The sequence below is a fragment of the Nicotiana sylvestris genome, chromosome 11, assembly GCF_000393655.2.
Source record: "Nicotiana sylvestris chromosome 11, ASM39365v2, whole genome shotgun sequence".
In the NCBI taxonomy this organism is placed as follows: Eukaryota; Viridiplantae; Streptophyta; class Magnoliopsida; order Solanales; family Solanaceae; genus Nicotiana; species Nicotiana sylvestris.
The window spans coordinates 22779798-22851886 of NC_091067.1; positions in this window are offsets into that span (position 1 = coordinate 22779798).

A 72089-nucleotide genomic window follows, 5' to 3' on the forward strand; every position below is an offset into this window, starting at 1 on the left:
AGGTGCATGTATGGCCAAATCATAGAATCTGGCGGCATACTCTAATACTGACATATTGCCCTAGCGTAGCTGCTCAAACTTCGCGCGCCATGCATCTCGAAGGGACTAAGGTAAAAACTCTCTCCAAAACATCTCCGAAAACTGAACCCATGTAAGTGAAGTTGCATCAACCGGGCTACCCAACTCATATGCCCGTCACCACTGATAAGCCGCCCCCTCAAGCTGGAACGTAGTAAAAGCACCCTACTCGTCTCAACAATACCCATAGTGCAGAGAATGCGATGGCACTCCTCTATAAAACCTCGTGCGCTCTCTGAAGCTAAACCACTTAATGTAGGAGGGTCACATTTTCTTGAACCTTGCGAATCTAAGTTGCCCTTCCTCTAATGCTTCTACCCTAACCATGGGCTGAACTGGAGCCACAAGCTGTGTCGCCATGACACCTGGAACCTAACAAATATGAACTCGCTGCTCTAGTTGCGGCACGTACTCCTCATCGGCCTCTACTTCTGCCTCAGGCGACAACTACTCTGGGAGAAGCATTATCGATAACCACAGCTCGTGTCCTCACCATTGGTGAGAGAATGGAACGATAAAAGTTCAAACTCCAAGATCAATAAGATCGCACGATAGGAATGAAAAAAGTGAGATTGTCCTAATAGTTCTGTAGCCTCTCGAGGATAAGTACAAAAGTCTTCGTACCGATCCGCAAGACTCTACTAAACTCGTTTATGACTCGTAGCACCTATGAACCTAGAACTTTGATACCAACTTGTCACGACCCAATTTCGCCTTCGTTGGGTATCGTGATATCACCTAGGCTTAGGGACTAGGTAAGCCTAACATTTACTGAATATCAACAATAATAAAGAAGGTCTAACAGTCTCGATATAGAAATATTTACAAAATTTACAATTTCCCAAAACCGGTAGTACAAGTCATAAGCTCTACAGAGTTTACTACATCTTCTAATTACAACTATTTGGAAATAAGTAAAACAATGTGAATACAAAAATAGGAAGGTGACTCTGAAACCTGTGAACGCTGCAACAGGTTTACCTTGAGTCTCCACAGTAATGAACTGCACAACTACTAACGATCTAATATCTGGATCTGTACAAAAATTGAACAGAAGTAAAGTATAAGAACATCACGGCGGTGCCTAGTAAGTATCAAGACTAACCTCAGTGGAGTAGTGACGAGGAATAGTCAAGACATATACTGGTCTAATAAACTGAACAAGTATGAGTATATGAACAACAGTATATGAATTCTACATAAAGACTATGCAATATAACTAACGGTACAGAAATTTGCAATAAGAAGGAAAAAACAAGTAATAGTGCAAGACCATAATAATAACATAGAAGGGTGAACGAAAACACAACCTATATCCGAACACACAGATACAACAAGGACAAGTAATAACTCAGCAACTATGGCAGTTCTCACATCAGGTCTTAGCCAACAAACTCCAATCAATTAGTCAAATTCTTCAAGTATAAATCTTTCACCCATAAGTTTTCAAATAGAATTCTTTAGAATATAATCCTTCCCAATAAAGATATTTCGAGATATACTTCCTTCAAATAAATATCTTTCAAAATAAATACATTTCGAATATAATCTTTTCGAATAAATATCCTTCGAATATAAGTCACCCTGTGACACCTCATATGATAATCATACAATACGGGTCTCAATACTTGAACCCTAATACTTGGCATCATGTACCCTCATCATACCTCATAAGCGCACTGACGACTCACGTGCCCAATAGAGTCATTCTCGCATGGAAGGCAAGTAAACAAGGGTGTGCGTCTATACTCAACAATATCAAGAAAACCTCTTATCCGATAAGGGTGATTAGTTACGTGTATGCCTCTGCAAGTGTCCTAATATAATTCATACCAACTAGTAAGTATAAGAAAAAGAACGGACAGCACGTAGAATGTTTAAAAGAATGTAAGCATCGAAGATCAACAGTTCAGAACACAGATATAACAACAGGGGATCTCCCAGGATACCGTCCCGTAGTCCCAAACTTAAATGTGCAGTGCAGGGGTATCTCCCGGAATACCATTCCGTAGTTCCAAAGTAAATATGCAGAACAGGGGGATCTCCCGGAATACCGTTCCTTAATCCTAAAGTAAATATGCAGAACTGGGGGATCTCCCGGAATACTGTTCCGTAGTCCCAAAGTAAATATGCAGCACAACCAGTAGAGATACCAGTTACAGCATGGTCAAAACCTCGTGCATCACCACAACAAGTACAACAACAAATGGCAATAATACAAAGTACGACAAGTAAATCAACTTAAGAATTTTAAATCACAAAGAAATGATAGAACTCATTCACAAGATATAACCACAGTAAAGAATGCTAGGCGTAAAGAGAATAGCTCAACAAGGAAGGAACTAATATGCCATAACGATTCCACAATATACAATTCGGCAACAAAGAAAACTAACACGAGTCAAATAGTTCCAAATAAGGGCAAGTCCGCTAAAACATGGATATATAGACTTCTTTTAAGGTTGAGCAATTAAGATGAATATTAAACAATTCAATTAAAGATAGACAGCGGAAAGATAATCATAACCTCAATTAAGACTAAATAGTTATAGGATGAGACAATAATAATTTCAAATAAAGATAGGCAGTTATGCAAAGATAGCATGTCAAGAGGAGAGGTACAAATTTTCAGTTAAGTCAAATAAGAGTCAAATAGGCAATAAGAGTGAATCATAAAGAAATTAATTCCAATTAAGCATGTGAAGGTGAAACTAGCAAATAGGAAACTCAATCATATCAAGAACAACTTCCTACTTAGTGAATGTAAGGTCCTAAGAATCCTAAAAGGCCAATTTTCCAGAAATAATTCCGAGCACATACTCGTCACCTCGCGTACTCGAACTACAATGACCATAAAAGACTCAAATCCTAAGGGAAAATCCCCCCCACAAGGTTAGGCAAGATACTTACCTCAAAGAATACAAATCGATACTCTAAAATGAACTTCTCGGGTGAAAAGACCTCAAGACGGCTCAAATCTAACCAAAATAACTTCAAAGCACAAATAAAACACATAAGAAACTATTCCGGATCATAAAGTCTCAATCTTTAACAAAATCCAAAAATCGCTTCAAAAGTCGACCCCCTGGCCCGCACCTCTTAACCCGATAAATTTCACAAAATTCGAACACCCATTTCAATATGAATTCGACCATACAAAAATTATCAAATTTCGATATCATTTGGCCTTTCAAATCATCATTTTTAATTTTTAAAATTTTCTTCAAAAACCTCCATTTTCCTCAACTCAAAACTCAAATCAAATGATAAAAACAAAGATACAAACATGGAATATAATAGATTCTAGGTGAAGAACACTTACCCAATCTATTTTCTTGAAAAACCCACAAAGAGTCGCTCAAAACCGAGCTCCGCAAGTCAAAATATGATAAAAATGGTCTAACCCTCGATTTGAAAAACTTATATTATGCCCAGATGTTAAAGCATCGCGAACGCAGAGGAAGGATCGCGTTCGCGAAGAAGAAAAATGAAGGTTGCCCAGGCTGTGCTTTGCGAACGCGAAGACACGCTCGTCAACGTGGAGAAGAAAAGACCAAAGCCTACGCGAACGCGTAGGGAAACATACGAACGCGTAAAGTAACAAGTACCAGTGCTCAAGGCCAAGTTTCTACTATGCGAACGCGGAATAGATGACGCGAACGTGAAGAGGGAAATGTGCAGAGCTACGTGATCGCGAGGGATATTATGCGAACGCAAAGAAGGAAATTGAGGCGATCAGCAGAGACGCTTCGCGAACGCGAAAGTAGCTCGCGATCGCGAAGAAGGACATCAGACACCAGAACCAGCAGTTCAAAGGTAAAGGGAAAATAACCCGTAGCCCACCCGAAACACACCTGAGGCTCTCGGGACCTCGTCTAAACACACAAACAAGTTCTATAACCTCACACAGACTTGCTCGAGGTCTCAAATCACATCAAACAATGCCGAAAATGCAAACTGCGCCATGAATGGAACTATGAACTTTCAAATCTTCCAACTTCGAAAACTCGTGCCGAAACCAATCAAACCAACCCGGAATGACGTCAAATTTTGCAGTCAACTCCTAAATGATAGGACGGAGCAGTTCCAACTCTCGGAATCTCATTCCGACTCCGATATCATAAAAGTGAACTATGGGTCAAACTTCTCCATTTTCCAAAGTTCAACTTTTCCAACTTTTGCCGAAATGCCTTAAATTACCTTACAAACCTCCAAATTCGATTCCAAACGCACGCCGAAGTCCAAAATCACCATATGAAGCTGTTGGCATCATCCAAAACTCATTCCGTAGCCGTTTACACAAAAGTCAAATTCTGGTCAAATTCTCACCGCTTAAGCTTCCAAAACTAGATTCCTTCTTCCAATTCGACTCTGAATCATTCGGTAACTGAATTCAACCATGCACGCCGCTGAACGGAACTTAAATTCTCAAAATGACTGGCCGGGTCATTACAATGAGATTATTTTTTCTTCTAATTTTGATTATAGATATATATTAGGAAGAAACTACTATCCATTCAATTTGAACTTTTAGTTTTTTTGTTTTTTCTTATTTTTTTAATTTTAAAATAATTTTAAAGCATCAACTTGAAAGTACTCCATAATTTGAATGAAATTTCTTTTTTATATTTTCGTTTTTTGTTATAGATAATTATAAGATATTTATATTTATTAATTCAAATAGAGTAACCTATCAATTCAAAATTTAAAATTCAAAATATTTCTAGTTAGAAAGGTAATTTTGTATTAACAATGCTACTCGGCTTTTTGTAGTTATATCATTTGGCTTAATGAGATTGTTTTTTCTTCTACTTTTAATTATACATATATTATTTTTCATTAAATGGATATAATAAAACTACCATTATGTGAACGCATGAATAGGAAAATAAAATTGATCATTTAATTGAGATCCTACTAAATGACATAATAGACCTACTCCAACTCCCGGAACCAAAATCCGAGTCCGATAACCAGAAAGTCAACTCTCGGACAAACTTCTCAATTTCCAAAACTTCAAATTTTTCAAGTTTTGACATTTCAAGCCTAAATCAACTACAGACCTCCAAATTACTATCCGGATACATTCCTAAGTCTATAATCACCCAACTGAGTTATTGGAACCATCAAAACTTCAATCCGGAGCCATTGACACATAAGTCAACATCCGGTCAACCCTTTTAAACTTAAGCTTCCAACCTTGAGACTAAGTGTGTCAATTCACTCCGAAACGTCTTCGGAATCGAATCAACTACCCCCGCAAGTCGCATAATGACAATTGGGCATAAAATGAATAGTAAATTGGGTGGGGGAATGGGGCTACAACACTCAAAACGACCGGCCAGATCATTACATTTTTACTTACCGTACGCACGAAACTAGGTAAAGAACCAAAGTCTTAGATAATTCTGAAAAACTGTCTCGACCCAAAATCCCTCCAAAGGAGTCATGATAGCACCTAGTCTCAACTAGTTAAGCCTAATATTAGCAGAAATAACGATAATATTTACTAACTTCGAACAATTTTGAAATAGAAATCTCTGTACAATTTACAAACCCAAAACCGATAGTACAAGTCATAAGCCTTTCTAAGAGTAGTTATACCTAATGAATACATCACTGTTCTAGAACACAAGAAAACAATGGAAATAAATACAATAGAAGGTGACTCCGAGGGTTGCGAACGTAGCAACAGGTTTACCTTGAGTCTCCACAGCAACGATCTGCACAACCACTAACGATCGAATACCTGGATTTGTACAAAAATGTATAGAAGTGTAGAATGAGCACACCACAGTGGTGTCCAGTAAGTATCAAGACTAACCTCGATGGAGTAGTAACGAGGAACAATCAAGGCACCTACTGGTCTAACAATCTGAATAAGAAACGACATAGGATAACAAAATAGGGATATCAAAGTAATGTTAATAGTAGGAAGAATTCAAATTACAAAATAGTAGTGACGATAAAGGAGAAAACATGAATAGCAACGAGAAATAACCAACTAATTAAATGACAGCATAATTGGGATAGAGATAAGTGTAAATGTGCTTAAGTAGGGAAAACGACGTCAACTCAACCAAACAATTTGTTTCTAATACACGATTCTAATAATTCCATTTCTCGTAATCTCACACCATAAACCATAACTTCCAACCCTTTAACACACACGACACCTTATGCCCACATCCTTCCATCTCACTTTATACGGCGCAATCCACGTGCTACTCAGTGCATAATATCCGTGTCAATTACTAATTAAGATGTTCAAGAGATTCCATTTATAAATTATAAATAAATTTACAGTTTCTAGACCAAATAGGAAATCAGCGAGAAAGAAGAGTTTTGTTTTAGAAATCATTGAGTGAAGAAAATAACATTTTCAAGTAAAATTTAACATCGAATAGCTATTGCATTCAACATAAGATTTATTAAGTTAAAATATAATAACAATTCCTTTTTGAGTAGAATAACAACCTCAAATAGGTTAAGGAGATTAAGTTGAGAAGTCATTTGAAATAAAGTATAAAAACTATTAGAAATAGTAAATACCAAAATATACAGCAAGTTCTAACTTATAAGTCACACAAGGTTGCATGATATCAATTCTTTTATTTTAAATCACTATGATACTAACAACTCAGCAGGGCAGGAGGTAATGACTCAACGTAGTAAGATCACTTTGAAAATCAATTCACCAGAATAATAGTATAAGGAAAAAAGCTCAGAAAATGACGGCGAGGCAATAAATCAATGACAATAACTCGATCCTCAAAACTCAATGAAAATCAGTAATACAGATTATCAAGGTCTCGCATGAAGGAACTAAAGTCAATACAGTATAACAGGGGATACCAAAATACAAGATATGTTGCGGCACATAACCCAATCCTACCATATAATATCAATATCATGAGTCACCCTTATTCCACCATATCAATTCACTCTTATTTCACATGTTGTGGCGTGTAACCCGATCCTGCCATACAATATTAGTATCACAACAATAAACATAATATGTTATGGCGTGCAACCCGATCCCTCCATACAATATCAATATCATAACAATAAACATAAAATGTTGTGGCGTGCAACCCGGTCCCACCATATAATATCAATATCATAACAATACATATAATATGTTACGTCGTGCAACCCGATCTGTAACGACCCGACCAGTCGTTTCATGAGTTGTAGCCCCATTTCTCCCATTTTTGCTTCTTTTTATGCTGTTCAGCTGCATTTCATCGTATCATGTTGGATGGTTCGGGTTCGGAGTAGTCTTGGAGTGGAATGAGACACTTAGTCTCTAATTTAGGAGCTTAAGTAAAAAGTCAACCGGATGTTGACTTATGTGTAGAAGATATCGGATGTGAATTATGATTGTTCGGATAGCTCCGTTAGGTGATTTAGGAATTAGGACTGTATCGAAATGTATTTTAGAGGTCTGTGGTAGAATTAGGCTTGAATTGGCGAAATTAAAAATTTGTCGTTTCCGGTCGGCAGTGGAAATCTTGATATCGGGGTCGGAATAGAATTTTAGAAATTGGAGTAGGTCTGTACTATCATTTGTGACATGTGTGCAAAAGTACAGGTCATTCGGAGCTTCATTTGTGACGTAGAGTAAACGGTCAATTTGGAGCTTCAGGCAAATTAGCCTACGCGTTCGCGAGGAGTCTTTGTTGATACCCATTTTTCCCTGTATATTTCTATATGCAAAATACTTTCAAAATAGCATATGTATGCATATATAAGTGTTTACAAATATTTTTATTTTTTTCCTTAATTTTGAAGGCTTTTAAAATCAATTTTATTGCCTTATTTTAACAAGAAAAATCCAATAAGTGTCCAAAATTATCATTTTTGGTATTTACTTGTTGAATTCTCATATTTATGCTAAACTACAGCACAGATAATTTTTGCATGTTTTTACAAATTTATTTAGCATATTTTTAAAGCTCAACTACATGTAATTGCAATATTAGCCTCATTTGCGATTTGATTGTATTTATATTTATTAAAGTTAAGTCCAATATTTTAAAATTGATAATTATATGTCATAAATCATTTTAGTACTTGAAATTTATTTTCAGATTTTTATTTGCTATATTTATAAAATAAATGGGGAAAGTGGCTATTTAAAATCTAGCCAGATTTCGTTTCAATTTCATCCTAATTTGCACCCCTAATCCAACCCAATTTCAATTTCAAATCATCCAGCCCAATTTCTAAAATTACCCGACCCACATCCCGTTTAAATGACCCGCCCGACCCCCCTTTTAATCCAGGCCGTTGATCGAAATGATCAACGGCCACATTTCTTCCTTACCATTTTAATTACCCAACCCCCGTAAACCTAAATCATTTTCCACCTACCAAGCCGCCTCTGAACCCTCCCCATTCTCTCAAACCCTCTCGAAACTTCTCGAACCCTAGCCACCTCCCACCACTTCCACCCTGAAAACCACTGGAATCCATGGCTTCCAGGGCTATGTAAACCCTACACCAGCCTCCTACGGCTCCTATGCGCCTGATTTCTGAAGATTCAAGGCCTGATCATGAAGGGTCATATCCATACCTCTGTCGATTCAATGTTTCATGGTCATCTCCGGCTTTGCTCCGGCGTACCATGATTATTTGAGCCTGATTCTGACCCTTCCGACTCAGATCGGTAACTTTTTAAAGCCTTTCTCATTTCTAGGGTTCCTCTGAAACCCTAACCTTTCAAGGTTTTCTCCAATTCCTTTAGATTTGTTGTGTATCCATGCTTTCACTGAGTTTTCAAATGATTTTTCTGGCTTTTCTTTCAAAAATTACTTTCAAAACCATTTCTTCTCCGATCTAGGGCTTTCTGAAAATATTTAAATGTTTCTCTGACTTTCTTTCTTTTTCCTTTGTGTGTATTTGCCTCTACTGTGATCTTGTATTTTTCTTTTACCATGTTCTTGTATGCTTCTCCTACTGTGTTTTCCTATGTTATGTTCTCGCATGCTTTTCTATTGTATTTCTTTTCTCCCATGTTCTTGTGTTTCTTCTACTGTATTTTTTTAGTTCTTAAGTCTCCTTGTTAAGTTCTTTCTACTGAGCTCTGTTTAAGTTTCTTCTAAAAGATCTTCTTAAGCATGCTTCTTCTACTATTCTTATTAGTCTCTTCTCATCATGCTTCGAATTAGTTTCTTCACTTTGTTTGCCTTGAACCCTTCTACTATGTTTGCATGTTACTCAGGAGTTCTGTTGCTGAAAGAGGCATGTTGGAAGTTTCAGTTCTTTTCTGAAACCTCTAAACATGTTTCGATTCAATTGCTTGCCTTATCATCTCTGCTTTGTGGTTTGCTTATTTCAAAACCCCCTACTCTTTCAAACCAATTTCGAGTCTCTGAACTGAGTTTGGACATCTTTGTTTTCATACAATTCTGGCTTTTTACTAAACTCTTCTACACTGTATTTTCCTATTGATTTTGTAATGGCACAACGTCTTCTTTCAACTCAGCATGTTTGTATGCTCTTTACATGTGATGAACCTCCCTCTAAAGGGGTTTTCAAATTTATGATTAGTTCAGACTTCCTTTTGAATAGGACTAATTGATTTTCCTTCCTTGTTTGCTGATTTTCCTCATGACTCGACTTAATTTTAAAACCCTTCTCAGTTTTTATGACTTGGTTCATTCATGGATCAGTAATTACAAGATCCCTGACCATTTGATTTACTGGCTACTAATTGATTTTCTTACCTTATTTGTACAATCGTGTACTGCAAAACCCCGTCCTTAAAATAACCCTTTATGTATTTCCCCCTAATTGCATGTTGTGCACAAAGTGCTTACTCAATCTTTTTCCTTTAATGGTTTTTACCCGTTTGAATCTGAATCCCTTAATTAAGGGAAGTCTTGTGTAATTGATTCTTAATTTACAATCAGTTCCTCAACTATTTTCTTACCTTATTTCTGCCTAATTTTGCACTATAAAAGGCACGACCCTCTACACAAACAGGAGGACACTTTCAAAATCCTTCTGAACTCATACTCTCTCATAATAATATTCTCTTCTTGTCTGCACTGTGGCCTGTTTTACAAGACTTACTGCTTTTCTTTACTTGTTTCCATGAAAACTGGTATGTTCGGATTTAATTCTTAGCATCATCACAATGTGTTCATTTACAACTTTTATATCAATGTCTACTGTACGGTTTCTGTAAAGTTCAATATTTAAGTTAGTATGATCACATCTTTCTGCTTGTTTCTGCTGTGAATCCTTGCTCCATATCCCCATTACGCCTATGTGTTCGAGAGTTGTGACTTAAGGCATGGCAATGTGAGTTGTTGCCCATGAATTAAGTTTGAACCAATGGGGTCTTAACCTCTAAGTAAACAGGCTGGAGAATGTGCCAGCATCTCTCATTGTTGGGTGTGCCCATCAGCCTGCTTTTCTTTTGCCTCTTTCAACTTCCCCATTCCCTTATACCCTTATGTGTACTGATTTAAGCAGCTTCCCTTTTCCCTTCCCCTTTCAGAATCCTACTTCTGCACTTTCACTCTCTCTTAAATCCCTAGGTTCTGCCCCCCTCTGGTGAGCCTTGCCTTGGGATCTTGAGTTCCCTCTGAACTTGGACACCTGAGGGCTGGCCCTTCCACACTGCACTATGTCCTAATCTGGTAATACATTTGGGTGTAAGCACTGCCCGGAGTTCTTATGAAATTCTTAGGGAACTCTGACACATCCAAATGGGAGAAAGGCTTTGAAATATGATCTCTTGGAGTTGGGTTTACTTCATATTTCAGATAAGAAGTCTGAATCAGGCTCTCCTTGGTTGTACCTTTTAATTTCTGATATTTTATTTTTTCTGGGCTATAATAATTTTGTAATAAACTCTTGGGGATGGCTAGTGAAAGGGAGGGATAACTATGTGAAGGGTAGATATCCAGTCTATAGGTTATTTCTGAATTTCTGCACTCTCATATAGATATCCTGCCTATAGGTTATTTCTGAATTTTTACACTCTCATATAGATATCTTGCATATACGTTACTTCTTGAATTCTGCATTTCTCATATAGATACCATGTCTGTATTTACCTGGAAATCTGAATCCTGCATATGCATATAGAAGATATGCCTATAGGTCTTTCTGAATCTTGCATATACATTCTTCATTAGGCAATCATGTTTATAGGGTTTTCGGATTTTACCATGTCTGTTAAAAAGGATTTAAAATCAACAACACATAGAAAGCATGCCTATAGGAGCTATTAATCAAGTCTGAATCGCTTCACTCACTTATAAGTCTAAAACCAGTAACAGTGATGCATGCTCTTTTGCTAAAACTCGTCTTTCTTTAATAACAGACGATTTTTCTTAAATCAGTATGTATTCATGTTTACTTCATTGTTTCTGGAACCAGTAGATATCATGTCTATAGGTCTTCCTCCAGCACTTAGTCAAGCCATAGGGTGAAAGTTTATAATTGAATCAGATTTTATATGATACAACTAGCAGACAGGCTTGATTCGGGCTTCTTATCTGAACTATGTAATAAATCAGTCTGCCTCGACCCTTTAAGTTTTAATCAGACCTTAAATAGTACACGCAAGTCATGCTTTATTATGTGCTTTCTTTGGTTTAAAGGAGGTCTGTTTGAGCCCTTTTATTTGTTTATATGCTTCCCCAAACTTGTTATATGTGTTTTTTTTGTCGCCTTAGTATTTTACCTTTTGAAACCACAAATAAGCCCAATACCTCCTCCCTCTTAGATTAGTAGTCCCAAGTGCCTCCAGGGCTGATAAGATTGGGGTGGGTAATATCATACAATAATTAAACGAGACCATTCCGCATTTTAATACCTTAACGGGGTAGAAAGGATAGATATAGATATGATGACCACGCAATAACATCACGTGTAGCCCCTCACTGAGGAGTGATTACCGGATGTCGCGTGGGGTGATCCATATTATTAATAAACCTAGGACCCCCTCTTTCCTTTGTTTTCTTTGTTTCTTTTAAATCCTTTTAAACCATTTCTTTTAAGAAAATCAACTACTTTTAGTTCCTTTTTCTTACTTTTGTTATTTGTAACCATTACGTTGAAAACCCCCTCTTATTTGAAGCCTTTATTTGCCTATGTGTTATTTGCACTAAAGTCACAATAATTGCCTGGCTGGGAACCACACTAGTGGATCCTGAGGGGTGCCTAAAACCTTCCCATCGGGATAATTTCAAGCCCTTGCCCAATCTCTGGTTGTTCAAATCAAACCTTTCTTAGTATCCTAATGCACTTAAATCATTAAGTGGGGACTCTTCTATTCAAACCCGATTTCGCGAGAAAAAGGGGGCGCGACAATTTTCCACATTCGCATAGGGTCGAGCTGAGTGGTCTTCGCGTTCGCGAGTGGGTCCTCACGTTCGCGAAGAAGGGAATTTTGGTCTGAGGAAGCTTGGGAATTTTGGGTTTCATTGCGGACTAGAGTTTGGCTTGATTTGAGGTAAGTAACACTTCCAAACATTGTTTTGAGGGTTCGAAATCCCGAACTATATGTTCTATGATTAATATTAAGGTGACACAAATGCCAAGTGACGGGCGTTTGAGCGTGCACTGTGAGAATTACGGCCTGGGTCATTCCATGACCCCACTTAGTGACCCTTTCTTTTTGATATTTGTGTTGTGATTATGTGATTAAGTAAAAGAACTATAAATCATGCTAATTATCATGTTAGGGCTTTACGCCAATACTGTTGAGACCCGAGTGGTCGTTTCTTGTTGTCATCTCATTAGTTTCATTGATATTCTATACTCAATCTTGTTCATGCATATCATATTATGTCTCAGTCTCGGTTGTTATCATTTGGCACATCATATCATTGTATCGGGCTGGTATTATGGAATTTGTGAGCCCTTGTGTGTGAGACTAGAGACTGATGACTGAGTGAGGTCGAGAGCCTGATTATGAGTGACAGTATGGGACCGGGCTGCATGCCGCAGTAGAATATTGATTATTCCTTCGTTGGTTTGTTATAGCACTTGGGCTGAAAGGAGCCCCTCCAGAGTCGACACACCTCTAGTGAGCGCAGTTGATAATATTGAGGGATGGATCTTCCCTGGACATGGATCTTGTCCGAAGTACTTATACCTGGAGATGGATCTTCTCTATCGGGCTGGAATGGCCTTCCAGGGTACTGGGTGACTTTTGTCAGTAATGTTTATATGTTCGGGGACGGATCTTTCCTAGGCCGAATGGCCATATATTGTACCGAGTGGTTGAGCATTTGAGAGTGGAGGTACATGGTACATTTTCATGCTTTCTTTACATAAGTACATAGAGATTTGCTGAGCTTTATACTTCACATTGTTCAGATTTGTATTTACTTACTATTGAGCTGAATACTTGAACTGTAAACATGCCTACTTTACTGTACAGTTTAATTGTGTTACCTGTTGAGGTTTAGTTCGTCACTACCTGTTAGTCCATAGTTTGGACTTGTTACTTACTGAGTTGGTATACTCACGTTACCCTCCTGCACTTTGTGTGCAGATCCAGGTATCTCAAGGCACGGTAGCGGTTGTTGACTACTCAAGTCACGGGTTATCGCGGAGATAGCGGGGTAGCTACCTGGCGATCGCAGTTCTGCCTTTCTCCTTCTTTATCTTCCTTCTAGTGTACTTTGATTGTTTCTAGACTATTTGGTCTTGTTATGTTTCTGATTATTTGTAATATTGCTCATGACTTAGTGACACCCGAGGTCGGGCATTTTATTTTCCGCTTTTATTTTGGTTTTGACTTTACATCTTTTATAGAATTTCAGCTGAAAAGGTTGTTATTTAAGCTTTAAATGAAATGTTGAACTACTTTGGAAATGTGTCGGCTGACCTAGTTTCACGATAGTCATCATCACAACCGGGATGGTTTTGGGGTCGTGACACGATCCTACAATATAATATCAATATCATAATTCACCCTTATTTTTCCATAATAATCCACCCTTATTTCATATATTACAGCGTGAAACCAGATCCTACCGGACAATAACAATATAACAATATAAATATCCTCCCTTATTCCACCACATCCCTTATTTCACCTGTTGCGGCGTGCAATCCGATCCCTCATACAATAATTTAAATCAACAACAACAATCTAATAACTCAAATTACAAAAATTTCTACAACCAAGAGTATGAGTACACAGCAACAAGGGAACAACGTAAAATTTAAAGGAATATCAGAACCTTTACAAAAATAATAGGACATGTAAGGCACGTGATAACTATGCACGCAATCACAACAATTTGGACATGTAGCATATATGCACAATGTGATGACCCAAAAGGTCATCTTTTGTTTTAGAATCTCTTTCCATGTTCTAAGGCCTTGAAAACCTCCTTCTATCTCTCCTCGATTTGCGTGTGCAATCCGGATGCGATACCTGAAAGCTTTTATATGAAAATTTTGAGTAATAATGATTTTTGGCTTAAAAAAATAATTTTAGTTGACTTCAGTCAACATTTTGGATAAACGGACCCGGACCAGTGTTCTGACGGCCCCGAAGGGTCCGTAGTAAAATATGGGACTTGGGCATATTCCTAGAATCGAATTTTGAGGTCCCTAGCCCGATAAATGAATTTTTGAAGAAAATTATTTAACTGAAAATATAATGGTTTTTGAAAAATTAATAAGCTTTGATCTTGTTGGTATCGGGCCCGTATTTTGGTTCCGAAGAATGGTATAGGTCCATTATGATATTTAGATATTGTTTGTGAAATTTGGTGAAAACCGTAGGTGATTTGGTAAGTGATCCTAATCCACTTTTCCATCACATTTCATGAATTTCCAACCAAAAATCTAAGATTTCTATGGTAAAAATTGGGGATTTGGGTGGAATTAGGTATTTTTATAAATTGGGGGATTTAGACCTCAATTTAATGTCAGATTCCAAAACTAATTGTATATCCGGGCTCGGGAGTGAATGGGTAATCAGGTTTTGGTCCGAATTTCGAGTTTGGATCAAGCGAGCCCGGGGGTCACTTTTTTTACTTTTTGGGGATAATGTTAGAAAACCTATAACTATGCATTGGAGTTGAGTTATTTAGCATTTATTGATGTTATTAAGTTAATTATGTCTAGATACGAGTGAATTGGTGGTGGAATCGAGAGGTAAATTGGTGACTGAGTTTTGAAATACCCGTTGGTTTGATGTAAGTGTTTGGTCTAACCTTGATTTGAGGGATTAGGGATCCCCGACTTATTTGCTATGTGAAATTCCATGTGTATGATATATAGGTGTGGTGACGAGTACCTATGCGCCACCAAATTATCATTTTTTCTTGTTCCCTTTCGTGTTTCCCTATATATTGCTCTCTTGCCTTAATTTCTACTTGTTCATAAATGTTTCCATGTCTAATTACTTCATATTAACTGTTGTTCTCTTTATTGAAGTATTAATTGTTTCATGGTTTTGTTTTATTACCCTGTTGGCTTATATTGGTTCATTGGCGCCTTATGGCACACCTTGGTTGGCCTCGCTGAGTAGTTTACACTTGTGAAGTTTCATAATCGTAGTGATATTCTATAGTGTGGATTGAGGTATATGTGTTGTGGAGGATTTGAGTAAATTTGTGAAACACTTGTCTTTATTTTTGTAATTGGTGTTGATATATATATTGGGATCGGGTTTCACACCGCAACATGAGGAATAAGGGTGAATGTGATTGTCTGGTGGGATCAGGTTGCACGCCGCAAAAAGGAGCAATAAAGGTGGAAAGGTGGGATCCGGTTGCACGCCGCAATAGGAGGAATAAAGGTGATATATGATGAGGATTAATAAGGGTGGACTGGTGGGATCGAGTTGCACGCCGCAACAAGGAGTAATAACGGTGAATATTGATACTATTATTGTTTATATGGTGGGATCGGGATGCACACCGCATCAGTTATTGTTTTATCATTTATTTCTATTAAAGTTCATTACTGATTTGTTGAAACTCCCTAAAGATTGGTTATAGCTGAGTACTGGTAGAACGGCTAGTGTCCGTATTCATTTAATGCAAATTGTTGTTATATTTCATCCCGTAATTCCTTTCCGCTTTAGTATAAACTTTTGCAGGTTGTATATATTGTGATGCCCCGTCGTAACCTCATCACTACCTCATCAAGGTTGTGCAGATTTCGGAGCTAGTGGCTGATCGAGAGGTTGGTTGTTGTTGCTACATTCCGGAGACCCAAGGTAGTCCTGCAGGCGTCCGCAGGCCTTGACATCCCCTTCTATCCTACTTCATTTCTGTTTTAAATACTTTCGAGACAGATGTAAACTTTTTGTTCAGACCATTATTTGTAGTATTTGTAGACTGTTCGTGAGTTGTGACACCAGTTCTGGGTAGAATTTATTTTGGTTTTCGTTATTAGCATAAAGATAATCTTTTAAACTGTGTCCTTCCGCTTTTATTTCCATTGATTTACTTTTGTTAAGTTTTAATTATTAAAAGATAAAGGAAAAAGGTGAAATATTCTGTAATGTTGGCTTGCCTAGCGAGTACAATGTTAGGTGCCATCACGGTCCCGACGATGGGAAATTTGGGTAGTGACAAGTTGGTATCAGAGCTCTAGGTTGATTAAGTCTCACAATTCACGGACAAGCTTGGTAGAGTCTGAGGGATCAGTACAAAAATGTCTGTGCTTATTCCCAAAGGCTACAGAGTTAGGAACAGTTTCACTTCTATTCATCTCTGTCGTGCGATTTGATCTCTCAATGCTAATTGAACTCTCTACTCTGTTCTTTCGCAGATGGCGAGAACACGTACCGCTTCATCAGTTGATCAGCAGCTTGAGCCCCCGGTGGCACCTCCTACGAGGGGTAGAGTACAAGGCCGAGGCAGGGGCAGATCTTAGACCATAGCTCGAGTAGCAGCACCAGCAGCGAAGCCTTAGGTACAGTTTGATGAGGAGGTTCCAGCCCAGACCGTTCCAGTAGGGCCATCTCAGGTTCTAGAGGGGTTCATAGCTACCCCTGTACTTCAAATGCTTTGGTCCTTCTAGTGGGCCTTATGGAGAGTGTTACTTAGACAGGCATACTTCCTGTAGCACCAGCCATCTCTCAGGCTGGGAGAGGAGCACAGACTCCAGCTACTCACACTCCGGAGCAGATGGCTCCTCAGTTTCAGACTCCAGTAGCTCAGCTAGTTGGGGTAGTTCCACCGGGTGTTGTAGCACAGACCGGTGATAGATCATTTATGTCTTCGGAGGCTTTGTGGAGGTTGGACAGGTTCACCAAGCTTTTTACTACTAAATATGGCGGTATATCTTCAGAGGATCCCTAGAAATATTTGGACAGTTGCCATGAGGTTCTACGGAACATGTGGATAGTGGAGACCAATGGGGTCGACTTTACTGCTTTTCGCTTATCAGGTTCCGCCAAGAAATGCTGGAGATATTATTATTTGGACAGACCAGCTAGGTCACCATCTCTCACTTGGGACCAGTTCTCGCAGCTATTCTTGGAGAAGTATCTTCCTATCACTCAGAGGGAGGACTATCAGAGGTAGTTTGAGCGCCTACAACAGGGTTCTATGACCACCACTCAGTACGAGACCAGATTTGTTGCTTTGGCCCATCATGCTCTTCTTATACTTCCCACCAAGAGAGAGAGAGAGAGAGAGAGAAAGAGAGAGAGAGAGAGTGAGGAGGTTTATTGAGGGACTCGCTCAGCCTATCAGATTGCAGATGGCTAAGGAGACAAGGAGCGAGATTTCTTTCCAAGATGCGGCCAATATGGCCCAGCGAGTTAAGGCAGTTCTATCTCAGGTGAGTGGTCAGGGGTCTAACAAGAGGCCTCGTCATCCTGGTAGGTTCAGTGGTGCCTCATTTGGAGGCAGAGATTCTTTTGGTAGGGGCCATAATCCCAAGCCGCTGCACTCAGCACTTCAGGCATCTCATGGAGCTTTAGGGGGTCGTGGTCCTTATGTATCTCCTTTAGGGCAACTAGCTTATAGCGCACCGCCAGCTCCTATCAGAGCACCTCCTCTTCAGAGTTATTATCGTGGTTAGCCGGCCCGTCAGGGTTAGTCTCAGTTTCCTCAGCCATAGTATTCAGATGGTTGTTTTTGAGTATGGTGAGTATAGGCATATCTAGAGGGCTTGTCCGAGATTAGTGGGTGTTCAGACGCAGCAGCAAAGTTCTTGTGACATGATTCTGGCACCACCTGCCTAGCCAGCTAGAGGTAGGGGTCAGGGAGCCTAGGTAGGGGTCAGCCCACTAGAGGTGGAGGTTAGGCCGTTAGAGGTGGAGGCCAGGCCGCTAGAGGTGGAGGCCAGCTAGCAGGAGACCGTCCTAGAGATATAGTTCAGGGTGTTGGGGCCCAGCCCTGATGTCATGCTTTTCCAGCCAGGCCTAAGGCTGATTCCTCTGATGCTGTTATCACATGTACTATTTCGGTTTGTAGTAGAGATGCTTCAGTTCTGTTTGATCCAAGGTCTACATACTCCTATGTGTCTTCTTATTTTGCTTCATATTTGGTTGTGCCTCGTGATTCTTTGAGTTCTCCCGTATATGTGTCCACGCTAGTGGGTGATTCTATTGTAGTAGATCGTGTCTATAATTCATGTGTGGTTGTTATTGGCAGTTTTAAGACTAGTGTAGACTTCCTACTTCTTGATATGGTGCATTTCGATGTCATTTTGGGGATGGATTGGCGGTCACCTTATCATTCCATATTGGATTGTCATGTCAAGAATGTGACCTTAGCATTGTCGGGGTTGCCTCGATTGGAGTGGAGATGGAATCCTGGTCATTCTACCAGGAGGGTTAGCTCTTATATGAAGGCTCGGCATATGGTCAAGAAAGGGCGTTTGGCTTATTTGGCTTATGTTCGTGATTATAGTACTGAGGTTCCTTCTATGGATTATGTGCTAGTTGTTCGGGAGTTTCCAGAGGTATTTCTTACAGACCTACCAGGGATGCCACCCGATAGGGATATTGACTTTTGCATTGATTTGGCTTCGGGCACCCAGTCCATTTCTATTCTGTCGTACCGTATGGCCCGACCAGATTTAAAGTAATTGAAGGAGTAGTTGTAGGATTTGCTTGATAAGTGCTTTATTAGACCTAGTGTCTCGCCCTGGGGTGCACCAGTGTTGTTTGCTAAGAAGAAGGATGGATCGATGAGGATGTGTATAGATTAGCGGTAGTTGAACAAAGTCACCATCAAGAACAAGTATCCATTGCCGAGGATTGATGATTTATTTGATCAGCTTCAGGGTGCCAAAGTATTTTTAAAGATTGATTTGAGACCTGGCTACCATCAATTGAGTATTAGGGCATCCGATGTCCCTAAGACAGCTTTTCGGAGTCGATATGGGCATTATGAGTTCTTAGTGATGTCATTTGGGTTGACAAATGCCCCAACAACGTTTATGGATTTGATGAAACGGGTGTTCAAGCCCTATCTTGATCCCTTTTTAACTGTTTTCATTAATGATATCTTGATCTACTCCCGCAGCCGAGAGGAGCATGAGCAACATCTTTGAGTCATTCTCCAGACTCTGAGAGACAACAGTTGTATGCTAAGTTTTTGAAATGTGAGTTTTGGTTGAGTTCAGATGCATTCTTGGGTCACGTTGTATCAGCAGAGGATATTCAGGTGGATCTTAAGAAGATTAAGGCAGTCAAGGACTAGCCTAGACCCATATCAGCTACAGAGATCTGGAGTTTCTTGGGTTTGACGGGTTATTACCGTCAGTTTGTGGAGGGGTTTTCATCTATAGCAACCCTGATGACTAGGTTGACCTAGAAGGGTGCCCAGTTCAGGTGGTCGGACGAGTTTCAGGCGAGGTTATTGCATATGCTTTGCGGCAGTTGAAGATTCACGAAAAGAATTATCCAGTTCATGACTTGGAGCTAGCAGCCATTGTTCACGCGCTGAAGATTTGGAGGCATTATCTATATGGCATGTCGTGTGAGGTGTTCACAGATCACAAAAGTTTGCAGTACTTGTTCAAGAAGAAGGAGCTAAATTTGAGGCAGAGAAGGTGGTTGGAGCTATTGGAAGACTATGATATCACCATCTTGTATCATCCCAAGAAGTAAAATGTGGTGGCCGATGCTTTGAGTAGGAAGTCAGCTAGTATGGGCAGCCTTTGTGTATATTCTGGTCGGTGAGAGGCCACTTGCTTTGTATTTTTAGGCTCTGGCCAATCAATTTGTGAGGTTGGATGTTTTTGAGCCCAGTCATGTTTTAGCTTGCACAGTCGCTCGATCTTCATTATTTGAGCGTATCAAGGATCGACAGTATGATGACCCTCATTTGCTTGTCCTTAGGGACACAGTGCGGCACGGTGGTGCCAAGCAGGTTACAGTTGGAGATGATAGAGTTTTGAGGATGCAGGGTCGTGTTTGTGAGCCTAATATGGATGGACTTCGTGAGTTGATTTTGGAGGAGGCCCATAGTTTCCGGTATTCTATTCATCCAGGCGCCGCTAAGATGTATCATGATTTGTGGCAACATTATTGGTGGAGGAGGATGAAGAAGGATATTGTTGCATACGTAGCTTGGTGTTTGAATTGTCAGTAGTTAAAGTACAAGCATCAGAGACATGGTGGTTTGCTTCAGAAGATTGAGATTCCAGAGTGGAAGTGGGAGCGTATCACTATGGACTTCACTGTTGGGCTCCCACGGACTTAGAGGAAGTTTGACGCAGTATGGGTTATTGTGGATAGGCTGACTAAGTCAGCGCATTTCATTCCTGTGGCAGTTTCCTATTCTTTGGAGCGGTTGGTAGAGATCTACATCTGTGAGATCATTCATCTTCATGGTATGCCCGTGTCTATCATTTCTTACCGAGGTACGCATTTTACTTTGCATTTCTAAAGGGAAGTGTAGCGTGAGTTGGGTACACGGGCCGAGTTGGGCACAACATTTCATCCTCAGACGGATGGATAGTCTGAGCCTACTATTCAGATTTTGGAGGATATGCTCCGAGCATGTTTTATCGACTTTATAGGCTCTTGGGATCAGTTCTTTCCGTTAGCGGAGTTTGCCTACAACAACAGTTATCAGTCGAGCATCCAGATGGCTCTCTACGAGGCATTATACTGTAGACAGTGTCGATCGCCAGTTGGGTGGTTTGAGCCGGAAGAGGCTCAATTGTTGGGTACAGATTTAGTACAGGATGTCATGGATAAGGTTAAGGTCATTCAGGATAGGCTTCATACAGCTCAGTCCAGGCAAAAGCGTTATGCCGACTGTAAGGTTTGTGATATGGCATTCATGGTCGGATAGCGAATATTGTTTCGGGTGTCGCCCATGAAGGGCGTGATGAGATTTGTGAAGAAGGGAAAGCTAAGCCCTAGGTTCATAGGACCTTTTGCGATCCTTGATCGAGTGGGACAGGTGGCTTACAGACTTGCATTGCCGCGATTCATCCCACGTGTTAGACTTCGGCACTGTCCAGTTGGAGCAGGATTTGACCGACGAGGAGGAGCCGGTAGCTATTCTAAACCGGCAGGTTTGACAGTTGAGATTGAAGGTTTATCCGTCGGTTTGTGTGTAGTGGAGAGGTCAGCCTGTTGAGGCAGCTACTTGGAAGTCCAAGTCCGATATGCGGAGCCGATATCCCCACCTTTTCACCGACTCAGGTACTTTTCTATATCTGTTCGAGGACGAAGGGTTGTTTTAGAGGTGGAGAATGTGATGACCCAAAAGGTCATCTTTTGTTTAGAATCCGTTTCTGTGTTTTGAGGCCTTGAAAACCACCTTCTATCTCTCCTCGATTTGCATGCGCAGTCGGGGCGCGACACCGGAAAGCTTTTGTATGAAAAATTTGAGTAATAATTATTTTTGGCTTAAAAAGACAATTTTAGTTGACTTCGATCAACATTTTAGGTAAACGGACCCGGCCTCGTGTTCCGATGGTCCTGGAGGATCCGTAGTAAAATATGGGACTTAGGCATATGTCCGGAATCGAATTTTGAGGTCCCTAGTCCGATAAATGAATTTTTGAAGAAAATTGTTTAACGAAAAATATAAAGGTTTTTGGAAAATTAGTAAGGTTTGATCTTGTTGGTATCGAGCCCGTATTTTGGTTTCGAAGCCCGGTACAAGTCCGTTATGATATTTAGACATTGTCTGCGAAATTTGGTGAAAAACGGAGGTGATTTGATGTAATTCGGACCTTTGGTTGAAAAGTTAGAAATTTTGAACTATCTTGAAAACTTCATGAGTTTTGGTGTTGAATTCATAATTCTAGATGTTATTTTGGCGATTTGATCGCGTGAGCAAGTTCATATGATGATTTAAGACTTGTGTGCATGTTTGGTTTAAACCCCGAGAGTTCGGGTGAGTTTGGACTTAGAAAAAAATCTGATGTTGATCTAGTATTTGTTGCAGGCCTCTGATCTCGCAATTGCGAGATCAAGCTTCGCATTTGCTAGATTCACAGGCTTGGAAATTGCGAGGTTTTTATCGCAATTGCGAAGAAGCCCTGGGCCAGCATAGTTCGCATTTGCGAAGTCATCAGGGAGGTATAACCTTCGCAATTGCGACCAAAGGTTCGCAATTGCCGCAGTAGCAGGCATGCAGCAGGTTCGCATTTGTGATGCCTGTCTCGCATTTGCGAGCTTCGCAATTGTGACATCTGCAACTGTTCAAAATGAAACTTGGACGGGATTTTCACCCATTTTTCACATCTCTCAAATTCTAAAACCCTAGAGGCGATTCTCCTAAGACCAAATCTTCCCTAAACCTTTGGTAATTGATCCTAATCCACTTTCTTTCACTTTCCCATCACATTTCATGAATTTCCAACCAAAAATCTAAGATTTCTATGGTAAAAATTGGAAATTTGGGTAGAGTTAGGAATTTTTATAAATTGGGGAATTTAGACCTCAATTTGAGGTCGGATTCAAAAATCAATTGTATATCCGGGTTCTGAGGTGAATGGGTAATCAGGTTTTTGTATGAATCTTGAGTTTGGACCAAGCTGGCCCAGGTTCGGATTTTTGACTTTTTGGGGAAAATGTTAGAAAACCTATAATTATGCATTGGAGTTGAGTTATTTAGCACTTATTGATGTTATTAACTTAATTATGGCTAGATACGAGTGAATTGGTGGTGGAATCGAGAGGTAAAGCGGTGATTGAGCTTTGAAATACCCGTTGGTTTGAGGTAAGTATTTGGTCTAACCTTGACTTGAGGGATTAGGGATCCCCGATTTATTTGCTATGTGAAATTCCATGTGTATGGCGTATAGGTGTGGTGACGAGTTCCTATGCGCCACCAAATTATCATTTTTGCATGTTCCCTTCCCCGTTTCCCTATATACTGCTCTCTTGCCTTAATTGCTACTTGTTCATATATGTTTCTATGTCTAATTGCTTCATATTAACTATTGTTCTCTTTATTGATGTATTTAATTGTTTCATAGTTTCGTTTATTACCTTGTGGGCGTATATTGGTTCATTGGCGCCTTATGGTACACCTTGGTTGGTCTCGCTGAGTAGTTTACACTTGTGCAGTTTCATAATCATAGTGATATTCCATAGTGTGGATTGAGGTATATGTGTTGTGAAGGATATGAGTTAACTTGTGAAACACTTGTCTTTATTTTTGTGATTGGTGCTGATATATATATTAGGATCGGGTTGCACGCCGCAACAAGAGGAATAAGGGTGAATGTGATTGTTTGGTGGGATCGGGTTGCGTACCGCAACTGGAGGAATAAGAGTGATATGTGATGAGGAGTAATACGAGTGGACTGGTGGGATCCAGTTGCACGCCGCAACAAGGAGTAATAAGGGTGAATATTGATATTGTTATTGTTTATATGGTGAGATCGGGATGCACGCCACATCAGTTATTGTTTTATCATTTATTTCTGTTAAAGTTCATTACTGAGATGTTGAAACTCCCTAAGTATTGGTTATAGCTGAGTACTGGTAGAACGGCTGGTGTCCGTATTCATTTAATGCAAATTGTTGTTATATTTCATCCCGTAATTCCTTTCCGCTATGGTATAAACTGTTGCAGGTTGTATTTGTTGTGATGCCCCGCCGTAGCCTCGTCACTACCTCGTTGAGGCAAGGCTTGACACTTACCAGTACATGGGATCGATTGTACTAATACTGAACTCTGCATTTCTTTTGCAGATTTCGGAGCTAGTGGCTGATCGAGAGGTTGGTTGTTGTTGCTGCATTCCGTAAACCCAAGGTAGTCCTGCTCATTTTTGTTTTATCTACTTTCGAGACAGATGTAAACTTTTCGTTCAGACCATTATTTGTAGTATTCATAGACTGTTCATGAGTTGTGACACCAGTTCCGGGTAGAATTTATTTCGGTTTTCGTTATTAGCATAAAGATAATCTTTTAAACTGTGTTCTTCTGCTTTTATTTCCGCTGATTACTTTTGTTAAGTTTTAATTATTAAAAGATAAAGGAAAAAGGTGAAATATTCTGTAATGTTGGTTTGCCTAGCGAGTACAATGTTAGGCGTCATGACGGTCCCGACGATAAAAAATTCGGGTCGTGACACATAGTGTCATAGAGGAACACACAATTAAGAAATAATAAAACAATAAGGAAGTCAATAACTTCAACTAAGGAAATTAAGGGCCAAATAATGAGTAAGAGGTAAATGGGGGCTAACAACTTCATATAGAGCATGTAAGAGTAGCCTAACAACGAGATACCATATATTATGACAATTTAATCAAAGTCATCGAAAGGTACTAGACAATTTAAGCCGGTCAATACCACATATAGACCGTGTACCTACTCGTCACCTTACGTACACGGCTTCCACATAACAAGATAGCGCAATTGACTCAATTCCTAAGGGGTGGTCCCCCCCCCTCCCCCCACAAAGTTAGACAAGATACTTACCTTAATTTGACCAACTCAATACTCAATTTAGCTTTTCCTTTACCAATTCTCCATCGCTCGGCCCAATCTAGCCAAAGACGACTTAAATACATCAAATAATGCAAGAGAAAACAATTTCAATTAACAAAGATATGATTCTTATACAATTTGCAAAAATTCAACAAAAGTCAACTTCCTGGGCTCGCACCTCGGAACCCGATAAAATTTACAAAATCTGAACACTGATTCCGATACGAGTTCAACAATACCAAAATTATCAAGTTCTGATACCATTTGGTCCTTCAAATCATCATTTTACATTTTTGAAAGGTTTTACAAATTTTCATTTAGATTCTCATGAATTTGATGTTAAATCTAAGATAGAATCACAAAATATAGTTGGAAATTGATTAGAGACACTTATCCAACGATTTTTGGTATAAAAATCTTCTCTCAAAACGCCCACTCTTGGACCTAGGGTTCAAAATATGATAAAATGAAGCTAAAATTCGAAATGCCCATCTTTTAATAGGCTGTAGATGTCGCATTTGCGACACTGGGTTCGCAAATGCGAACTCACAAAAGCGAAGAATTCTACGCAAAAGTGAAACCTAAAGAATCCTGTCTCTATCGCATTTGTGGTGAAACAGTTCACAAATGCGAAGTAGGGCCTTCGCAAAAGCGGCCCAAATGTTCGCAAATGCGAACTTCCCCTTCCCCAGTTCATCATCGCACCAGCCAAATGCGATTCCAAGTTCGCAAAAGCGGTGGTCACCAATGCGACTCATAACTCGCAATTGCGAGATCAGATACCAGAAATTTTCTGACCTTATTCCAAACATTCCGAAATGCGTACGAAACTCATCCGAGCCCTCGAGGCTCCAAACCATATACCCACACAGGTCTGAAAACATAACACGAACGCGCTCGCGCGATCGAAAAACCAAAATAATCTCTAGAACCACGAATCGGATGCCAAAACGCATGAAAATCGCCATGAACTTCAAGAACTTCTAGAACTGCAACCAAGAGTCTGAACCATATCAAATCAACTCCAAACGACACCAAATTTTGCAGGCAAGTCCCAAATAACATAACCGAGCTATTTCAACTCCCGGAATTGCATTCCGAGCCCGATTATCTCCAAAGTGAACTCTCGGTCAAACCTCCCAATCTTCCAAAACTTCAACTTTCCAATTTTCGCCTCAATGCTTCAAATTAGCCCCACGAACCTCCAAATCCAATTCCTGGCGTATGTCTATGTCCAAAATCACCACCCGAGTCTATTGGAACCATCGAAACTCCAATCCGAGGTCAAATACTCAAAAGTCAAATTTTGATCAATTCTTTCAACTTCAAGCTTCTCATATGAAAGTCACTTCTAAAAATCCTTTTCCGAACTTCTCAAAAACCCGAACCGATGGTGTACGTAAGTCATAATACACTGTGTGCAACTACTCGTGACCTCAAACTGCTAAACCGGATGCAATTGCTCAAAACGACCAATCGAATCGTTACAGAAACGCTTAAACTAACAAAGTCAATCTAACAACGAATTAAACTAACAAGTAGACATAGATTAATCTCTGGCAGTGATGATATTAAAGGATATACTTTAATCGACGTGCGAGTTTTACAAGCATAGTCCATTTCAAGTCTAGATAACGGAGGAAGATTGTGATATATTAACCGTCAACACAAAATTAGTCAAATTATAACGAATCCTCTACATAGGGAACCAAAGAAACGAAATAATCACCAATTACTAAAGGTGGAGCAATAAGTGTGAGTCGAAATTTTACTCCCTCTTTTCTATCTTTTTTACTGTTTTTTATGGAACTAGTATTAGTGTACGCGTGTTGTGCGTATTTTTCGTCTCGTTGTATAATTGTTACAAGAAAGTTACATAAATAATATTTTAAAAATTTTATGTTCATTATAAAATAAAAGTATTAAGCTCTTGAAATTACTAAATTGTAGATCCTATATAGCTAACTCAATAAAGAAAAAAATATATTAAGATTCGTGTTTAAATGTTCGGCATTTGAATAATTTTACATGCTTGTGTACTTTCATTGGATGAACTTTTATGTCTCTCTTTAGTGCTGATCTCATGAAAACTATTGCTTATCACGATAAGCACCCTAAATGCTACGTATTTGAATTTATTTTCAATTGGTAAAATTTATATAAAGTAAAATATTAGTTGATTTTAAAGTCTTAAATATTAGGACTCCTACCTAGTTTAATAAAATTTAATGAGTAAAATTTTAGTTGATTCTAAAGTTCTAAATATTATAAAAGTAACTTAATAACTTGTCCAATATGACAACTATTTTTTATAGGATAAAAAAAAGTAAAAGCAATAAATTAATAGAAGATAATCTAAAAAAAATAGAAAAGAACGGAGATTTATAGATAAGGTTGTATATATCATATTGTCTAAGCACATAATAATCTTTAAAATATCAAATATTAGAAAAAAATAATATATAAGGTATTATAGTTATGATACACAATTCAAATAAGGAAAAAGATTTAAAGGTAAAATTCTAATCGATTTGAAAGTCAAAATATTAAGACTTACTATATAGTTCAAATAAAAAAAGATTTAGTAACCAAACTTTTAGGTGATTTCAAAGTCCTAAAAATTAGGAAAATAATTAAATGACTATTTTGTCTAGTGTGAAATCAATTTTTAGAGGGTATAAAAGGCGAACGACATTTCGCTAAGGGCATTCGTGCTTTTATTATAGTATATATAAAACATGTGATGTCTAAATGATAACTGATATAATGGCACGTGATGATTACTGAATATGACGTTGAACATGTGAGTAATTAATTTAGCACGTTAATAATGGCACATGATAATTTAAACATTTATTTATATGAAGGAACAATAAAATTTAATTAATGAGAGAAATTTTATGTATAACAATACAACAATTATCTAAATGTCGAAAAATATTATTACATAATTAGCATAATACATGAATTTAAAATAAAAAAACATTATCAAATCTTACACAAATGATCAATTGTCATGTTAGTTAGAAAAATTATATATTATAGTTTAAAAATATTTAATGTGATGGTATCTTAACGAACACTTCTTTGAGAACAATATTTTTTGTGTATGTTTTCTCCTAATGCACGGGTTGCTCTGCCTTAACCAGAACTCTTGTTGTCGATCTTGATATCCCTCTTGAAAGCGCAACTTACAGTTGTTCGTGCAAGAAAACATATTGTGGTAAATTTAGTCCAATATTTAGGATGTTTGTCCTTGCACTTTATTTATTATATTTACAAAACATAAATATACTAAAAGTTATTTTCACACAAATTTAAAAGGACATTCCTTAGTTTCGGAAGACGAAAGTTGAATTCAGGGATAAGAATATACTTAGAAACATATTAACCAATATCATAATTTTTGCATGTATGATGTTATTCTCAAAACTTCTATATATCATATGTGTGCTATTACATAAGCTACTCGACGTATCGAAGTTTTTCAGTGGCATGACATGCATATTTTTCTTCACAATTAACCGGCAAAATACATAAGTACCTACCTAACCTATAGCCCAAATCCCCCTTACACACTTTCTGTGGACGATAATAATATTACACACGCAACCTTTCTAAAGTGTAGCTAATACACACCACTTTTTTCTTGACCAGCTTTTCAAAATATGTGTGAGGTCACGCGCCAATAAGGTCGTGACACGTGTCCTAACTCAAGAAAAAAAATACTAAATTTACACCAATTGATAATATTTAAAAGAAAACAAACAAAAAAGAAACAAAGCCCCCCCCCCCCCCCCCACGTTTCTCATCTTCTTCACCAAAAATTAAAATAATTTTTCCTTCCTCCATTATCACCACCTTATCACTGTTGTTACCGCCATAGCTGTCACCAACGTCGTAGCTACCACCATCACCATTAATGTTCAAAACAAATCAACAAATACCACAATCCCCCTTCTCCACACCTATTTAAAAAAAGAAACCTATGTTTGAAAACGAGAAATCCAGCAACAATTGAAGAGGAAAATACTTTAAATGTTTGTTATGATTCTTTTTATACATGGGAAGAAACATAATATCAAGCTGGATTATAACTACAAATGCAAAACCCACTTTAAATTGGCTTTAATTGTTGTAGTGAGAGTTTGCCGGAAGGTGATTTGGGGAAGAAATATAAAATAATTTATTTTTTGTGTGTAGGGGTGGGGGTGTAGGGGGGGGGGGGAAGTGGGAGGATGGATCTAAGCTGGGATGACAAGGAACAAAAAGAAAGCCAGATCTGGTTTCCCCTTTTCTAGTTTCTTTTTACTATCATATTAAGAAAAGATATAAAGAAAAAAATTATGACATGTGGCATTTAATTAAGGATCTGAATAAAATTTTAGAGGTTATACGCGCACAATGTTTTAGTTAAACACGCGCATGCCATCTGGAAAAAATGGTGTGTACTAGCTACACTTTAGAAAGGTTACGTGTGTAATATTATTATCGTACACAGAAAGTGTGTAAGGGGGATTTGGTCCATAGTTCAGGTGGTAACATATGTATTTTACCCAATTAACCTATATATAATGGAAGATTAATTTTAACTTAGTCTACTATATATACTATGACATTAATATACATAAGAAATAAGAAACTTGACAACAAACATGTATGGTTGAAGGTTATTTGGTATTAAAGTATTTAAGTATTCTTCTTGGTAGTACTTATTGGTATCATTTTCTACTGAATCAAAAACTAAAAAATATTTTATTTTTCCTATAAAATTTTGCAATCAACCTTTTATTTAGTTGATCAACATATTCATTTCTGCTAGCTAAGATATATTTTTAATTCTATTATGCGATTTTGCATAAATTGCATTTTAATCTAATGATAAAAATATTTCTCATATTAAATGAACTATTATTACCATTGGGATTGATAACCAAGTGTTTAGGAAGAACCAAATCATATTTTATTGGATACTCTTCTTCGTTTCCGACACGAAGCAAGAAGACACTGAATATAGGATCTATTCTTACTTTATATTTCTTGTAAGTTGAATCTTTTTCGTTTGAGGCCAGAAGTATAACTTTGGCAAGCTAGCTTTTTACAGTCTCTGCTTTTGTCAATTTTGGAACTACTGGTAGTACTTGACGGAAATCACCTGCCAAACCATTGATTTTTCACCAAACAATTCATTAATATCCAATATATCTCTAGAATTCCAGTCAATTATTCCGATCGTTTGACACTTAACCAAAAGTGTTTCATCCCATATTATCAATTCTTCTTTCCTTATAAATATATAACAATTCCTCTGCTTTGATATATTCGTGATGGTTATATAAGTTGTTTGAAGAGGTATATTAAATCTAAAATAATTGGTCTCACAAGAAAATCGTTGTGGGTACATCACTTGCTATTATTACTAATAATGTCATGCCTCTTGATATGATATTTGCAAGTAATGCATGACATAGAAATATTATTTCGATTCCGCCTGAGGCATTTACAAATAATAATCCTGTTATACTAGAGTCGACTCTTTATAATATAGTCTTGAAAACTTATTCTTATTTAGGATTTCGCTTTGATTGTGCTTCCTCAGACACTTGTATAGCATTTTAATTCTTAATAATATACTAACATTTTTACTGTGTGTTTAATGCTCCTTTTTCATGGAATGAAATTATGTACCCTAAGATTTTTTTAACTTGAATAAGAATTTTACTCATATGATGAATTTAAAAAATAATTGAATTGGATTCTCTTGCTAAATAATTAATTAAAAATTTAATTGTTTGGTTTTAACATAAAAAATAATTTATTCTATGTTGATTCAGATCTTAATATTAGTTCATCTCTTGTTTTGAATATTTAATTAATTATAATTTTATCCACTATAAATTTTATTTTCAAAGAGTAAAAGATTGATATGACATTTCACTTTTAGATCTTTATATTTATAGAATCATTAGTGGTATTGACTCTCACCAACCAATTTTTCTCTTTCTCACACATTTATATTCTTAAATATTTTCTTAGTTGTTGTTTAATAATTGAGTATTTTTCAATATTACATGAAAAATTAATTAAAAAATATTATTTGAGTAGAAAAATAGTTCAAATATAATATAAAATATATTATCGTGGGAGCATTTTTTTTCTTCTCAATTTCAACTCTTTATGCATTCTATTTAATATTATTTTTATTTTTTCTTCGTATTGGATATTATGTAGTGGTAATGTATTGCCAATTCGGGGGTTTCTTATGAAATTGATTTTATTAAACATTCCTACATATTTTTAATAAGAATTTAATAGACAAGATTTTATTAATTTTAAATACTAAAAATTAACATAGAAGATATTATAGTCCAAAAAATAGGTTATTGCGGTTATGTCATTTCCCTATGAGTTCTTCCGATTAATAAATATAAAGTTAAAAATAAATTTGGACTCAAAATCCGTTCCTCTATCATTGTTAGAACCAAATTGGAAACATTATCACGTGGATAAATGTCACGACCCAAAACCGGACCCGGTCGTGATGGCGCCTCTCGTGAAGACAAGGCCAGCCAACTACTCCTACTTCAATCTTTACGCAGTTAAACATTAAGAAACAGTAATAAGCATAGTCAATTAAACCAAGGTTTAAGCAATTAAAAACATAATTTGCGAAAAATAACCCTAACACAACCCTAAACTGGGGTGTCACTAGTCATAAGCATCTATAAGTCATAATACAATCCTGCTAAATCCATAACTAGTACAACTGTCTGAAAGGAAATAGAAGCGATAAAGGAGTAGAGACACGGGGTTGCGGACGTCAACAACTACCTCGTAATCTCCGAAAGCCCGCCTGAAGCTGGAGGAATCAACACTCGGGAGCGGAACCAGCTACGCCTGAATCTGCACACAGGGTGCAGGGAGTAAAGTGAGTCTCCAACTCAGTGAGTAACAATTGTAAATAACAACTGAAAGTAAGAAAACACGTAAGGCACAAGGCATCCTATAATGAAGCAGTAAAACCATTTAAAAGCAGTAAAACAGTGGAAAGTCAAGTAAAGTAAACAAATAGAAGTTCTCCCCTCGGGCATAGTATCACCACATCCGCCCCTCGGGCAACATCTTAGAACAATAACAACCCCTCGGGCTCAATCTCATATTACAATGGGTACCCGCGCTCACTGGGGGTGTGCAGACTCCTGGAGGGGCCCCTTACGGCCCAAATGCAATAACAAGCCATCTCGTGGCATCAAAACTAGGCCCTCGGCCTCATATCAATCAAGCCACCTCGTGGTGTACATATCTCAGGCCCTCGACCTCAAATCAGTATCAGTGTTTCCTCACAACGTAGGCCCTTGGCCTTACTCAGTCAAAAATCATCACAAGCCTCTCAGGCAATAGTAAAACAGTGTTTCTCAGCCCAAACATCATTTAAAATATTATTTAAGTCTTAAAACTAAGTAAACATGGCTGAGTAGTAAAACAATAGAAATTAACATTACTGAGTTCAAGTAATAAGTCAAAACAGTGAGGAAATAGTAATAAAAATCCCCGAAGGGTTCAAATAGTTGGCACGAAGCCCAAATATGACATTCAGCCCAAATCATGATGATAGTAAATAATTTCAGTCAAATATACGGTAAAATCATCAACCAGGATGGACCAAGTCACAATCCCTAATAATGCACGACCCTAGGCCTGTCATCAAGGGTGTGTCTCACCTCAATATAGCACTACGATGTACAATCCGGAGTTTCAAACCCTCAGAACATCATTTACGATCATTACTCACCTCGAACTGGCTAAATCTCTAGCTAGCGATGCCTTTGACCCTCGAATCAGCCTCCACTCGCGTCTAATCTATCCAAAATCATAACGAGAACGTCAAAATATGCTATGGGAACGAAGCCCAAGTGAAAATAATTAATTTACAACATAAATCCCGAAAATACCAAAACCCGACCCCCGGACCCACATCTCAAAATTCATAAAGTTTTACACCAGTAGATTTCTTAGCTTCCCACGAGTTCATACATGTCAAAAGTTCTCAAATCCGACCCCAAATGGTCCTCCAAATCCCTAATCAAAAGTCCAAATTTTCAAGCCCTAGTTCTTAAAGTTTTAGCTTAATTTCCATAATTGTCTAGGTGGAATTCACATAACAATCGAGTTTTAAGTCCGAGAATCTTACCTTCCAACGATTCCCCTTGAATCCCTCTTCAATCTCCTTCAAAAATCTCCCTAAATGACCAACTTGGAGGAAATAAGCCCCATAATCGCGGACAAAACGAGCTTAAAAACATTCTACCTAGGTATTTATTCCTTCTTCACGACCGCGGTCAACACCTTGCGTTCCCGAAGCACAAAAATTCCGTTGACAAAACTCTCCTTTGTGAACGCGACCCTACCATCACGAACGCGATGCTTCAGCCTCTCAAACCTACGCGAACGCGACAATGCCTCTCGCGAACGCGATGCATACTAACCCGGCCCTTCGCGAACGCGGGACTCCCCTTCGCGAATGCAAAGGCCAAACCTGACACCTCCCTTCCGAATCCTTCGCGAACGTGATGGTCCACTCGCGAACGCGAAGACTAAAATACCTGCAACTGCTGGAACTCAAAATCTGCAACTTTCTTAACTTCAAAATGATCTGGTCAACCCCTCGAAACTCACCCGAGGCCCTCGGAACCCCAACCAAATGCACCAACATATCCTAAAACCTTATTCAAACTTGTTCCAATCACCAAAACACCTCAAACAACATCAAATCACCCAAAACACATCGGATTCAAGCCAAACTTTCTAAAATCTTCTAAATTCCGCTTTTGCAAAAAAAACCCAAGCAAACCACGTCCGAATGACCTGAAATTTTGCACACACATCCCAAATGACCCAACGAAGCTACTGCAACTCTTGGAATTCCATTCCGACCCCGATATCAAAATATCGCCTACCAATCGGAAATCGCCAAAATATCAACTTCGTCAATTCAAGCCTAATCCTACTCTGAACCTCCAAAACCCATTCCGATCACACTCCTAAGTCACAAATCACCTCCCGAAGCTAACCGAACCATCAGAATTCATTTCCGAGCCTTTAACACATATGTCAATATCCGGTCGTCTTTTCCAACTTAAGCTTTCTTAAAAGAGACTAAGTGTCTCAAACCTTACCAAATTCCTTCCGGATTCAATCCGACCAACCCGATATCACATAACACGGATAAACAAAGCATAAAGAAGCAGAAATGAGGAAAACGGATCGGTAACTCATGAGACGACTGGCCGGTTCGTCACAATAAGTAAATGGGTCAAATTCATTGTTAGACTTCACTCACGGAAATAACGATAAGTCCTTTTGCATTTAATTTGAAGCTAGCATGAGTAGTAACCTAAAACTAATAGGATTATAAGGCTAATATTTAGAATTCCGGTTATGTCCTTTTATTATGAATTATTGTGCTTAATATTATAAGGTTATTTTTGTAAACCGACATTGTATTCATGCTTTTATAATAATATAGATATAGATATAGATATAGATATAGATGTAGATATAGATATAGATAGATAGATAGATAGATAGATAGATAGATAGATAGAGATATAGATTAGATACAATTGATTCATATATTCAGTTCAACAAAATTTGAGTTTGAGGTGGACTAGTCGTGGACAATATAATGATAACTATAGTATACCAGCAAACATTGAGATTGTATTACATACATTATCCATCATGGAATACAGTGGTGTATTTATAGGTTTTTGAACGTCGTCAATTAGAAAATATAGTATGATATGTAAATCTTATTCAATAGATGAATTTAGTTCATTATATGTGGAAGTACGAATTTAATTTATTCGCGTTTCATGAATTACAAAGTATGAAAACAGTTCAAGACTTTGACTTCGAATTTCTATAACCCTAACACGAAACAATGGTAATGATAAACTTTTTCTTATAACAGTGGTAGCGGAACCAATTTTTGCGCTCCTGAATTATTACTAATTCGCTCCTTTCCAGGCATCATCAATGAGGACAAGGTATCTCTTGGGCTTTAAAAGTTTCTGAAGCTTGTCTGCTAATTCGTTTTCAGCCTCTCTATCAAGTTTAGCTGTATCATCAGTAACATCACGTAGAAAATCGCTTTCTAATTTTTTAGTTAGTTTAAAATTAACTAAAAAAATCTCTCTCTTGAAAGCGGTTTTCTCTCAACGAAAGCTTACAATGGCGAGAAAATCGAAGACGGGAGGAGGAGGTCAGAAGATCCAAGGTAACCAGACACTGAATTCAATGCGAACAGAAGTGCCACAATCTGGAGATGCGAAGAAAACGAAGAACATCAATGCGATCCAAGGGATTATACCTTTGGATATCAATTTGCTGTCCAATCAAGAAACACTGAAGGGGGAAACAAAAGCAATAAAGGAACTTCAACGATGAGTAGGACATCCGGAGCAGATAGCATGGAGGAAGAAGAAAAAATTAGCAAAATCACAGGTTCGAATACAACCCTATATCCAAGTACTAAGTCATAGAGTAATGTAGTGGGTTCAATTCCAATAGAGGAAGGAATTGATCTATTAGAAGAGAATACAGAGTTGAATGTAAAAATTACAATGGCAGACATTAAGGATGAGATTAATTACTGGACAACAGCTGTGGTTTATTACGTGTTAGGATCAAATCCACCTCAGGCTGTGATGGATGCTTATTTCAGGAGAATTTGGGGAGATTTAAGGATTGATAAAGTTGCGCAACTGAACAGAGGAGTATTTTTGGTGAGATTTCATAGTGCAGAAAGTAGAAGTAAAGTAGTAGAAGAAGATGTTCAAATGTTTGATAGGAACCCAATTATTGTGAAACCATGAAAGCCAGATATGGAGATAACAAAGGAATAGATGGAGAAGATCCCTATTTAAGTGAGGTTGACAGGGTCGACATCAAGTACTGGGGGAAAGTGGCATTAACAAAGATAGTTGGGCTAATTAATTGGAAAACCTCTGAACGCAGACACTGCTACTACTAAAAATGAGAGGTTAACGTATGCAAGAGTGCTAGTGGAGGTGAAACTGAATCAATAATATTCGACGAGTATAAGATTTGAAAATGAGGTGGGCGAAATAGTAGAGCAAGATGTGCATTATGAGTGGAAACTTGTACTCTGTGAGAAATATAAGAACTATGGACATGAAATTGTAGAATGCAGAAAGTATATACAAGAAGAAAAAGAGAAGAAAGAACAACAACAAGTGATCAATACACAAAGGGTGGAAGAGAAGCAGGAAGTAAGAAAGGAAGCACAAAAGGAGGTAACAGAGCAGAAAGAGACGGAAATGCAACTAAAAGAAGCAAGGGTAGAAAATAAAAAGGTGGAGAAGGGTTGGAATCAGAACTATAATCAGGGATACAAGGTAGGGAAGTATGTGAGGAAGAATGCAGCGGTACAAAACATACCTCTGAAAATAGATAATACGTTTGCCACTTTAGGACAGCAATGTAGTGAAGAGCATGCAAGTACTAGTCAGACAGGGCAGCAGAGAGTGATAGTGGAGATTGAAAATACAGGGAAAAGAGTGGTTCAATATGATAAAGGTGGGGGGAGCCCACCAAAATATGGATAAGATAGGATTCTGGAACACCAGAGGGCTGAATAATTCAGATAGACAGAAGGAGGTGAATCTATTTATGCATAACTCCCAAGCTGGATTATTTGGCTTTCTGGAGACTAAGGTTAAGAGAGATAAAGCTCAAAAAGCAGCTCTTAACTTGTGTAATGGTTGGTCACATAGTACAAACCTTAGTCAACATAATGGAGGAAGAATTTGGCTATTAGGAAAACCTATGTGTTTGATATAAATATATTTTTACAGAACAACTTATTCATTGTGGAGTGCAGCATAGAGGCATAAAGAAGAAATTAGCAGTTGTCGCACCTCCTTTTTCACCTACACCCGCAAGTGCGTAAAGGAAATTTTTCCAATTAAAGGACAATCGAAACGGGATTTATTTAATTCAGAGTCGCCACTTGGGAGATTTATGGTGTCCCAAGTCACCGGTTGAATCCCGAATCGAGGAAAAGATTGACTCTGTATTACAGTCCGCGAACTAGAAATCTGAGGAAGGAATTCTGTTAACCCGGAAGAAGGTGTTAGGCATTCCCGAGTTCTGTGGTTCTGGCACGGTCGCTCAACTGTTATATTTGGCTTAAATTATCTGATTTTAACAATTATGAACCTATGTGCAGATTTTAACTTAAACCGTTTTTATTCATTTTTTTAAAGAAAATTTCAACGTTATTAAAACACGTTTCGAACCACGTCACATAAATGCACCCGTGATTTTGACATATTTTAACATCGTTGAGGTTTGGATTCGGGTCACATAAATGCGCACCCGATTTTAAGAATGTAATATTATTAAACTAACGCGCCTAAAGCAACTACGTGTTCTTAACTTTATGAGGGTCATGGGAATTCGCTAAACGGCGCGCCTCGAAATTATTCAACTAAAAAAAAATTAGGGAAATGTGTAATGAAAACTAATTTTGAAATTAAAAATCTCAACCACACCCCGAAAACAGTGCCCTTGATTTGATTATGGGCCCTAAGCTTGATCACCATATTCATAAATTATTTGTTCTATTCCTGTGCTTGAGACCAATTGTATGTGTTTAAAAACTTGCAAATCATTTTTGCGTATAAAGTTAGGGAGAAATTTTAGTTAATATGTATACCATTGGTTTTATGAAATAACCATCACTCCACCTAGTGTAAACTCAACTTTGTATATCCTCTCTTAAAATGCCGAAATCAGTACTTCATAAATCTGCTTGCGCTATGTACACATTTGGCATTTGCCTATTTATCAACATCATGATTTTAATCATATACAATACACCGAAATTTTTATACAATTAAGCAGCCATTACTTCAATCCAAACGAGCTCATCCCATGAATCAAAACTGCCTTCCACATAACTTCTACACATTCATTTCTAGTCCAAGTCCCAACCATTCTGTTAATTTGCTTATACGATTCGGTATTAGACAAATAAATCAAGCCAATTGTTGTCCAAGCTTGTGAAAACTATTTATGACTGCCAAATCTATATCTTGCAATAATGTTGACATCACTTTGTTATAAGAAACGGGCTAATTGCACTCCTAAACTAAAATAGGCAATTTATTATCAAGAAAGAGAAATAGTCTACCAATTGATTTGATAGGCTAATTCACACTTCATCTACCGTGAATACACAATTGAACCACTCCGAATATCCCAATGCTTTAAACATAATGGACCTTATCAACTTACTTCTAACTTATGGTTATCAAAATAGCTATTCTCATACAAGATTACATATAAATAAATACACTTATCTCAACTGGAATTAAAGATGCTTGGCGAAGCATCCTACAGACAGTCCCATAATACCATACACTTAGCTAACATGGCTTAAACGCAGAAACCTTAGTTGATGGTCAACATTCTCTCAAATATCCTTTCTTAGCAGTTCAAAACCAGCTATAACCACATGAGTTTCAGAGGCATGTAAAATTACTATAGAGCTATACTGACTTTAAAGAGGCAAACTGGCTAATAGCTCCCATATTAAGCATACGATATGTCAATTAACTAAAAAAAACAAAATTGAAACTAAACTAATAGATTTGAATGTGTAGAATACTCATTTGGAACTCCAACTTTCATTTTATTTTTCAATACCAAAACCTTGTGTGAAATAGTCTAAAAACATGTACCTGGAAATATAATCAAGTAGAAGGAGGGGTTAGCAACAGAAGAGCAAACAGCAGCAACCAGAAATTCAAACAGCAACCATCACAGTTCAAGACCAATTTTTACCCAGAATCAACTCGACCACAGCTCAGAACAAGTTGCAAAACCAATAGCAACAACAAATATCAAAACAAACAGGCTCAATAGAGTTTGAATTAAACCAAAACTTAATCAATAGACTACTGAACCACTTCAGCAATGAGAGTCACTGTCCAGAATTCGATTTACACCTATGAATGCAATGAAACAATATATTTTTTGGTTTTCTGTTCTTAAACTCTTCAGAACTCTAAAAAAACTGAATGCCTTAGCTTTTTAAAATGTTGTCTGAGACTGCCTCTTCAAAGAAACTCTCAAAAACTCACTTTCTCCAGGTCCTCCTAAAAGACTGATTCATAACTCTTTTAATAGGCATCCCATTAGTGCTCCAATCCCCTAACATCTTATCTTTTCAATTCTTTTATTACCCCCATTACCCTAGTGCTTTTATTTTAATCATTAATGCCTATTTCAGTCCCTAAAATCAGCAAGTGCATTCCCTACTATTATATGTTCCTTGCCATTATTAATTCAATTGGTATGGGCATGCTATATTTTAATCAATTCCTTTCAAGACTCCACATACCATTATGCTTTGTTCCCCACTAACACATTAGATTAATGGTTAATTAAGTGCTTTACTGACAGTCCACTTAGCAAGACCATTTTGCCAAACTTTTAAACCCCAAATTACCCCTGAAATTACTGTGATTTACTGTCCTATTCCAATCCTCTTTCAATCTGCACCCAAAACTTATCGGCTATAACTCATTCCCTAATCAAATAACTAAGCCGATTCCTAATTGATCACCAAACTGCAGCAGCTATAACCAGTTTAATTCAAATTCACTTAGCAGTTCAAACTTAGAACTCAGATTAGATCAAATGGTATCCAAATGAAAGCCAACGAATCAGGACAAAACATATTTGAACATAACCATGTTAAACTTCCAACCATGATTGACACATTATGTGTGAATGACTAACTATATTCACAACTCTAAACTAAACAAAATGAATGAAATACTGTAACATACTAGACGAAAATAAACTGAAAAATGATGAACAACAAAACAAGGAGCCAAACATCACAGAAAATGAGACCATTTGAACTAGTAATACTAGTAACCAATTACAAGACTAGACACAGTTTTTGTACAAGAACGTTACGGACACTGACTTTTACAACCAATCTAAAAGACAAACACACTCAATCGATTCAACATATGCCAATCAACCACATGAGAAAAAAAAGAAAAACTGGACCAGAAAAAGGTTCGAAAGAGAAGAGAGAAATAAGTCAAAAAGATGATGAAATACACCGAAGCTTAAGCCGATAAACAACAACAAAAAATAGAAATAAAAAAAGAAAAATACCTCAAAATTACAGGCTAAACTCCAAACAGTTCCCATTTTAAACTTCGACTCGAAATTTTGAGGTCCAAACGGACCTCAATCGAGTGTTCTCGACTGAAAACACTCGACTAAGGTCGATTAAGAACCTCAAATTTCCCCTTTACTCGGACAGGTTCCAGGTTTTGGCTCTCTAGGGTTCTTCAATAGATTTAAAATTCGACCAATTCTAGCAAGATTCGAGCCAAAGTAGGGGTGGTTTGGGAACGAGGGAGGTCAGGTGGAGCTGGGGTGTGAACTTGGGACTGGTTGGGTAGGTTAAGGGTTTTGCGCGAATCTTCGATTGAAGATTCGAAACAAACCAGGATGATTCGAGGTTAAAGGGGTAGGGATTTGTGTTGAGGGTGGTTAGAAGGTTCAGGGGTGTGAGTTTCGTGGTCATCGGCATCGTTGCCGCCGACTTTCAGGCAAAGGGGTACGAGGGCGGCTAGGGTTTGGTGGAGGGTCGTTTGGTCTCTGGTTCTGGGAGACGAAGGGTAGGGGTTTGGCTTGGGGGGAACGGGTAAGGGATTAGATTTATATACTAGAGGGGGAAACGAATCCTGGCCGTTTGATTTGATGAGATCAATGGCCTGGATTGATCATTTAAGTGGAACGGCGCCGTTTAGGCACTCCTGAGACCGGATCTATCTCCGGTAAACGGGTCGGGTTGGGGAACGGAAGGGATAGATGATCTCGGTCGTTGGATTGATTCGATCCAACGGCCCAGATTGAAATTGACATAAACGACGTCGTTTGGGACGTCTGAGTGGGTTGATCAGTTGGACCGGGTTAGACACAAAATTTGGGCTAGATTTGGTCAAAATAATACGGCACAGTCCGATTTCTCTTCTATCTTTCATTTTTGTTTTCTTTTCTTTTTAAACTAATCTTGAAAATTAAAAGCCTAAAAATCCTAATTTAAATTGTAAAACCAAAATTAACTTAAAATTCTAATTAACTCTTAAAAATATCACACAAAATTGAATAAAAGAAAATCACACGAGTTTGACATTAAATATTAAAACGCGAAGTACATTATTTTTTGTGAACTTTTCAATTTTGTAGAGCACACTTAACTACTCCGAATTACAGAATTAAATCCTAAATGTCAATGCAACCTATTTTTGTATTTTTCTTTAATTAAAACAAAGATGAACATGCACAGACAACACGAATAATTAACAAAGTGCCACGAAAATTCTCCAAATTGCGTACAAAGAAAAATTATTATTTTTTATTTCTTTTGGAGTAGTTCCTGTGAGGCAAAAATCACGTGCTCACAGCAGTTACATTGGTATATGGTTTCAATGATGCAGCACTAAGAAGGAAATTATGGGAAGACATAAAGGAAATTCATGAGCATATGGCAGAACCTTGGGCAGTCATGGGAGATTTTAATTGTGTCTTGCACATAGATGAAAGAATTGGGAGCCCGGTTACAATGTCAGAAATAAGAGAGTTCAAACAAGTGTTGAGGAATGTACCTTGCAGGATATAAAATCTTTAGGGATTTTCTTTACATGGAATAATAAGTAGGGTGGCGCTGATAGAGTATATAATAGAATTGATAGGTTGTTGGTAAATAATGAATGGATATTGGCTCTACCAGATTCAAAGGTGTATTATAGGAATGAAGACACTTTTGATCATTGTCCTGCTATAATAAGCTGGGCAGGAGAGCAGAAGAAGCAATATACGTTCTGATATTTCAATATGTGGAGTTTGGCACCAGACTATAAGGAGAAGGTTAATCAAGGATGGAAGACAACTAAAATGGGAACCATAATGTAAAAATTGGTAGGGAAATTGAATAGCTTGAAGAGTAAACTAAGACAGTTGAATGGGGAGAAATTCAATCAAATTGAAAAGCAAACTGATCAAATACAAGAAGAGCTGATGCAATGCCAACAAAGATTGCAGCAGATTCCTTTGAATCAGTAACTGCAAAAGGAAGAAGCAAGCTTAATCAGGAAGTATAAGAGACTGAAGGAAGCAAGGAATCAGTATCTGAGTCAAAAAAGTAAAGTGAAATGGCTGGAACAAGGAGATCTGAACACTAAGTATTTCCACAGTATGATGAAGGCTAGAAGGAATATGAATAGAATCTTCTCAATAACAGACTCAGAAGGAATTCATAGAACAGATATGGATGCAATTGCTAAAGCATTCATTGATTTTTACACCAAATTACTGGGTACAAGCAATAAGGAAAGGGAGCATGTAAATAGTGGTCTGGTGAGGCAAGGGCAAATAGTAACAGCAGAACAAAGGGAAATGTTAGAAGCAGAATTTACAGAAAATGAAGTTAAAAGAGCTTTATGGGCAATCAATAGTGAGAAATTACCAGGGCCAGATGACTATGGTAGCAAATTTTTTAAAGACAGCTGGGATGTGGTTGGGAAAAATGTGATGGTTGCAGTACTGGAATTCTTTCAAACAGGAGAAATGCTGAAAGTGTTGAACCATACAGTGATAACAGTGATACCTAAGAGCTCTCATGCTACAAATATGGGAGACTACGGGCCTATAGCAGGATGTAACACAGTGTAGAAGGTAATATCAAAAATGATGTGCAACAGGTTAAGATTAGTGCTTCCTAAACTGATTTCTGAGAGTTAGAGTGCCTTTGTTTCAGGCAGAACTATAGTCCAAAATATTTTAATATGTCAAGACCTAGTGAGATTGTATAATAGGAAAAATACAACTCAGAGTTGTCTGATAAAAATTGTTCTTAAAAAGGCGTGTGATTCAGTAGAATGGACATTCGTGGAAGAAATGATTCATGCTATAAACTTTCCTCAAAGGTTCATCAAGTGGATTATGGCATGCATAAAAACAACAAGATATAGCACTGCACTGAATGGAGGATTGTATGGTAATATAAAAGGAGAAAGAGGTCTAAGACAAGGAGATCCAATCCCTCCTCTATTATTTGTTATCTGTATGGAGTATATGACAAGAATACTGAGCAAAGCAGAAGAAATGAAGGAGTTTGGGTACCACACCAAGTGTAAACGGCTAAAATTGAATCATTTGTATTTTACAGATGATGTATTACTGTTTTGCAAAGGTAATTACCAATCAGTAATGCTTCTATTAAGAGGAATGCAAGCATTTTCAAAGGCTTCTGGGTTGAGTACAAATGCAGGGAAGTCAAACGTCTTCAGTGCTAATATGTCAAAGCAGGAATTAGAAGATTTATGTGAAGTAACTGGATATCAGAAGGGAAAGTTGCCATTTAAATACTTGGGAGTACCAATCTCATCAAAGAAGCTGTCAAGCATAGATTATGAAGTGCTAGTTGATAAAATGACTGCAAGAGTAAAGGTATGGAGATCCAGAAATCTATCTTATGCTGGGAGAGTTCAGTTAATAAATTCAGTGCTATTACAGGTGCATACTTACTGGTCCTCAATCTTTATACTTCCAAAAGATGTGCTGAAAAGAATTACTACAGTATGCAGAAACTTTCTATGGGATGGAAGGGACCAGACAAACAAAGTTCCATTAATTGCTTGGGATTTGGTTTGTCGACCAAATGAAAAAGGAGGATTAGAGATAAAGGATTGTGTGATATGGAATGAGGCAGCAATTGCCAAGTATGTGTGGAAAATAGCTGTCATGACCCCAGTTCGCCCTCCGTAAGCTATTGTGACGACACCTAGTCTCTACAACTAGATAAGCCTAACAAATGCAGAAAAGACACCATTTTGCGGAAAGAAAATAATATAAAATGGAAATAACCAAAGAAAATAGTGTTTAATATGTCGCTTGGTATATAACAGTACAAGAATCTCAACCTAACACTTCCCAAAATCCGGAACCCCATGAATCAAAAGCTAAGAGGTTACATAAAAGCTCTAACTCCAAAAATGTCTATCAACAAGGAAAATACAGAAGGGCTATACTAGTACTGAGAATAGCAATGGACTCTTCGATCTGCGAACGTGGCAGATATATCTCGGAGTCTCTTTAACAGTGCCTCGCCTCAAGTGTGATAAGACTGAGTGGAAGTACTTGAATCTGCACATGAAAAACATACGCAGAAAGGGCATGAGTACACCACAGCTGTACTTAGTAAGTGCCAAGAGTAACCTCGGTCAGGTAGTGACGAGGAAAGTCAGGGCCCTACTGAGGTTAAATGAAATACAAAGTATAACAGTGAAGAATAAGACAGTATAATTAAGTACAACAATAAGAAGTAACACAGGATAGAAAGAACAACAACAAATATAACAAAGACCAAATAATCACGGAAAGAAATATAGATCAACACAGAGATAACAAATGGGGATCTCCCAGGATACCGTCCAATAGTCCCAAATATAAATATCTGGTAGATCTCATGGGATACCGTCTCGTAGTCCAACTCATAATGCGCGGGTATCTCCCGAAATACCGATACATAGTCTTAAATGTAAATACTTAATACAGGGGGAATCTACCGGGTGAAATCCCGTAGTTCCAATATAAAAGTGTAGGAGGATCTCCCGGAATACTGTTCTGTAGTCCCAAAGTAAACATGCAAGGAGATCTCTCGAGATACCGTCCCGTAATCCCAAAGTAAACACACAACAACAACAAGAAGAATACACAGTTCAATTCAAATTCTAATACCAAGGTAAAACAGGTATTTCTAGCCTAGCATGCTGCACATAATCCAAATAAGGCAGTTTGAGCAAGTATAGCAATTAAGGCAATTAGACATGCTTCCCTAAGATAACAACAGGCTTAAATTGCAAGTAGTATAAACGGGAAAAAAAACACAATTAAAATTACTTAAAGAAAACCGAATTTTCAACAATTAGCACGAGTACACACTCATCACCTCACGTACAAGGCATTTCAAATATCAATAATACCAAATCCTAAGGGGAGTTTCCCCCATACAAGGTTAGCCAAGCCACTTACCTCGAACCGGCTCAAAATCAACCCGAAACCACGTTCTTACCACAAGTACTTGACTCCAAATGGACAAAATCTATTCAATTCAATTGCATAATGTAAATAACACTTCAAGTAACTGATTCAACAAATAAATTCTAAGCTAATACGCAAAATTGGGTAAAATGACCAAAATGCCCCTCGGGTCCACGTATCGGAATCGGGTAAAATTTACATTTTCATAATCCTCATACTTTCACGAGTTCATTTATACCAAAATTATCCAAATCCAATGTCAAATCCCCAATCAAAAACTCGAAATTTAGGTCTAAGAACTTCTCTCCAATTTTCCCCGAATTTTCATCCCAAATCTGAATTTAAATGACATAAATAAGATTAGATTATAGGAATACAACTAGAAAGGGATTAGGAATCGTTACCCACTGATTTTCTCTTCAAAATCCTCCCAAAATTGCCTCTCCCGAGCTCCAAATCAATTTTTCTAACTTTTAAAACTAAACCCTCGAAATTCTTATTTTCTGCCTAGTAAATCCGCTTCTGCGGTCATGGGACCGCACCTGCGGTCCCGCTTTTGCGGAACAAAATTCGCATCTACGACAATTCACAAAAACCCAACTTCTGCACCTGCGACCATCTTTACGCAGATGCGGTGCCGCTTCTGCGGTCCTTGCTTGCTCTCCTCCTTTCTGCAGTGAAAGAAACCCCACTCGATCCTGATATACCCATAGTGCGGAGGATACAGTGACACTCCTCAAGAAATCCCAAAGCATCATCTGATGCTAACCCACTGAATACAGGTGGATCATATTTTTTGAACCTCTCAAGCCTCCGCTGCTCATCCTCTGAAGTCGCTGCCCTATCCTCGGGCTGACCTGGGACTGCAGGCGGTACAAGAATAATCACTGGGACCTGACCAACATGCACTCACTACTCAGGAGTGCGGGCGGCGGGAGTCTGTGCTACCCCCCCCCCCAGCATGAAATGCAGCAAGGGGAAGCAACCATGCCTGAGCCAGAGTGGTGTACATGCACATGAACAGCGCAAGAGTCTCCTGAAGAGCTGGAGTAGTAGTAGCAGTAGGAGTATCAGGTGTCTGGATTCCGGCTGGAACTACTGGTGGTACCTCGGTAGCAGCTCGCGCGGGTGCTCTGGCTACACCACGTGCGCATCCTCGACCTCTACCCCGACCCCGACCTTTGACGGCTCCAGTAGGGGGTGTGGGTGCCTGATCATCTCTGGTAGCACGTGTCCTCACCATCTATGAGAGAATAGAAGACAGAAGTTTAGAATTGTGATGTCAAAATCTCGCACGACAAGAAAATCAAATGAAGTGAAATTTTCCTAACAGTTACATAGCCTCTCGCAGATAAGTACAGATGTCTCCGTACCGATCTGCGAGACTCTAATAAACCGGCTTGTGATTCATGACTCCTATGAACCTAGAGCTCTGATACTAATTTGTCACAACCCTAAATCCAGACCCGGTTGTGATGGTGCCTCTCGTGAAGACAAGTCCAGCCGACACAACTCCCCAATCAAACTAACAGTTATAATAATTCATAATTAAGTCATTAATAAGTGATAAACCCCAAAATACAGTGAAATTGTCACGACCCAATTCCCGAACCCGGTCGTGATGGCGCCTCTCGTGAAGACAAGACCAGCCAGACCAAAACGGAACACCTCTTTAAGCAGTTAATTGTCATAAACAGTTATAAATATAATATAATATCCATAGATTGCAAAACTTTAATGATAACAATAGTGGAAACCATACCGACACAGCCCAAACTGGGGTGTCACAAGTCATGAGCAACTAAGAAATCTGGATACAAGTCTACTGAACGCTAATTCTGATATAATAGTTCTAAAATCATGAAAATGATAAGATAAAGGAGGCACGGGGCTGCGAACACCAACAACTACCTCATAGTCTCCGAATCACTGCCTGAACTGGGAGAATCAGCACTCAGGAACGGACTCTGCGATGCCTGAATCTGCACACATGGTGCATGGAGTAATGTGAGTACTCCGACTCAGTGAGTAATAATTATAAATAATGGCTAAAAGTATGAAAACACGTAAAGGCACAAAGCAATTCCATATCAAGCAGTAAAATCACTTAAAGCAGTAAATCAGTGAAGATATCAAATGATATTCCTTTTTAAAACAAGTAAAACAGGTAATTTAACAGGTAAGTAACAAGTAGAAATTCGCCCCTCGGGCACAGTATCAATCGCTTAGAACAGTATCAGCCCCTCGGGCTCAGTATCAATCACTCAGAACAGTATCAACCCCTCGGGCTCACTCTCAGATCATAATGGGTACACGCGCTCACTGTGGGTGTGCAGACTCCGGAGGGGCCCCTTATGGCCCAAGTGCTATATGAAGTCACCTCGTGGCATCATCACTCGGCACTCGGCCTCACATCACTCAAGCCACCTCGTGGCATCATCACTCGGCACTCGGTCTCACATCACTCAAGCCACCTCGTGGCATATAAAGTATCTTAGGCCCTCGGCCTCATATCACTCAGCATATCCTCACATATGGCCCTTGTCCTCACTCAGTCCAAAAATCATCACAAGCCCCTTGGGCTTTAGTAAAACAGTAGTTCTCAGCCCAAAACATGATGTAGAAAAATCATTTAAGTTTCGAATCTGAGTAAAAGTGGCTGAGTTTGTAAAACAGTAGATATCAACAGCATTGAGTTCAAATTATAAGTCAAGTAGTAAGGAAACAGTGATAAAAATCCCCGAAGGGTTCAAATAGTTGGCACGAAGCCCAAATATGTGAATCAGCCCAAATCATGATGATAACAAATGAATTTCAGTCAAATACGCGGTAAAATCATCAATCGGGACGGACCAAGTCACAATCCCCAGTAGTAAAAGACCTCATGCTCATCATCTAGCGCGTATCTTGCCTCAATATAGCACTACGATGTGCAATCTGAGGTTTCAAACCCTCAGGACATCATTTACAACCATTACTCACCTCGAACCAGCTAATTCTCTAGCTTGCGATGCCTTTGCCCCTCGAATTGGCCTCCATGAGCGTCGAATCTATCCAAAATCAGAACAAATACGTCACAGTATGCTAAGGGAACAAAGCCCAAGCGAAAACATTCGAAAAAAATCAAAAATCCCAAAATTAGCAAAACCCGAGCCCCGGGCCCATGTCTCAAAATCGGGTAAAATTTACATTTTCAGAATCCTCATACCCTCACGAGTCTAACCATACCAAAATTATCCAATTCCGATACAATTTGGTCCTTCAAATAATCATTTTACATTTTTGAAAGGTTTCACAATTTTCTTCCCAAATTCCATCCCAAATCACAAATTAAATGATGAATTCAGTGATAGATTCATGTATTCTAGCCAAATCTGAGTTAAAATCACTTACCCCGATGAATTTCTTGAAAAACCATCGAAAAATCGCCAAAATCCGAGCTCTCTAGGTCAAAATATTAAATAAAACCCAAAACCTTGTATTTATAGAGTACCCCTCAGATTTCAGCCTCCGCGGGCCTCCCCAAATCGACTGCGGTCCGCACAAGCCAGTGCGGTCCGCGCAAAAACAACCGCGGCCGCATAGGCCTTCTTATGCAGTGACAGACTTTAGTATTTTGGCCATAACGTTTTCTACAGATATCCAAATTGCAGTATCTTTATCTTTCTGGAAACTAGATATGAAGAGATACAACTTTCGTTTTTGAGTCATCTCGAAATTCCTTGTAAATCAAAAGATATGATCTTCCGAAGAAGGACCATCGAATCATTCCCCACCGCGGCCGCACACCATTTTGTGCGGTCCGCATAACACCTGCCGCGGCCGCACTTATTTTTGTGTGGTCCGCATAGCACATACTGCAGCCGCACTTCTTTTTGTGCGGACCGCGTGGGTGGTTTCCGAGGCCTGCAACCCTCCTGGACCTGCTACATCTATGATTTTCGGCCTAAAACATCCCGAAACCTACCCGGGACCCCTGAAACTTCAAACTAATTATACCAACACATCCCATGACATCGTTCAAACTTTTTCAACACTTCAGAACGCTTACAACAATATCAAATCACCAATTTAACATAGGATTCAAGCCTAAGAACTCCAAGAACTCTTAAATTATGCTTTCGCTCAAAATGTCTATCAAATCTCGTCCGAATGACTAGAAATTTTGCACACACATCCCAAATGACACAAGGAAGCTACTGCAACTCTCGGAATTCCATTCCAACCCTTATATCAAAATCTCGCCCATCAACCCGAAATTGCCAAAATATCAATTCAAGCCTAAATCTCCTCTACAACTCCAAAACCCATTCTGATCGCGCTCCGAAGTCACAAATCACCTCCCGAAGCTAACCGAATCATCAGAACTCACATCCGAGCCATCTAACTCATAAGTCAACATCCGGTTGACTTTTCCAACTTAAGCCTTCTTAAAAGAGACTAAGTGTCTCATTTCTTACCAAAACCACACCAAACGCAAACAAATCAACTCGACCACATAAAACACGGATAACGAAGCATAAAGAAGCAGAAATGGGGGAAACGAAGCGGTAACTCATGAGATGACTAACTGGATCATCACATCCTCCCCAACTTAAACAAATGTTCGTCCTCGAACGAGTCAAGAAACATACCTGAAGCCTCAAATAGGTGAGGGTATTTGCTCCGTATCTCCCGGTCGACCCCCCAGGTAACCTCCTGCACAGGCCGACCTCTCCATTGCACTTTTACTGAAGCTATATTCTTTGACCTCAAATTCCGAACCTGACAATCCAAAATAGCTACTGGCTCCACATTATAGGTCAAATCATCATCCAACTGAACCGTGCTGGAGTCCAAAACATGAGACGGATCCCCAATATACTTTCGGAGCATAGAAACATGAAATACCGGATGCACACTCGACAGGCTGGGTGGAAAAGCAAGCTCATAAGCCACCTCCCCAATCCTCCGAAGCACTTCAAAAGGCCCAATGAACCGCAGACTCAACTTCCCTTTCTTCCCAAACCTCATAACACCCTTCATGGGCAAAACCTTCAGCAAGACCTTCTCACCGATCATGTAGGACACATCTCGAACCTTCCGGTCCGCATAACTCTTCTGACGCGACTGCGCTGTACGAAGCCTCTCCTGAATCACCTTCACCTTCTCTAAGGTATCCTGAACCAAATCTGTCCCCAATAGTCTAGCCTCGCCGGGCTCGAACCAACCAACTAGAGATCTACACCGCCTCCCAAACAAAGCCTCATACAGAGCCATTTGAATACTCGACTAGTAGCTGTTGTTGTAAGCAAACTCTGCAAGCGGTAGAAACTCATCCCATGAACCTCCAAAGTCAATAACACAAGCACGCAACATGTCCTCCAACATCTGAATCGTACGCTCGGACTGTCTGTCCGTCTGAGGATGAAAAACTATGCTCAACTCACCTGAGTACCCAACTCTTGCTGAACAGATTTCCAAAACTGGGAAGTAAACTGAGTACCTCTATCTGAGATGATGGAAACCGGAACACCATGCAACCGAACAATCTACCGAATATAAATCCCTGCCAACCGCTCTTAAGAATAGATAGTACACACAGGGATGAAGTGCGCGGACTTGGTCAGACGATCCACAATCACCCAAATAGCATCAAAATTCTTCAAAGTCTGAGGAAGTCCAACCACAAAGTCCATAGTGATCCTCTCCCACTTCCACTCGGGAATAACCATCTGCTGAAGCAAGCCACCCGGTCTCTGATGCTCATATTTTACCTGCTGGAAGTTGAGACACCAAGCTACAAATCCCACAATATCTTTCTTCATTCTTCTCCACCAATAGTGCTGCCTCAAATCCTGGTACATCCTCGTGGCACCTGGATGGATAGAATACCACGAGCTATGGGCCTCCTCCGGAATCAACTCTCTAAGCCCATCCATATTAGGCACACAAATCCAGCCCTGCATCCTCAACACACCATCATCACCGATGGTCACATCTCTGGCATCATCATGCTGAACTCTATCCTTAAGGACAAGCAAATGCGGATCGTCATACTGGTGCTCTCTGACGCGATCATATAAGGAAGACTGAGAAACCATACATGCCAACCCCCGACTGGGCTCCGAAATATCCAATCTCACGAACAGATTGGCCAAGGCCTGAACATCAACTGCAAGGGGTCTCTCCCCAACTGGAATATATTCCAAACTCCCCATGCTCACTGCCTTTCGGCTCAACGCATCGGCCACCACATTGGTCTTTCCCGGATGGTACAATATAGTGATATCATAATCCTTAAGAAATTCCAACCATCTCTGCTGCCTCAAATTAAGATCTTTTTGCTTGAACAAATGCTGAAGACTGCGATGATCGGTGAATACCTCACAAGATACACCATACAAATAAGAAAGCCACTGAACTGAGCCTCTATCTTCTTCGGATCAACCTGAATACCCTCGCTGGACACCACGTGCCCCGAGAAAGCCACTGAACTGAGCCAAAACTCACACTTGGAGAATTTTGCATAAAGCTTCTCCTCCCTCAATCTCTGCAATAAAACTCTCAAATGCTCCGCGTGCTCCTCCTGACTACGCGAGTACACTAGAATATCATCAATGAATACAATAACGAACGAATCTAGATAAGGTCGAAATACACTGTTCGTCAAATGCATGAACGCTGCTAGGGCATTGGTCAGCCCGAAAGACATAACAAGAAACTTATAGTGACCATATCTAGTCCTGAAAGTAGTCTTAAGAATATCTGAATCCCTGATCTTCAACTGGTGATAGCCCGAATGGAGATCAATCTTAGAGAACACCCTCGCTCTCTGAAGCTGATCAAATAAATCATCAATGCGAGGTAAAGGATACTTCTTCTTAATTGTTACTTTTTTCAATTGCCTATAATCATTGCACATTCTCATCGTGCCATCCTTCTTCTTCACAAACAAAACCGGTGCACCCCAAGGTGACACACTAGGCCGAATGAATCCTTTATCTAGGAGTTCCTGAAGTTGTTCCTTCAATTCCTTCAACTCTGCTGGTGTCATATGATATGGCGGAATAGAAATGGGCTGAGTACCCGACACCAGGTCAATACCAAAATCAATATACCTATCCGGTGTCATGCCCGGCAGGTCTGCATGAAACACATCGGGAAAATCCCTCACAACTGGGACGGAATTGATACTAGGAGTCTCAGCTCCAACATACCTCACAAACGCTAGATATGAAAGACAACCCTTCCCAACCATATGTTGGCCCATCAAGAAAGATATCACTCTACTAGGAACATAATCAGTCACACCACGCCACTCGATCCGTGGTACACCCGGCATAGCCAAAGTGACTGTCTTAGCATGACAGTCTAGAATAGCACGACACGGAGATCGCCAATCCATGCCCAAAATGACATCAAAATCCACCATGCACAATAGCAATAGATCTACTCGGGTCTCTAGACCCCCAATAGTCACCACACATGACCGGTACACATGGTCTACAACAATAGTATCGCACATCGGGGTAGATACATGAACAGGTAAAGCAAGAAACTCACGGGGCATACCCAAATAATGAGCAAAGTATGATGACACATAAGAAAAGGTGGAACCGGGATCAGATAATACAGAGCCATCTCTGTGGCAGACTGAAACAATACCTGTAATGACCACATCTGAAGCAATAGCATCTGGACTGCCTGGAAGTTCATAGAAACGGGCCTGACCGCCCCTTGATCGACCTCCCCCTCTGGGGAAACCCTTGGCTTCCTGACCTCCACCCCTAGCTGGTTGAGCAGGTTTAGTAGAGTCTCGCGGATCGGTACGGAGATGTCTGTATTTATCCTCGAGAGGCTGCAGAACCTTTTTAGGAAAAACTTCATATTCTTGAAACTCTTATCGTGCAAACTTGTTGGTTCGAGTACTAAACTTTGGTTATTCCATTCTCTCACAAATGGTGAGGATGCGAGCTACCGGACGAGGTGGACGACCACCAGTGCCACCAGCTGAGACAACTAGAGGCTGTGGACGCAGTCGTGGTCGCGGTAGAGGCAGAGCAGCAAGGGCAGCACCTGTAGATCCACCAGCTGCCCTAGCTCTGGATCAGTCTCCAGCTATGGATGCTCCAGCAGCACCAGTTCAAGCACCAATTGTGCCCATCGTGATTCCGGGTCTTCAGGAGGCCTTGGCACAGATCTTATCAGTTTGCACTGGCTTGGCTCAGGCAGTTTCAGCCACTACAGCAGCAGCTACTTCATAGGCCGGGGGAGGCAATCAGGCCCCTGTTGCTCGCACACCTGAGCAAGTAGTGCAGGGACTACAGACACCAGGGGCACCTCCAGCCCAGCCGGTTGCACCAGCTCAGGAGTTTGTTGTGCCAGTTATGCCGGATGATGAGCAGCGTCGTCTTGAGAGGTTTGGTAGACTCCAGCCTCCATCATTCAGTGGTGATGAGGGCAAGGATGCCTAGGGTTTTCTTGATAAGTGTCAGCGGATGCTCCGTACGGCAGGGATTCTTGAGACTAGTGTTGTGGCATTTACCACCTTCAGTTTACTAGGGCTGCCTTCACTTGGTGGGAGGTGCATGAGAGGCAAACAAGTGCGGAAATAAACACAGCCCAACATCGGGATGTCACCAGTCATGAGCATCTAATCATCCGGCTAAGAGTTTGAAAAAGTACTGCACAGTCTATTACAGATTTAATACAAGGAAAGTAAGATAAGAGGGAGAAGCACTGGGCTGCGAACGTCGAGCAGCTACCTAGTGAACTCCGAACCGCCTGCTGGAAGCAATCAGCACTTGCTAGCGGGACCTCAGGCTCCTGAATATGCACACAGGATACAGGGAGTAATGTGAGTACTCCAACTCAGTGAGTAATAAAAGTAAAAGCAGCTGAGAGATAAGAAAACATGTAAAACACAGCAAGATGCTACAAAAGGTAGTGTGAAATCCAATATAATGCAATAAAATAGTGAAAAGTTTGTAAAACACCTTAGTTCAGTATAAGCTTCTTTAAAACATCTTTTAACATTTAAATGAGTGAACGAAAAGTAGTGAGAAAAGATAAACATATAAACCCAGTCCCTCAAGCAAAGTATCAACAGAATCAACCCTTTGGGCTATCTCACAATCACTCGTATCAGCCCCTCAGGCAATAACATGGAACAACATCAACCCCTCGGGCTATATCACATATCACACTGGGTACCCGCACTCACTAGGGGTGTACAGACTCCGAGAGGGGCCCCTTACGGCCCAAGCGCAATATCAAGTCATCCTGTGACGTAATCAAATAGGCTCTCGGCCTCATATTAAGCCACCTTGTGGCGTACAACTCAGGCATTCGGCCTCAAAATCATGAATCAGTACAATACCGCTGCGGCGCACAGCCGGATCCCACAATAACCTCACAACACAGGCCCTCGGCCCTACTTAGTCAGAAATCTCTAAAATCCACTCGAGCACAGTAAAATATGATGCTCAGCTCAAAATATCATTTAAAAGGTCAAAATAGAGTAAACATGGCTGAGTTATAAAAATAGTAAAATATTGCATGACTGAGTACAAGTATAAAGTCAAAATAGTGAGGAATAGTAGTAAAAATCCCCTAAGGGTCCAAATAGTTGGCGCGAGGCCCAAATATGGCATTCAGCCCAAAATATGATGATAGCAAATAGTTTTCAATCAATTATGCGGTAAAACAGTCATACAGGACGGACTAAGTCACAATCCCTAGCAGTAAACGACCCCACGCTCGTCATCTAGTATGTGTGTCACCTCATAATAGCACAACGATGTGAATTCCGGGGTTTCATACCCTTAAGACAACATTTACAATCATTACTCACCTATATCCGGTCCAAACTCTAGCCCATGATATCTTTGCCTCTCGAATCGGCCTTCAGATGCTCCAAATCTAACCAAAATCAGTACATAACCATCAAAATATGCGAAGGGAACAAAACCTACTCGAAAGTAATCAAATTACAATACAATTCCCAAAATTACCAAAACCCGACCCCCTATATCAAAATCTCACCTATCAACTGGAAATCGCCAAAATTCCAAATTCGCCAATTCAAGCCTAACTCTACTCCGGACCTCCAAAATCCATTCCGAGCACGCTCCTAAGTCCCAAATTACCTAACGGAGCTAACCAAATCATAAAAATTCTAATCTGAGATCATATGCTAACAAGTCAAAACTTGGTCAAACCTTTCAAATTTTAAGCTTCAAACTGAGAAGTGTTCTTCCAAATTCATTTCGATTACCCTGAAAACCAAAACCGACGATGTTCATAAGTCATAATATAGCACACGGGGCTATTCATGCCCAAAAATTGGCAAGCGAAGTGCAAAAGCTCAAGACGACCGGTCGGATCGTTACAATAGCACAAAAGGCAGATAATCTATGGGAGAAATAGGTGGATCATATATACATTAAAGGATCATGCTGAAAATAGTACCAACCTCCAAAAGATTGTTGTTGGTACTGGAAGAGAATATGTAGTGTGAAAGAAAAGTTTAACGATGGATATATAGGGGATGACTAGCAACTAATGGGAGGAAGATACTCTATCCAAAAAGGGTATATTTGGAGGAAAGGGGAGATGAATAATTGGCTTTGGGCTAGATGGATTTTAAATTCTGTTAATATTCCAAAGCATAGTTTCATAAGTTGGCTGGTAATGCATAAAAGTTTATTGACAAGGGAAAGATTGGAGTATGTACAGACACAAGTTGTGGAATATGTGGGGAAGGTACAGAAACTTGCAGCATTTATTCTTTGAATGTCATTTCTTAGAGAAATGTTATAAACTTCTAAAGGAATGACTTGGATTGAGGGCAAATGACTTAGGCATTGATGTTATATGGCAAAGGACAACAAGTAACGTCAAAGGGAAAATGTACAGGAAATTAATCACAGTAGTTGTGGCAGCTTTGGTGTACAAAATATGGCAAGTTAGGAATAATGCAATATGGAATGGTAAATTACCAAGTCCAATAATGGTGTGCAAACAGATTTAACGAGAAAGTAGAGTTGGACTAAGTGTGCATAGCATTAGGAAAGAAGGGAGAAGAAGTAGGGAATGGATAGAAAGCATATATAACAGAAATATAGGACAGGATAGATAGCAAATTTTGTGACTAGAAGGACTTCTTCTAGTTTGTAGAGATATTTGAATGTAATTCTGGTTTGGTTGGAGATTAATAATATTTCTCTTTACACCAAAAGAAAAATTATTACTAATTCCCGTGGATCTGCTTTAGAACAACAGTGTCATGTAACATGCTTCGTCGAAAATCTTTACTAATTATTCATACATAATCCAAAATGAAGAAACAAGAGAACAATAAAATATAGTAAAGTGACATAGTTTGACACAAAAAGCTGAGTAACTTATGTGGTTAGAGTTTGAAGATTTCTATGTGAGGCCGCAAGTTTGAGCCTTTACAACCTCATTTTATATTTTAATTAATACTTTTGTGCCTCATCTAAAAGATATACGTGTCCAGAGGGGATTTGAACCGCTGACCTCTTAGCGATAAGCCGAAGTTGCGGATAATTTCACAATATATTTTAAGTATTTAGAGATGTTGCTGCATTCTTTGTAAGTTGTGTATTACTATTTTAATTAATACTTTTGTGCCTCATCTAAAAGATATATGTGCCCAGAGGGGATTTGAACCGCTGACCTCTTAGAGATTATCAAAGTACTGAACCAATAGGTCATAAGCCAAAGTTGCGGATAATTTCACAATATATTTTAAATATTTAGAGATGTTGTTGCATTCTTTGTAAGTTGTGTATTACTATTTTAATTAATACTTTTGTGCCTCATCTAAAAGATATACGTGCCCAGAGGGGATTTGAACCGCTGACCTCTTAGAGATTATCAAAGTACTGAACCAATAGATCATAAGCCAAAGTTGCGGATAATTTCACAATATATTTTAAATATTTAGAGATGTTGCTGCATTCTTTGTAAGTTGTGTGTTATTATTTTTGGTTGTTTTTTTAAACTATGATATTATTACAGTAATTTAATTGTTTTTTCATGTTTAAAATGGTGACCCCACTTAGAAAAATTCCTACATACGCTCCTACACTAGTACAAGTATCAAGTAACTGTTCACTAAAACTTAAAAAGACGGTAATAAATCACGTAATTTTTTTCCCTTAGTTAAATTTAAAGCTTATTAATTTTTCACATTTTTCACTCATCTTATTGATAGTTAGTTATGCCACACACTTGGATGCCGAGTAAAAGAATAATATTACATGATGTATTAGGATAATCGATGCCATTCTATAATAAGACATTAACCCAAATTTATGGAATGATAACCAAAAGAGTTCATTTTTTTTGTGCCTCATAAAACTAAAACTAATTGTGCGAGACTTTGTTTTCTTTCACAATTGTACGCGGCGAAATCAGAGGACTTGATTTCTCGCTATCAAGTCATTTTGGAACAATGCCTCGAGACCCTGAGGACGGGAAGCCACGACCGAATCCCCTCCCTCAGGGCTCGTCGAGGCCCGACTCAAAGAAGATGGAAATCGAAGCCTGAACAGAAGGGGAAGCTCCCAAGGCACTTGGATAAGTCTGACAAAGCCGGCCTAACCAGGGCCTATGCCGAGGCGTCACGTCTAGTCGTCCCATCTCCATACTTAAAATTAATGCATGTTGTACTATAGCCGAGTTCCCCTCCTTTATAAAGGGAACTCGCACTACCTTGTAAAGGGCTGAGGTTTCTCTATTTCCCCACAAGTGCAATAATATCTCTCTCTCTCTCTCTTTTTTCTTTCTAACTTGCTCGCTCTTGCTAGCTCGAGGCCAACTTTAATATTTATCGCTTTCTTACTTGTTCTTCATTCTATCGCTTGGTATTGACCATATAGAGCTTTGCTTGATCATAATCTAACTGTTATCCCATTCCCGACTATCCCCGATAGCTCAATCTCGACCCGAACATCGACCCCAAGGTCCCCCATTGACCAGCCCTATATCCGGGCAGCCAGCCCCCCGGTTTGATTACTGCCTTGTTTTAGCTTGCATTTCATCATTAAACTTCATACTCCTAGCATCATCTGCTCTAACAACTAGCATAAAAACAGATCACATATTTTTAGAATCTCATTTACAAATTTAATTATTGTTACCATTTTCACGGTAAACAGTTTGGCGCCCAACATGGGGCTAAAAATAATAGTGATTATTTTCTTGTTGGTTCCATTGCACCAACGCACGTTATCTTTCACACTTTTTCTTGTCCAAAGATCTCTTGATTTCAGGTCAAAATGTCTAGTTCAGTAAATAGAGTCGAGAAGGACAACCTCGAAAACTATGAGGAAAACAGCGTGGGTGTCCCAGCCGCTAGAGCACAACCACAGAATCCCGATAACGCGCCCGGACCGATTCTAGCGGATGCGAATTTATAGGACGCACAACAAGTTGACGAAACTTCTCACACCAACAGGAGCACAACAACCGACATGAAGCTCAAAAAACCCCGGCCTGGGAAGAACAAGAAGTTAGTCTTTATATTATTTTTGAAATGTTGCAGCCACAACAATTGGCCACCCAATTACAAAGCCATCCGAATACTCCCAGCACAACAGCACCAAAGACAGCTCCCCCCGTTGAACGAGTACCCAAGAGATAAAGCAACAACGGATCGGTAACAGACCCTGCCATAGCGAAAATGCTTGGGGATCTCTCCAAGAGGATCGAGTCTGGTTCGTGGAAGTTTATGCAACAGTTATCCCCCGAGGAAGCGGTCCCGGAACCTGTTTCACGGAAATCAGGAATGTCAAAACTCCCTAAGTACGATAGGACCTCGGATCCCGAAGAGTGCACCACTGCTTACACGTGCGTGGGAAAAGGCAGCGACCTTCAAGATGATGAGTTCGAGTTCGTCTCGTTGAAGAAGTTCGGGGATACACTCTCAAAAGGAACCATAATGTGGCACCGTAGCCTAGCGCCTAACCTCACAAACTCGTTTACTGTACCAGCAGATTCCTCCGAAGAGGCACATGCTGATGCCATCAAAGCAGCAACGGGAGAGCCCAACACATCTGAAGTCGAACAAAGAGAGAATGAAACGCCACAGGAAGCCGTGCCTCATTCCCAGATAGAACGAACAAGATTGCCCTCGGTTTCGATGACTGGGCAACACAGGCCTTCTCCCGAAGCCTAAACAAACCATGCCCGACGACTTCAGGGAATTTCAAATGAAGCTTGATTAGATACCCAACCGAGATCTGGTCGGATACCCGTACCCGGCACCAGCCACGAATCAGGACTGTGGACGACCATCCGGGAGCCTCCTCGGGCTCGGTATACCCAAGCAGGCTCCCGGCAAAGAAACTAATACCAAACAGATGGAGGTACCATCCATGCGTCGCGGATAGGAGGAACGCCCCAAGATGCAATCTACCTTGCAATGACCGGGAAATGGCTCGAGGGCAACATCCTCGAGGAATCTTCAGCAAAGCCAGATTCAATGAGGCATGGCCGGCAGGGGCACCCCTCCCAGCAGAGTATGATTTCAACATTGCTATACCAAACATCGTGATCACCATAAGTGAAACCAAGGACGCCAAACGACTCAGACCTATTCGACCAAGACCCCTTCAAAGGAACCACAACCTAGCGCAGGAACTACAGGGCACGCGCGGCCACGAAGTCAAAAATGGCCACCAGCTCAGGAGGACAACAACCATGATACTCAATAAAAATTTCCACCGAGTGCTGTCGAGCGATCAGGCCCGAATCCAGCCCCAAGGGAGGAAGGCAACCAGGAAAAACAAAGCAAACAAGCTGCGGCGTATTACCACGACAGTGGAGGAGAAGTGACACCCTCCAAGGACTCATAAATTGGAAAGTAAAAATGTTCGTCGCCAGGGAAAAATGGGTCCAGGGATATATTCCAGAGGACACCCTTACATCCAGAGAAAAGGACACCGAGACTTCATCTCGACCTCACTCTGGCGCATTGGTAACCCTCTCCCTCATTTGATCTATTTCAAATAAAACATGTGTTCATGAATTCAGGTGGTTCGATCAAACATACCAAAGATGTCGGACCAAAGTCATTAGGGTGGTTCGGACTAACAAACCAAATCGCTCCCGTACCTCGGATCTTTGACGGATTCCAAATGACGATCACCACAACAAACAGGAAGACCATTCTCTCGATATAGCTCGTCTAAGCTCGAGCTGGGACACTGAGCTTTGTACCATCAAAGAAGGTGCAAAGCATAGACGTCTTATTCAGATGGCCACGGGCACACCGCCCGGAGACAACGTCGGGCCCATTTCACCAAAAGAATGAAATCTCACGCAAGGGCGGAATTAAAATAGTTGACAAGGAGCAATACGCGATGAGGGAAAATTCCTCACCACATGGCGCATCGCCGGCATCAATACCTCCACCATCAAAAGGATCAGAGGGTAAGCAAACCACATCTTCGGCCAAGCCTGATTAAACACAGCAGAGGGCTGTATCAGGTCTCACACCTCGAAAGGGCAGGAACATGCCAAATCTCAAAACGTCGCCTACACATCCTGCGTTGAGTAAGAACTACTTCACTCCCTTGTTATTTGTTCCCTAACCTGTATGCAGACAATTGGATAGGACATTCAGAAGTTCTAACTCCACCTAGAAATCCCAAGGCCTTAACAAGGTCCGCCGCGCTCTTTTCCTTCGATCGGACTTCCACCCCAAAGAGGGTCTCGCCAGCAAGATTATTAGCAGAGCAACGTACCCCCAGAGGAGGATCCGATAAGATCACAGGCCTTCTTCTACAGTTAAACTACGAGCGATGATCGTTTTTCGAGGGTGCCATCCCCTTGGAAGGACCGGGGAACAACAGCCTGAGTTTCAATAGGGAATCATGTACCGGACCAAATGGTTCGAGGAACCACGCCCGCACGGGCCGAGCTCACAAAAATGAAACAGTATGTGTTTACACCAAGCAATAAAAGAATATCCTTCAGCATCTCATTCTCCAAACAAGGAAATAGAGGTACTCTCGGCAGGAACCCTTCCACCAAATGCATCCCGAAATGCTCGGAGACTTAGCATCAACAGTTTGGCACCCGCACGACCCTAGGGTCGGAACTCCGGGATCATGAAGCCCCAGCAAGGCAACTCTGAGCTCACAAATAGCGGCCTTTGAGCTCAAGCAAACTCAATAAATCGGAGACTGTCACCAATCACCATGTATTGGAAAACCCAAAACTGTAAGACCCCGAGCGGGCAGACTCGATGTAACCAGATCTATTCTACAAAGCAACACAAACTATAAGGCCTCAATAGGCATGATAAAACTGTAATACCTCAACATGCATGATAAAACTATAAGACCTCAACAAGCATGAAAATCCTGAAGTTTAGGCTATACGTCGCATTTGTAAGAATCCCGAAGGGGCATCCCCTCGGTGTAGACGCCTAAACTATCATCCGTGATCAAAAAATGGCTCCATCCAAACACATATGACTACAGTCAAAATGACTGATACAACCAAATTAACGTGACTCGGGGATGCCCGACCATCGCTAAACAAAATTGCAGGCCACTACTTCGAATATACTTCGGAAAGAACCAGTTAAAACAGGCTTCCTCAATAGGCAAAAACGAGCTTCGACCATGTCAGCTCTAAATCACAAGGCTTTGACCTACTCAGCCTACTAGCTATAAACCTTCCGAGGTGCTCAAACATCGCTAATAACGACTTGAAATTGAGGTTCTTCCGGAACCAACGGCGGGTCAGACAAAATTATTTCAAAAGACCTTAACGAGCAGAAAACAAAGCCTACAAAAAGCCCACCGACAAAACAGCATAAGAGCCATTATCGCCAGCCAAACGAGCCTCTGGGCCGCATACTAAAAGGTCTCGACGACCAAACAGCGTAAAAGCTATTGTTGCCAGCTTGAAAATTCACAACTTGAGGAGTAAAATGAGCTCGAGTCGATTCAGAGACCAGATCCAAAATAGTTAACTATACAAGCCTCCGAGCCACATATTGAAAGGTCTCAACCACCAAAACAGCGTAAGAGCCACTATCTCCAGTCTAAAAATCAAAAGAACTTAAGGGTCAATTAAAGCTCAAATCACAACGCGACTCAGAGATTGGACCCGAAATAGTTGAAACAACAAACGCCTGAGGGAGAGAAATAAAGGCCACCGTCGTCCGCCCATGTAGGCGAGAAAGAACTTAATGGTCAATTAAAGCTCAAATCGCAATGCGACTCGGACACTGGACCCAAAATAGTTGAAATAGTGAATGCCCAATGTCAAGAAATGAGAACAATCACTATCTGCCCACACGGGCACAGAAGATCGAAGGTCAGGAAAGCTCGAGTCAAGGCCTGACTCGGAGACTGAGCCCAAACAATTGGGCAAAGCACGGAGGCCCCAGTGCCTGCTCACGTCAAAGATCGCACTTAAAAACCTCTGGGTCTACCTGATCAGTTTTCGACCTTTGAGGATCCTGCCAAACACCGAAACCATCCTGCCTGGTCAAAAGAAATACAGGAAGAGATGCAGAAGAAATAAAGCTTCGAATTTTCTCTTATCTTACATACGCAGAAGGTGCACTCTCCATCTACTAACATGTCCTACAAGTATTAAATACAAAGCGAAAAAACAGCAAAATCTACACTCCGCTCCAAAGGGCTACAACCTGTCAGATTCGCTCTCCGCGACATCAGCAAGAAGTGATTGAGCGTCATGCTCATCTTCCCTTGCTTGAGACAATTCCTCCGAGAGAACGAAGCCCCTTGCAACGATCTCCTTGAGTGCCTCTCTTCGGGATCTGCAACGAACATATTCCTCGATCCTCTTCTCCCGGTAGAGGGCCCGCTTCAGCTCGACTTGGGCATCAACAGCGTCCTTCATACGAATCTCCATCTCCTGATCAGCCTTGGTTTGACTTAATGCCACTTCAGCCCGGGCATCGATTATCTCAGCCCTGATCTTCGAGAGATCAGACTCAAGTTTCCCGATCATATCCGCTTGAACTATAACATTGTCATGGGCCAAGTGGATTTGGGATTCGAAGGCAGGAACCTTGGCCAAAGTGCATGTCTCCTCTAAAGCTTGAGCTTGCACCTGAGCCCTTAGCTCACCACAAGCATTTCTGACACGGTCGGTGTAGCCCTTGAGGTACTCCAAGTCTCCGTCTTATTCTGCAGCTAATATAACAAAAAGGGGTTAACCTTAAGGACCAAAAAGAGTGAAGCGCATGCTACAAAAGGTTACCTGCTCCATCAAATAGCTCTTGTAATTCGAGCTCTGGTATGCCTCATATAGCCAATGCAGCAACTCAACCTCCTTCTCCTCACTAGGGAGACTAAGGGACTCGCCCTCGTCCAAAATTTTCCGAAGCCTGGCTCCTTGATGGAGCTGCTCAGACCTAAGCCTATCACAGGCCTGCAAAAGGAAAACTCAATAAAGAGAGGAGGACGCGAAATACAGGAAAACTGCGCCTAAGCTCACCATGAAGTAAAGCCGGCGGACTTCCTCGAAGTCAGAGCACACTCCTATTGATCCTGCCTCTTTGACCCCAGGAGAACCAACCTCGGGAAAAGCATATTCACTCGGAGGAACTGCCATTCGGGAATCAGACACCCCGAAAACAGCAGGATCGGACGATGCCCTCTCCTCGAAAACACGGGACCGTTCAGCTCCACTAAAAGCTCCATCACACTGCGGGTGCCAATCCCATTTATCGCCATCGTCCCTTGGCTTAGAGGCCGATGCCTCCTTCCCCTCTTTGGAAGAGCATTGCCTCATCCCAAAAAATTGCCCGATACCTGCAAATGGAAAAGCCAGTACAAAAGAAAGGGGAAAATGTCACCTCAAATATATGAAGGCCAAGGCAAAGTCAGCGTACGCGCATACCTTGGTATTTCGCTCCCCATCTGATGCGTAATACAGCTCGCCACCTACGCTCATCGCAAGTCAAATGGGTCACCAGTCTCTGGACCCAGCTGGGCAGGCAAGAACTTTGCCCAGCGTCTATGAAGTTGCTGCAAAAGGGGAAAAACACGATTACTCAACTGATTTTCGCTATAAGAAAAACCTGAAAAAGCACCAAACGCTCCACTCACGTGCATAATTCTATCCCCTCGGGAAATGGCAAAATCTCCACAAGGATAATGTCAGCCGTCCGGACCTGGATGAACCAACTGGCCCACTCTTGATCCCCATATTCTACGTCATCGACAAAAAAAGGCGTGGACGAACGACACCTCAAGGTTAGCAGGCCTTGGTGATGAAAGGGCCGGTATAGCCTGATGAGGTAGCTAAGCGTGAATTCAAGCCCAGCCCTCTCTGCAAAGGACCTCATCATCAGCACCACTCGCCAAAACGATGGATGTATCTACGCCAAAGTAATCCGATACTTCAAGCAAAAGTCAAGCATGACCCTATCAAGGGGGCCAAATGCGAAAGGATATAGGTATACGCTCAAGAATCCATCAGTGGAGTCCGTAATACTCTCATCCGGGGAAAACACCTGCAGCGCTATCCCCTAGCTCCATCCACAGTATCTCCTCACCATCCCCAGATGTTCCTCTCTTATCAAAGACACGGTCTTCAGAGCGAACTCTCGCGGATCCTGAGCGCCGGAAGCAGCACTCCCCACTCCCTGTCGGGCCGGCCCCGAAGTAGTTACCATGACCATGGTAAAATTGACAGACCAGAGCAAGGACATGCGACAACGCTTTTTGCGCCTAAAGGAATGAAGAACCCTATGCCAAAGCAGAAAGGCAGCTATCTGAAATAGTAAGGTCTTTCGAAGAAGCCAAAGCCGCCCCACATATATGCGAGAAGCAGCGATGACTAGCCTACCCGGAGTGAACCCCGAGAATCCAACAGCCTCAATACAGATCGATGGGGTGATACCCAACCCCAGAGGCATCCAACGACAAGAGGCCAGGCCTTAAGGAGTCAACTGTTTTGTCTCCAATCTAGGGATAGTGTCCGACCTCGAGAACCTCTACCAAAAAAGAAATTGGGCTTCGGGAAGCTTTCAACACCATCACTCGACTAAAGGTAGTACCCGGTCTCATGGTTTCCTTTTCTAAAAAAGAGAAATAAGCACACGAAGCTCCGATCACAAAGGCTCCACGAAGGGTCGAGGAAGCGCCTGAATACAGGCAAATCCTCAGTAAAAGTCTATCCCGTAAGCTTTAAAAAGCTATCTACATCAAGTTCAGAGGGACCCTCAGGTACCCAAAGCTGACCTTCATTTAGGATATCATTCTTGAAATAACGAATTGTTAGCGGTACATTCAGCTTGAAGAACAGGAATCAGCAGTGCATTGAATGAAGTCGAAATGCACAAGTCCATGGGAAACCCCGGTCGCCACAAAAGCTCACACCACGGGTCGCATCATTGGTATGATGTCGCCGTAAGAAGCTCGAGGAGTAAAGTGTCAGAATCATTTCCCATTGCTTCATTCTGGGAAACGCGGAGACTATATGTACGCGGCGAAATCAGAGGACTTGATTTCTCTCTATCAAGTCATTTTGGAAGAATGCCTAGAGAAACCAAAGACGGGAAGCCATGACCGAATCCCCTCCCTCGGGGCTTGTCGAGGCCCGACTCAGAGAAGATGGAAATCGAAGCTAGAACATAAGGGGAAACTCCCAACGAATGCGGCTAAGTCTGACAAAGACGGCCTATCCAGGGCCTACGCCGAGGCGTCGCATCTAGCCGTCCCATCTCCATACTTAACAATTAATGCATGTTGTACTATAGCCGAGTTCCCCTCCTATATAAAGGGTGTCACACCTTCTTTTTACCTACACCCCGTAAAAGGGTATAAATACAAGGGAGTTTTTCCAATTAAAGGACAATCGAAACGGGATCGTTTATTTATTAAAAATAAGAGTCGCCACTTGGGATAATTTATGGTGTCCCAAGTCACCGGTATAAAATCCCGAATCGAGGAAAGTTGACTCTGTTCTACAGCCTACGAACACAGAAATCCGGGTAAGGAATTTTGTTAACCTAGGAGAAGGTGTTAGGCATTTCTGAGTTCTGTGGTTCTAGCATGGTAGCTTTGATCATACTTGGCTTGTTAAATTTGTTTAATTACTGACTTTACATCCTATGTGCATTTACCCTTTACCGCTTTTAAATTAAAAATTATCTTGAAACAGGTCACGCGTACGTGTACCCATTTGTTTGGTGCGTCAAAAATCATGTCACGCGAACGTATCTACAATTAATAACACTTTATTATTGTCAAAAAGTTTAGACGAAGTTATGCGGACGTATACGTGGTCATGATAGTGTATTAAATGTGCCTAGAGCAAACTACCAACATTTGTCATATTTTTTATCTAGGTTATTAACATAAGGGCCATGAATAATTAAATTGTAGATGGCATGCTTCAAAACTCTTAAAATTGATTAGTGGCCTATTAGCAAATGTTTCTATTGTTAAAGGACATTTTCCGAAGTTGCGCGAACGCATACTCCAATTTTATTATTAGAAACCGTAATTATGTCATGCGAACATGTCCACAACCACGATAGTATTTTTAAATGGCCCTAAAGGTTTCTCTGCGAATATTTGTTATTTAACATCTATATTATGAAATTAACACAAGAGCCATTTGTTACTAAGCGTCTAATTATAGCTTGCCTCAAATTAATTACCACAAATAATTGAACTAACACGATTTAAGGCCTAGGTGTTCAACTATTAGGGAAGGGGGGAGGGGCGTTAGATGTTCAGAAGCTGCGCCACCCCTATTAGTTAACATCAACAACAATAAAACTTTTAGACTTAAAAGGAGTCCCAGGACAAACGAGAACAGCGAGGCCACTCCTCATTTCCAAAGGGGCATCCAAGACCAGGCCCAAAAGTTAGCTGGGCCTACTGGCCCTGGCCAGCACATGACTGACTGGTATGCATATAAACCAAGGTATAACTGAACAAAAACTCCTCATTTGAATTTTAAAAGACAGTGCAATAGAAGATTATAATACAACGCTCTGATTCTAAAAGAGAAAAAATAAACTAAGCTAAACATGAAACCAATTTAAACTAGATCTAAAGAAAAATAACGAAGCAAACTTAGACCTCTTCTATAGGAAAACAGATATTTCCTAACATCGAGGCTTATCGCACAAATCAGATTCAAAAGTTGTGGCATTGAACCACCAAGTTAACTTGCATACAAGATTCAAATACATACTATAGTAGCCTTGAAAACCTTACTTACTACACATTTAAAGTCTAAAAAATCGAATTGACTGCATTTGAACAAGTCCAAATCCTGACCTTAAGACGAAGAAGTAATGCAAATGACTACATTTAAACAATCAGACTAAGATGGATATCAAACTAAACTACTAGGTCATATGATATTCAGAAGATCAGTCTCTGATCACATATTCAGAGTTTGAAAGGCAATAAGCAAAATTTTCTAGAAAAGAAAAGTAAACAAGTAGACTAAAATGTGAACACAACCAACTGTGAATACAATTCAGAGCTCCAGATTTTATTTTTCTGATTTCCCACATCAAGCTTTACATTTGAATAAAGTGTAGAGATGTGTACTGGGAATGAACAAAGACAAAAATGAAAAATCAATAGGAGCAGCAACAAGAATCAGCACTGAAACAGCCAGCAAAACTAGTCCCAACCCCAGAAATGATGTGCAGCAGCTCAATACAACAAACTCAAACACTTAGCAGCCCAACAAAACTTTAGAACCATCTTTGGCGACCAAGTTTAGTCCCTTTCCCACTCAGATGAGTAAAAGTAGTTTCAAAAGTTGAAAAGGAATCCACACTCACTGAAATTCAATGAAACAGTAAAATTCATGCCATTTTTTGTATTTTTCTGAGCTTTTCTTCTTTTCAGCTCTTGGGTCTTGCCTTGAAAGGCAAGAAAAGCTGCCTTTATAAGAAAGCTATTAGGGCAGACTTAGTTTTACACTTTGCCCCCTTTTCCATTTTCATTATAGCTCAGATATCCTTATAAAAATATAGAAAATCAGAACCAACCCCTTCCCTAGCTTCCTAGAAGCTTCCTAATCTGTTATAACAAGATTCTCTTAGGTGAATTACCCAATTTACCCCTATTACCCCTGTATTTTACCTTGAAACCCGGTCAGACTTGAACATGGGCTTTGAATCACCAAACTGGCTCAATGCTTAGCCAGACATGGGCTTTGAATCAGGCCAAACAGAACGCCTTTAATCATGAGATCTTAGACTGACCTCAGAGCCCAAAGACGAAACCCAAACAAAGACTAAAAACCAAACAAATGAATTAATTAACAATCACAAACAGGCAGGGAACTTAATTAAGCTAACTAATTAAGCTTAGTGACCAAAACAAAGATAAAATGAGAAATCATGGCACTAATGAAAGTTAACCAGACCATAAACTTCAACAAAAGAAAGCTGAAAAGCCAACGGAACAACTACGAACGCAAAATCAATATTAAGGGAAACTGGATCCAGAACCTTGTTCAAATTTCAATCAAGGTAAAAACATAAAGAAAGGGAAAAGAAAAGAAGAGGAACAGAAGGTGAACTCGGATAGAAAAGAAAAGGGGAAGGAAACTTACCGTAGAAAACCCGCAATGGCGTCGAACACCTTGATTTAAATGGAACTGATGCTAATCACTTGTTCTTCGTCAAGAACAAATGAGCAGCATCAATTCGTGTTGAATCAGGCTTCAAACTCGAGAAGATCAGAAGCTTAAGGTCATGCATGCCCACAGCTTTGACGGAATGTTTAGGGTTCGAACTCAGATTTGACATTCGGAGAGTTCTGGGGTGATTCGACGGAATCTAAGTGGGGATTTAGGGTGAGGGAGAGACGGGGGTTCAGGGGTGTGATTTTGGGGTCGAATCGTGGCGACACCACCACCGGAGAACACAGGGGCGGCGCTAGAGTTTTCTTTCAAATCAAGATTCGAGACTTTCTGGCTTGTTCGATGGAAAGTGCTTGTAGATTTGGACTGAGGAGTTGAGGAGGGTATTTGGTGTTAATCTAAGGTCGGTCCGTGGTGGCGCCGCCTCCAGTGGTGGGGGAATTTAGGGCGGCTGCGTTAGGGTTTGGCAGGGGCGGGTTTGTGAGGGAGATGAGTGAGGGGTGGGGGAAGGTTTGGACATTTAAACACTAAGGGACCTGGGCTTCAGGACCGTCCGATCAAGAAAGCTCGAGGTCCTAATCTGTTGTCCATGAAACGACGTCATTTCGTTTGGCGGGAGGGAGCCGGACCGGGTTAGGGCGTGGGTTTGGGCCGGGTACTAGGTAATTTCGTTTGGGTTGGGACGATTAAATTGAGTTTTGGCCCAGATTTAGGTCTTCTTTCATTTCTTTCTTTTTCTTTTTTCAATTTCAAAACTCTTTTTCAAAAATTAAAATAACCCCTAAATTAATTTAATAATTATTTTTTTAAAACTAAATTAACCTAACCAATTAGATTAACCACTCACCATGGTATTAATTAAATCTTAAATTTAAAGAAAAATTACAGAATTCAAAATTAAAAAGTAAAAATGCAAAATAAATTATTATTTTTTGTGATTTTCATTTTTTATAAAACAAAACTAATTTACTAAATTATCTAAACATATAAAATCCTAAATACATATGCAACATATTTTTTGTATTTTTCACGACTTAAATAAAATAAACGTGCACAGACAAATGCAAATAATTAACAGAAAATGCCACGAAATCCAACAAAATTGCAAACACTGACAGAAATTATTTTGCTTTGAATTTGTTGGAGTAATTCATATAGGGCAAAAATCACGTGCTCACAACTGCCCCTCTTTGCCCGGAAATACGAAGAGTTTTAGTGCAAAGAAAAGTGAGCGGATACGAGCGATTTTTGCCCGTTTGAATACTCTGTGGGAAGCATTTTTGAAAGATTTGACCGCACCCTGCTTCCGAGGTTGCCTACATATCCTTGGCTAAAAAGGAATCAGGTCAGTGTAGTTCAGGAATGTCTGGTAGCTGGGACTACCATGGAGCTGTGATTTCACTGTTGCTGCTACTGCTGCTGCTCACTGATCCCCTTATTACACCATGTCAAAAATAAAAGAAGCTAGACTAGACTATGATCTATGCTTTACAAAATCCTATCTAGATCTTCAAACTTGATCTTGTGTTTCTTGTTGCCTTGTTGTCTTGTATTCTCTTGGTAAAATTCCTTTGTTGCCGTCTTGCATTGTAAACTGAGATGCTTCCCTTTCTCCAAGCGGATGCCTGACTGCTAAACTTGATATGTATTCCCATGCTATCCAGGCGGGCTCCTGACTTCAAAATGTGAATGTATTCCCATGCTATCCAGGCGGGTTCCTGACTTCAGCAAAATAGACAAAATAAAAAGAGAACTTTCTGCCCCAGTTTGGTGGTTGGGCCCATGTGTGAGTATAAAATGAATCACATTACCGAATATTAATGAGAATTTTGAAAAACCAAAACTTGAATTGTACTCCCTTATTCTCCAGGCGGGCTCCTGACTTCAACTTGAAAGTACTCCCTGCTCTCCAGGCGGGTTCCTGACTTCACAAAGAATTCGACAGCTAAAATTTAAATTGTACTCCCTTGTTCTCCTGGCGGGCTCCTGATTGCTACGCTTGAAAGTATTCCTTGCTCTCCAGACGGGCTCCTGACTTCAACTTGAAATGTATTCCCTGCTATCCAGGCGGGCTTCTGACTGCATGTATTTGAAAGTATTCCCTGCTCTCCAGGCGGGCTCCTGACTGCTAATTTGAAAGTACTCCCTGCTCTCCAGGCGGGCTCCTGACTTTAAAAATAGACAAAATAAAGAAAATTTTCCTGTCCCAGTTTGGTGGCTGGGCACAGATGTGAGTGTAAAACTAAATCGTATTACCAAGTATTACTAAGAATTGAAAGCTAGGTCCCATTATCCAGGAGGGTCCTGAAATTCCTAGTTAAACGACAATTAAAAATCTAAGTTATATCTTCTGCAGTGTGACTTCTGCTAAATCTTGTTATATAAAGAATGCTTAAACTACTCCCCATTATCCAGGAGGGTCCTGAAAATCAAAGGTCAAATTTTATCTTAAGGGTGAAAACTTTCATGTCTGGATTGTACTACCCTACAGTAGAGTTTATGCTAAATGTTGTTATCTAATCTAAATCTTAAAGCTAAGTCCCATTATTTAGGAGGGTCCTGGAAACTCCTAATTGAATCCTATTTCGAACATGCAAACTTTTACGCCACCTCATAGTCCCTTGGGATACATTTATGCTAGATTGTGTTATTTTTGAACTTTAAACTAGGTTCCATTTTCCAGGAGGGTCCTGAAAACTCTTAAACCAAACTTGTTCAGTGACTGCCTTTCTCCACGGAGAGTTCCTCTGAAACAAACGAACTTTTCTGCCCCTGTTTCAATCAAAGAAAATTTGTTAGTTTAAAATGGTGGTTAGCTGACGGCATTCTTGCTGAAGATCTTTCCGCTGCATTGTTTTGTTCTAACTGGCTTCCCCGAACTGGCCTTGAATCGCTTTGACTTTCTGACTGACTTTCACACCCCATGACCTTTGACGAACCGAGTGTTCTATACCCATGCTGTTGTTTTACCTCTGACCTTTTTATCTGAACATTTGCATCTCCCATGACATTACCAATCCATTCCACCGATGAAACTTCTGGTGATTCCTTGTACCCCTCTCTTACATCATGTTATCCTTAGTATGCTTTGACCACCCCGTGCTTTGCAATTTTGGAAGTTGGTAGTGAGCTTTGAAATCCTTTTCACTTGATTTGAACAAGACTGGCATTGAAACATCTTTAGATAAATACCCAAAAGAAAATGAAATGCAATGACTTTGCGGGTTAAGGATAAGAAGAATCCAAAACTAGATGATTGCTACAAAAGGAAAAAGAAAAAGAAATTTATCTGAGTGGAACAGTTGGTACCAATGATCATGACATGCATTTCGGATTAATTGGCCCAATCTGTCCAACCAATCA